Below are 72,089 nucleotides of genomic sequence, written 5' to 3' on the forward strand. Positions count from 1 at the left end.
AGAGCCATGTGGTAAATGTAATGGTCGCCATTTTGTTAATGGCCAATGTGTTAAATGTGATAGCAGCCAAAATGGTGGCTCAGAGCCATGTGGTAAATGTAATGGTCGCCATTTTGTTAATGGCCAATGTGTTAAATGTGATAGCAGCCAAAATGGTGGCTCAGAGCCATGTGGTAAATGTAATGGTCGCCATTTTGTTAATGGCCAATGTGTTAAATGTAATAGCAGCCAAAATGGTGGCTCAGAGCCATGTGGTAAATGTAATGGTCGCCATTTTGTTAATGGCCAATGTGTTAAATGTAATAGCAGCCAAAATGGTGGCCCAGAGCCAGGTGGTAAATGTAATTCTAATAGCGGCCATCTTGGAGGTGGTAAATGTAATTCTAATAGCGGCCATCTTGGAGGTGGTAAATATAATTCTAATGGCAGCCATCTTGGTGGTGGTAAATATAATTCTAACGGCAGCCATCTTGGTGGTGGTAAATATAATTCTAATGGCAGCCATCTTGGTGGTGGTAAATATAATTCTGACGGCAGCCATCCTGGTGGTGGTAAATATAATTCTAATGGCAGCCATCTTGGTGGTGGTAAATATAATTCTAATGGCAGCCATCTTGGTGGTGGTAAATATAATTCTAATAGCGGCCATCTTGGTGGTGGTAAATATAATTCTGACGGCAGCCATCTTGGTGGTGGTAAATATAATTCTGACGGCAGCCATGTTGTGGATGGCAAAGGTGTTAATTCTGAAGGCAGCCATGTTGTGGATGGCGAATGTGCTGCTCCTGGTGGTGAACATCTCAGATTAAGGCTACACGCCACATCACCAAATCCTTGTTACCCAGTAATGACCACTAACGGCCAATACTATATTCCTTCGGGAAGTGAACAGGCTTTACCCATGTTTCCTATCTCTGTTGTTTCCAATGGGGCACCAACCCTTTCCTCTATCACTCCTGTTGTGAATCCAGCAGTCCTCCCACCTGGATCGTCCCCAGCACCTACCCTTTCTACTGTCACTTCCACTGCCAATTTAGCCGCACACCCACATGAGATGCTCCAAGCAGCGGCCTCTCCTCCCAATGCTTCCACAACAGCACTCTCACGCAGCCTACATAACCCTATGCCCAGTACCTCACAGGCTGTCTCGCAGCCAAGCGCACACCTGTATGGGACGGTGGCGACTGTATCAAGGGGGGGGCTCAATGTGGGAGGGGGATACCAATAGCACAGGAAGCACAAAGGGGAGGGAATGTTGGCAACCTATTTTTGAAAAAGAACTTCCTGAGGGACCCTTGTTAGTGGTGGGAAAGGGTGACATAACAACAATGGAGACAGACGCTATTGTTAATGCTGCCAATTCTCGGTTAGAGCACAATGGAGGTGTAGCTAGAGCTATAGTGGAAGCAGGAGGGGCGACTATTCAAGCTGACAGTCAAATCATTGTTGAGTCACGTGGTCAGATAGCTGTTGGGGACATAGCGGTGACTAAAGCTGGCAATCTTCCATGTAGAATGATCATACACACTGTGACCCCTACTTATGACCCTATTCATCCAGACGTTAGTGCTCAACAACTTCGTGCAGCAATAACTCGCATTAATGAGGACAGGACTGTTAAAGCTTTTAAGACTGCCTGCGTCACCTGGAGCCCATACCATGATACTGGAGCTGCCCAAATAGAGCCCTTCATTCCAGGACTGTTACCTCCTCCGGCTCCTCATACACAAGGGACTACATCTCTACTCCCGCTTCAGGTGCCACCGCCAACAGTGCCAATGCTCATGTCTGAGGAGCCCACCATCTGTGTCAAGTTTACACCCCGGCACGCTGCTACTCTGTTGAACCAAGTTCTAGATCCAGAAAAACAGCCGATGCCTTTCTACAGGAGCATGACGAGACATGGGACTCTGGTGTTGAGTTCTGCCAAGAACCTAAGACAAGGGCCTCGGATGAGTTGGCTGACCTATCAATTATTATTGTTGCCAAAGGTTTCCAGATGCCTCAAAGCTGATGCAGCCATTGTACGATGACCTCAAGACGTCAGCGTTTCCACTATGTACCAAATCCGTGGAAGCTTTCTAAGCTCTTAAACAGGCCATACAGTCTGCACCAGCTCTTGGAATCCCAAATTATCAACTACCTTTTTACTTGTTTGTCAATGAAGTAGCAGGACATGCTTTCGGAGTCCTAGCACAAAAACATGGGGGAAGAACAAGACCAATCGGCTACTACTCTGCCCGCCTGGACTCTGTGTCTCAAGCTTCCCCGACTTGCCTCAGAGCTGTTCATGCTGCACATATGCTTCTGGACAAAACTTCTGATATCATCTGAGGACATCCAGTTCTCTTAATGGCTCCACACGACATAATTGCTTTGTTGGAACCTAAACATCTGTTGGTGCAGCATCATATGAGACTCCAATGTTCGCTCTTGGTTCCGGATAATGTCACTCTTGTCCGCTGCAGCATCTTCAAACTGTCCACGCTGCTTCCTCTTTCCAGGGGGGATGTGGATGATACTGATGCTCTCGGAGAAGATGCCTCTACACACTCAGAGGATCATGACTGTCTCGAACAAATGCATGAAGAAGTAGCCTCCCAGAAAAGCGTGTCTGAAGACCCACTCCCACATGCTGACCTGACGTTCTTCACTGATGGTTCCAGATTTGCAGATAAAACAGGAAGATTCCATACGGGGTATGCCGTGGTTACACATGACCAGGTCATCTCAGCTGGATCGCTACCACCGCACATGTCTGCACAAGAAGCGGAACTTAAAGCTTTGACGTTGGCTTGTCAGGAAGCGACGGAGAAGGTGGTCAACATCTACACGGATTCAAGATACGCTTTTGGAGTGGCTCATGACTTCGGCAGTATCTGGGCAGCCAGAGGATACCTAACGTCCAGTGGAACTCCTGTAAAACATGCTGCTATCATACAAGAACTTGTGGTCGCTCTGAATCTACCTTCAGAGGTTGCAGTGATCAAGATCAAAGCTCACGGGAGATTGGATTCTCCAGAAGCAAGGGGGAACTTCTTTGCTGACAAAACAGAAAAAACCTATGCTGTGGATCCATTTAGGAAAGAGAAAGCAGCGGTGTACGTGTCACAAGACACTGAAGAAGGGACTAAAGCCTCTCTTATGAGGATTATCCATCTACATCAAGACAAGACATCAGATGATGAAAAGAAGTCATGGCAAGAAGGAGGAACTAAAAAAAGATGAAGATGGAGTCTGGAGGGTGAACACAAAGGTCTACCCCGTAATCTGTACCCTTCAGTGACAGAATGGGCACACGGTATCACCCACAGAGGCAAGAATCGGATGAATGACCTGATTTGGAAGACCTACATGGCACCTGGGATCTCTACTGTCACCCAAAAATATTGCAAGTCCTGCCTTGTGTGTGCAACATGCAATCCAGCACCGCCTCAGAAACATTTGGCTAAACCACTATCCCTTTCAGAGAGTTCAGATCGATCGTATTCAAATGCCAAAAGTAGGGAAGTGCGAGTACGTACTGGTAGTGACTGACATGTTCTCAGGATGGCCCGAAGCCTATCCAGTAACCAACATGACTGCCAGAGTGACTGTTAAGAGACTGATGACTGAAGTAGTCTGCAGATATGGGGTCCCAGAGGTAATTGAGAGTGACCAAGTACCTGCGTTCATTGCAGCACTGTCTAAGGAACTATGAACATTAGTGGGAGCGGATTTGGGTTTACATACTCCATATCACCTACACAGCAGTGGGAAAGTAGAAACACTGAATGGCACCTTGAAAAATAAAATACTGAAAGCCAGTTAGGAGGTCAGACTTGGGACAGACATTTTGCACGTTGCCTTATACTCAGTCAGAAACACTACAAGGGGTCCCATTAAACTCACACCATACGAGATTCTTTTTGGGGGGCCTCCAAGATTGGGTCAATATTTTCCACAACAGCTAGCCTTGGGAAGTGATATTCTTGTAAATTATGTAATTGTTGTTACTAAAGAACTGTCAATAACACATGTACGAGTTTTATCATCCATTCCAGGTCCAGATTCCAGTGAAGGTACCCATGCTTTCCAACCTGGTGACTACGTGCTTGTAAAGAAGTTCATCAGAAAAGACATTCCTGGAGTCGAGATTTAAGGGTCCCTACCAAGTGCTCCTGACTACTCCTACTTCGGTCAGGATTGCTGAGCGCCTCCTGGATCCATCTCTCACATTATAAACTTGTTAGACAGTTAGGGACAGAGTAGGATCTGACCTGCTTGTCAAAGTCCAGCTACAAAGGGAGGTTTTCCACAAGGGAAAACTTGTCTCAAACTGGTGAAAACTCCAATTCCCCCTCCCGGGCAAGACGGTCAGATCTAGGATGTGTACAACAGGGTTAGTCGCACATGTGTATTTTACTCTAAGTAACCATGGAGATGGGAGATTGGAGAGTAATAGATCCAGCGGGTAGGGAAGTCCCGAGGACACTGGTAACACGCTCCGATATACCTCCGCAGTATACCCATAATTGGTCACACATTCTCTGGTGTCTATAGCATCGATATTATTATGACATCAGAGGCTTCATGACAACACTTAACATCGATGGGTTAGGGAACCACGGTGGGATCAAGATAAAAGAAAAGGTTAATAAAGTATTTAGGGGGGACTGTTGAGGAGAGCCATAAGATCAATTACTTAATTAACCTCAACACATAAGGTAATTGTGGGAAGCAACCTATAACATGTATTGTTTAACCTTACATAAGTTTTCCTCAGACAAAGTAAGACACTTAAGATGGCTGCCATCTCCTATACCAGAGCCATGCGGTCTGGTATCCAAGATGAACAATGAAGACACTGAAGATGGCCACCATTTCCTGTTTCAGCAGACCATGCGGTCTGGTATCCAAGATGACGCCCACTTTGATGACCTCATGGATCCACCCACAGCGACGCCCACTCTGATGACCTCACGGACCAACCCACCTAGATGACCTCATGGATCCGCCCATGGACTTGCTCATGCCCAACCCACTAACCAATGGAATACATCCGATCACTCCCATTTTAGAACTAACCGAGCCCCCTTACAGGAGATATATAACATTGTGTTTGACTAATAAACTTCCCTTCTTGGAGCTGAGCCACACTTTGATCAAGGAGAGTTACAGCTGACTGTGTCTGGTGTATTTCTTTAGTGCACATGATCAATATCCATTAGGCCAGGAGTAGGCAACTAGAGAATTGAACATTTATATTAATTGTTCAACCCTAATAATACCACCTTCTACTTTTAGCGAACCATCTTTTTACTGTTCATATTACTCAAGATGTTAGGGCTAGTTTAACTTTCTCCCTGTTTTGCTGCCTTCGCCTGATTTATTGCATACTCTTTTTCTATTTGTAATTTCACTTTTTCATTTTTTTTTCAATTTCATTTTAGTGCATCCATTTTGAGTACTGTATGCTTTCTTTTAGCTATTTATTTCTACCTCGTTACTTTTATTTATCCATATCGGTTTGTGTCCATTTTATTTTCTTGCATCTCTGGTAATAAAAAAAAATGCTTATATATATACATATATATATATATATATATATATATATATATATATATATATATATATATATATATACCGGTGTGTATATATATATATATATATATATATATATATATACCATTTTGCATGCTGTATTCTTATTTGTGAGGACTTTAACAATATCGGAAGAACAAATTTAGCTTCTCTGATGTTAAATGTTTTGTTGGTTCTCAATAAAACATTGTATTTAAAGACAAATACAAATATATATTATTATATGGTCACTAATATATAAATATGTATGTGGTCTTTTGTTCCAGTGGCAGTCTGATACAGCTCCTCTATGACAGTAGGAGGCATTCTATAGTCAAAGCTGCTGGTGTTTATTCTTCTGTCTCCTTGGAAATGTCATTGTTCTAAGGGAAGCAATTGTTGTCCGGACTCAATAGAAAGTCTGTTTACCTAAACATGCCAAGAATGTGGCCAGGACCACGGGGAGGACGAAACCTGACTCTCCTGTGTGCACAGCTACTGTATATACCTCCTATGGAGAGATCATGCTGGACCTACAGGAGCCTCTTCCTCACAAAGGTAATGAAGATATTTCTGGGAGATGTTATCGAATTGCATTTTAATTTATTTTAGACCACAATTCTAGAACTGTGTCTGGTATAAAACTTGGAAGGATAAAGTTTAGTTTATTGTTTTTTTTAACTCTAGTAAAATAGTGAGAATATGTGTTGTGGTAAAAATAAGAGTTTCTTCTGCCCTGCTGTCGAAGTTCCACTGAAAGAACCCTGGACACACAGGAAGAAAGAATTGCAGTTCAAAGCAATCAAGCTTCTTCCTCAGGATATAACATTACTGAGGAAGAAGTTCAAGAACTTTGAAATGTGTAGATATTAAAACCGCAATTCTTTAATCCTGTGTCCTTTCTGTGGAACTTCAGCAGCAGTGCAGAAAAACCACATATCATATTTTTGGGACTATAAGACGCACCAGACTATAAGACACAGCGCAAATTTTCAGAAGGATAATAGAGAAAAAAATTAATGCATCAAATGGGGATCCGTGTTACAGTCCAAATTCAGCTTACCGGGAGGGAGGATCGGCAGCGCTGGAGGAGCCGGGTCACAGGAGGTGTTCTGTGGTCCAGCGATGATCCGACTTCCATCCCAAGCTTGCCCGGTGGTGTGGGGGTTCTGACAACATTTTGTGAAAGCCCACAGTCTCCGCACATCCATTGCTGCAATGCGGTGGCCCACGGGAAAATGGCTGCCAGAGGCAGCGCATGCGCAGATTGAGATCTCAGCACCTCGTCTCCCAAGATCTTGGGACGAGATCTTGTTGCTGAGATTTCAATATGCACATGCACAGCATCCGGTGGCCATTTTCCTGGAGGCCTCCACATTGCAGCAATGGAAGTGCAGGAGCTCCAGGCTTTCATAGCATGTCAGGTGGAGCCCCCATCTGACTCCATCTGGTCTGTTTTTCGTGCATAAAACGCAGTCTGCCACAGTTTTGTGCACCTCTGAAAGGAAGGACACCACTGAACAGAGACCAGAGTCCAGAGTAACTCTGCTGCCTCATTACAGTGAATGGATCCCTTGGGGTTTCATTTGAATCATGCCACTTGGAGATGTAGGTGGAAACCCTGATGTAAGTGCTCAGGGTAGAGGGCTGGAAAAATATGATCCCAAATGTTATTAAAAATGTGTCCAATAAAAGTTTAAACTAAATCCACAAAAAAGCCCTCACTCAGGTCCATTATCTGTTCACAGAAATATAAGGGGCTTCCACATTACTGGTAGCACAAGGCTCTGGAAAAGCAAAAAGACCCTCGCCCCCAAAAGGAATTCAGCAAATTCTGTGCTCTCAAATCCAAATGCACCCTTCTCTTAGAAGAAGACGGACCCCCATCTTATAAAAAATCTTTATTTCTCCTATTTTCAGCCCAATTGGGGTGCGTCTTTTATGGTCCGGTGCATCTTATAGTCCGAAAAATACAGTATATAAACAATCTGACAATGCTTAAAGTGCAAAAAAGAGCCTAGTGCATTGTGCAAAATGTGAGCAGCATATGTAGGGAAAGTCAGCAGGAAGTGATGCAGTAATCTGCAGACACTAACATTAGTGGCTAGAGTAGACATTTTACATAGAGGGTGCATTTTTTCATTATTTTAGGGCATTTTGGACCTATTCGGTCAAATTGAAACATATCAATTATATACATGCATTTGCACTTTATGTAACTTCTGATAGTTTATTTGCATCATACCTTGGATATAATATTTCTTATTGGCACTGACCATGTGTGCCTTTGCCATTGTGTTCTTCTTTTGTGTGGTTCCAGCAGCTTGATTCTGCATTTATTTTATTTTTACTATTTAAAAAAAAAAAAAAAACATTCAATAAAACGTATCATGTTTTAATATACATTTGCATTCATCGTCTTCTTCCACTTTATTCTAGTGGGAGTGTGTAGTAAAGTAAATTCTTTCCTCACTGCCTAATGGTATAAATATCTGTGAGGCACACGTGGTGTTAATATGATCACTGCACCCCTAGATAGATTTACTGATATATGGTGGGTTTCTGCTATTTTAGCACCTCAAGGGCTCAGCCAATGTGACATGGCACCCTCAAACCATTCCAGCAAAATCTAAACTCCAATGTGAGCTTTGCATTGTGCTTCAAACATAGTTTTCCCCCACATATGGGGTATTGGCAAACTCAGGAGAAATTGCACAACAAATTTTGAGGTTCATTTTCTCCCGTTACCCTTCTGAAAATAAAAATTTGGGCCTAAAGTAAAATGTTTGTGAAAAAAAAAAAGTTAAATGTTCACTTTTTTCCTTCCACGTTGCATTAATTCCTATTAAGCACCTGAAGGGTTAATAAACTTCTTGAGTGTGGTTTTGAGGACTTTCACAGGTGCAGCTTTTAGAATGGAGTCACTTTTGGATATTTTCTGTAACAAGCCCCCCAAAGTCACTTTAAATGTGATGTGGTCCCTAAACAAGTTTTTTTTATAAATTTTGTTGGAAAAGTTAGAAATTGCTGATCAACTTTTAACCCATCTAACTTCCTAACAAAGATAATTGTTTCAAAAATTGTACAGATGTAAAGTAGACATGTGGGAAATATTATTTAATAACTATTTTGCTTGACATATTTCTCTAGTTTAAGGGCATAAGAATTACATTTTGAAAATTGCCAAATTTTCAACATTTTTGATGAACTTCTGATATTTTCATAAATAATTGCAAGACATTTTGAACAAATTGTACCACTATCATGAAGTACAGCTTGTTATGTGAAAATATTCTCAGAATCAGTGGGATCTGTTAAACCATTCCAGAGTTATTACCACATAAAGTGACACTGTTCAGATTTAAAAAATGAGGCCCGATCATTAACCTACAAAGTGGCTCGGTCCATTAGGGGTTAACACATTGTTCTGAAATATCTAAATAGATAGACAGATGATAATACTGTTTTTTGCTAATCTTCTATTGTAGACACCATTTTATCCAGCCGAAAAAAGTAATATAATTGTCACAATTTTGCAGTGACAGAGAGGAGCCAGAAGTCCACAGAATCTGAGTTCACGAACTCCTGCACTGAATAGAAGCACCTCTCCCTCATATTAAATGGTGCAGGTTTCTTTCAGCAGTGCAGAGGTTAAACTATTCAGCTTGGATGATCTCAGCTGTTCAGTATTGGCCACTCCCCTCTCCTATATATTCTCACCTCTGGCAATCTATATTGCCAGGGTTAAGTCTTGTACTGTCTGATGAGGAGTGGAGGATTCAGTGTTCAGTAGAGGTGTTTTGGAGAGTTGTTCTTTGACTGTTGCTTGGTGTTTTATCTGTGTGCATAGTCCCCTTCCTCTCCTATTTAGTTTACCTTCCTTATATCTTGTTTGTTCCCCTTTGTTGTCTGTGAGTGCATATTTTGTATGATTGGTATATTCATTTATTACTGTACGTCCTTCCCTGTGTGTCTAATTTGTATATTTACATACACTATTCCTTCCCACTTCCCTGGGGGGGAAGAGAGGACACATAAGGACTGATTCCGGAGAACAGCACATTATGTGGCCCCAGCATCTTCACCATCAGAAGTAACTTAGAGAACAGGAATAACTATGGCACCCCTAGTGTTAGGGATATAGTAGGAGCTCCTGGCCACGCATAATCAGACAACAGAATTGTGACAATAATATAGAGGGTCAAATCACAAGAAAGGAATGTAACTTCTCTCTAATAATAACTACAAGGTAGGTTCAATTCTTACAGTTGGTTATTTTTCATCTAATGATTCTGGTTTGCAGACACTTCCTTTTCAAAAATAATGAACTATGTGATTAATGAACTTTTCATACTTAAGAGGTCACTGGATCCACATGAAATACTTCTTCTAGTTTGGGTCCGACCATCATTTGGCTTTTTCTTAGCATAACTTGCCTTGCCTGACAGTATTTTTTGCAAATCTGCAATTTTGTAGGACTCTAAGTAGCTGACTTGGAAGACTATAATGTATGCAGACTTCAGCATCTTAAAGTTTACAAAGAATATGATCAGAGTGAAATTTAATAATAAAAAAAATTGGCTCTCCAAAATAAAGAACTTTTGCCTTTAGCATAATCATGTTAATATTTTCTATTTTTCTCCTGGCACCATGAGGCAATATACAATATGTACACAGTCCCTTCATATGACTTTTTCCATAATGACTAAAAATATCTATTTTTTTATCCCTGTTATGCCCTCCATAGTATGTGCTGCTGTGCTGTCCCTGCTGCACTAGCATGAATGGTAAACTATCCATGATCTATGTCATTAAACTATTTCGATTGCACATTATAAAGCCACAATCTAACACTCCTCCATCATTCTCCCAGAAATGAAATTCCAGGGTGCCACCAGATTTTCATGGCAGCTGAGGTCCCCCAGGTCTCTTATCATTGTGCTAGAAATGACTGAATCAATTTGATGTGAATCCAATCTGTGCCAAATTTTATGAAATTCGCAAGTCCTGGCGAATTTAAACAATTTTCTATTTCCCTTGATCAAATAGTAAAAAAAAATGCCCCCCACCATTTCATAAATTGTAGAAGACCACATAAGTCCTAGGATGCTCTCAGGCATAAACGTGCATGCTTCCCCAGAATGCCTTGCAGCTATTGCATCACATGATATGGTGCAACCAATCACAAGGTACTATCATAGCCTGTATAATAGCAGAATGCAGCAGCCATTTAAGGGTGGTTGTCACAATTCATTTTTGGATTCATCATGACAGCTCTAGTTCTGCTTTATTTAAATGTTTCTTTTTTCTTCTGGGCCAGGAAGGGTTAATGTCAGTTTTCCTGCTGGCAGCTGCTTTGTTGCTGGTCAGCTGATGTGGGTGGTGACCACTCCCACCATCCTTTAAACAGTCACATGATGCATCAGTTGACTGTTCGTAATAGAGTTTTTCTATGAAGACTAGCCCAGGAGTTTGGAGCTCTCTGGTGCCATCGGAGTGTCTGTTGCTTCTGTGGAGTTTGGGTTCCTGGTTCTGTATCCTCTGCTGTTTGAAGCTTGGCAGTGGAAGCAGTAGCTTAGTATCGTTTTCCCTTTCATTGTCTGTCTCGTGCTTGTTACTACCCCTGTGTTTATACCATCTGTAGTGGTGAGACTAGCGTCCATGCTGGCGCATGATGGTGGAGGGGGAAGGACCCCCATAGGGTGTTAGTGGAGCTTAGGGATAGGCACAGGTTGTGGCTAGAAGGCGCCTCATCTCTCGCTCCCTACTGTTAGGGCCTTCTTCTACGTTTTCCCATCCCATTGCTTTAGCTGTGCAGTCTGCCGGACTTACTTATCCTGAGCGTGAAAGTGATTCAAGATAGTGAGAGGACATCAGAGCTCACAACTAAGCAATATAGACAGGAAGAGAACATTGGAAAAATACTTCACACATTGTTTTGTACCAACGTAGCAGATAGAACAAATCGCTGATAGATACAAATATTCAATTGAAGGGATGGAGAGAGATTGGAGAGGTGCCAGACTGAGTGACAGCAGTGACAGACTGAGTGTGATTGAACGGGTGAAATGGTGTAGATGAAATCTAACCTCCTGTATTTAACTTCCAGTAACATTTTTTTTATCCGTTCTTAACGCACCAAAAAGTAGCAGCAAGGCAGTACAATATTTTTTACAGAAAGAAATCTGAAAAAAAATATGAAATCCATGCCAGTCAGACAGTGTGCTTGTTTGTCACAAGTGACTGAATTATGTTTTTAATTTCTTGTGCAATATCTTTTGTTAAGGGGGAATATCAGTGGTTAACACTATTGCTTTGCCGCGCTGGGGTCTTGGGAGCAAATCCCACAAGGGACATCATCTGTTTGTGAGTTTCCTCCGGATACTTCAGTTTAATTTTTGAATAGTTTTTATATTTAATAAAATAAGAAAAGTACGTCACTATGTTAACAAATAAGCTGTTGGTTACTACTGTTTTGCCATCTGTTTCTATGGTGATGTCACTTTGACAGTATTAAGGCTGTGTTAGTTTTAAAGGGGTTGGAAACAGTCCTAAAACACATCATAGTGTTGCACACACCTTCCTGTCACATCGATTAGCCGTGAATCAAATATTTGGGGACAATTTATCGAACTTGGTGAATTCATATTTTAAAATATTTCATCATCTCTATTTCACATTTCTTTTACACTAAAATACAGCAGTGTATTATTGCAGCAATTAGGTGACTCCATGGTCAACAGTACGTAAGGATACCCCTTTATAACAGCAGTAAACACAGCAAATACATATGTGTAAAAATATTTTTTTTAAAAATCCTCCCTTATTCTCCCCATTTCCTTTGTTTCTATTTTGTTTGATATTTTAGTTAAAGTTGGGAAATGGAAAAAGGAATCTTTTCTGTGCGTCTTAGAGGCTCAGTCATGTCCTCCATGATGCACACCGCTGTTCTGTACCTGACTCTGGTGATTAACCCCTGTGTTGTCTGCAAGATTGACAATTTCCGTATTATGCTGTAGAATTACAGATCATGATTACCATTTCTTGTTTGCTTTAATTGTATATTTCTAGCATAAAAAAAAAAAAATTCTGTGCATAAATGGGTTGCCCTCAACTAGGACAACCCCATTAGGGTATGTGCACATGTTGCAGATTTGACTGTGGATGCGCAGCGGATTTGGCCCTGCGGATCCGCAGTAGTTTTCCATGCGTTGTACAGTACCATGTAAACTTATGGAAAACAAAATCTGCAGTGCACATGCTGTGGAAAATTCCACGCAGAAACGCTGCAGATTATTTTCTGCAGCATGTCAGTTCTTTGTGCGGATTCCGCAGCGCTTTACACCTAATCCATTATTCTGCAGGTGTGAAAACGCGTTGTCAGCACTCACTTTCCAAGGGCTCACGTGAGGTTGTTATGACACGTGAGTCCTGCACCCACTCAGCTACGGCTTCACTATCCATCATCAAGAGGAAGTCAGGGCTGCGACTGCTCTCTGATTTCCTCTTGATGTTCGATTTGTCTGGAGGCGGGGACAGTGTCGCCAGCACTGATTGGGCGCACGGCTCATGTGACATAACCTCACGGGAATACCAACACCGCTGGAATGGAGCCAGTAGCGGAGGTGAGTATAGGTGTTTTTATTTTAACGGGACATCAGCAATGAGAAGGGGTTGTCCAAGTAGTGGACAACCCCTTTAGGTCAAACCTTTAGCCTCTCTGCATTCCAACAGCACTGTGCATGCGAATTCTCTGAGCAATGGCTAAGGCTACTTTCACACTTGTGTCGTTTGGCCTCTGTCGCAATGCGTCATTTTGGGAAAAAAACGCATCCTGCAAATATGCCCGCAGGATGCGTTTTTTTCCCATAGACTTGTATTGCCGACGGATCGCAACATATGGCCATACGTCGCGTCTGTCGTGCACTGGATGCGTCATGTTTTGGCGGACCGTTGTCATGAAAAAACGTTCAAGGGAACGTTTTTTCGTACGTCGAGTCCTGCATTTCCTACCGCGCATGCGCTGCCGGAGCTCCGCCCCCTCCTCCCCGTGACTTTAGAATGGGCAGCAGATGCGTTGAAAAACTGCATCCGCTGCCCACGTTGTGCCGAATTTTCACAACGTCCGTCGGTACGTTGTGCCGACGCTTAGCGATGGCCCCGTACCAATGGAAGTGTGAAAGAGGCCTTAGAAGGCTCTCCAGTTTACTAATATAGACTGGTAGTCACCACCAACCATATTATGCCTGGGTCATCTCTAGTAGAGAATTAAAGGGGTTGTCTAGTTAAAACTTATTGATTGTTAAGGGTCAGATTACTGGGACCACACCAATTGGCAGAATGGCTGGTACTATAATTATTACTACTATTGTTGCTTCTACTGTTGCTAATGCAACCACTATAACTATACTGAGTGGCAGCAACTACCTCTACCACAACTAGTACTACTATAACAATTACTGCTTTTATTTCTACTGCTGCTGCTACTACCATTAGCACTTTTACTATCACTACTAATGTACGGTAACTACTGTTATAGCTACCACTACCACTACCACTGCCAGTACCTCTACTACCTCTAGTATGACTAAAAGCTCTATTACTGCTACGAACACTGCGACTGCCATTACTACTACCTCTACTAATACTATCACCACCACTACTAGCACTTTTACTAAGACCACTCCACTATTATTACCTCCACTATTGCAAATATACCTTTACCTACCTACCACCACTATGATCACTATCACTAAATTCTTATGTTTGCAGATGTTGTAGAAAACTGTAACAATTTACTGCATCATGGCTGCTGGAACAGTCGCTATGAATGTCCTTTCAATCCGGAAGTACAAGAAAAAACAAGTTTTCTTCCAAATATTCCCTACAAATTACCCACCTATCCAAAGTAAGTGTTGATTTTGTAAAACTTCTTTTTTTTGAAAATTTTTTTAAACTTTTTGAATGGTGAAAAATTGTCAGTACTTTCAATCATTTCACTTTTTGCCTTGAATTGGACCATATCAATTCCCCCAACATATTTTTCGTAGGTTATCAGGACGTTGGGGTCTGATGGAAGTGATCATGATTGTAGAATCAAACTATACAATGCGTGACATATAATTTCCCTTTAATACTAAAAACACCAAACACTAGATGTTTAATATAATAGTCCTGTATATGAAGACTATAGAGAATATGACATATCGTATTTTCCTATCGTCCTACACAGCTGTGATCTAGATTGGAAACCTTGTATAAGATGGCTGCCTTCACCTCGATATTCGGAAGCTCCACTGCCTCATATAAAGGATGCAAAATTCCCAGAGAGCATAAGGCTTCAGAGATCATACCCAAGTGAGCACAACATGTTGGATCAGGGATCTTCTTCATTTCTCAAGTCCTCTGTAACTAACCACTGCGCGTGACAGTGAAAAGATCTACTGCTTTATTGAGTATGCAAGGTTGGGTAATATGGGAAAAGTAATTAGAAAGGTATTCCTGCTTTAGATTTATGATTTGAGTGTAATTTTCAAGAATTCTGCTTGTGTTTAGGCCAAGAAATGGTATCCTCTTCTATAGCCAGCACAGGAGCCGGCAGCTGACTTTAGGTTCCCCGTACTGGCACATGATGTCACTGCCATGCACCACCCATGATGGGTATGCCAATGTTGGCTGACTTCTTCCGTTTGGCTGGCACCTTGCATTTCAGTGCAGAAAGCTGGCGAACCTCTGCACCACAATACACCTCGGCTGAATGTGCGTCTTTGGATGTTGGATGGTCCCTGCTCCCACACGGGACCGGTCGCGATCGATCTCACCCTATGCAACCGCTATCATTTTTTCAAAATCTGCTGTCATATGTGTGTACATGAGAACTAACATTATTTCTTCCTGTTATATGACTTGTGTCTGGCATTTTCACCAGTTTTCCCCTGTGCATGCTTGATTTCTAATTTTCAGTTCTCTTTGAGCTCGTGGGCAGAGACTCGCTGTTATGCTGTCTCCCATACACGGCACACACAGGCATGAGGGATCCCTTTTTCCTTTCTCTTTTTAGCATATGCCCGAAAGCAGCAGCAGTATGGATGAAATTTTACCACAGTACTGAGCTGAGTGGCTGTGAATTCAGTTCGTAATAACCTAAATCATAAACTAACTTCATCATGATCAGCCTGTTTTGTCTGCCTCTGCTTGTTTTCTCACTCTGCTCCTCTCTTCTCCTTCCTCGCTCATCTCTATAGAGTATAAAAGGCTGAGGAACCTGGAATCTCAGTGTGCTGGAAGTCAGCCTTTCTTTGTTTATGATGGATTTGAACAGGTTTTTTCCAGAGTGGACGAAGTGGCTCATAAGTGGAGAAGGAAGCAGATTAGATATATTACAAAGTTTATAATATTTGCTTTTACTATTGATTTGTGCTAGGTTTGTTGAAACAATGACTATTTAAGCCCAGAACAAAAACAAAATACAATTTATGAAATGTCATTGACATTTGTTTCAGGAAGCAGCCTGGAAGCTGGAAGTGAATGGAGTTTTTATCCTAACTTTGGATGTCCCACTACTTACCATGTTGGAAAGAGATGCATCATAGGTGGTGTTCACAAGAGCAGCCAGGTGGGCTCCCATGACCACACGCTACCAATGAGCAACGGAAGAAGGAAGAAAGGTTAGTTTATTTATGTAAATAGTGAAACATAAGGAACTTTTAAGAGGGCTGAATAATGAGACAACCCCCCACGGAGATTATTATGATCATTTTATTATAAAATCTATCTATCTATCTATCTATCTATCTATCTATCTATCTATCTATCATCTATCTATCATCTTTCTATCCTACGCTATCTATCTATCTATCTATCTATCTATCTATCTATCTATCTATCTATCTATCATCTATCTATCTATCTATCATTCTCCAATTGCCTTTTTTTAATGTAATTTCCAAGAACCACATTTACTGAGGGTGTCATTTTATGTATTAAAATCTTATTCCTGAGACGTAGTTCCAGTAATCATCCTAAAGAGGGAGCCTGTGCCTAAGAGTTTGTGAATTATGGCCATACTCTTAAAAGGCTAGCTCACAGAAAAAAAAACATCAGATAACCTTTCTTCAAGCCTCCTTGCGCTTTTCATCCAGTAATGAATATTTCAGGCTTCTTTTCATAACTGAAAAATTGAATGAGCCAGCAAAAAAAAAAGAAAGAGAAAAAACGGCAACAGACAAAACATTTCCCTTGTAGATTGTGAGCCTTCGCGGGCAGGGTCCTCACTCCTCCTGTACCAGTTATGACTTGTATTGTTTAAGATTATTGTACTTGTTTTTATTATGTATACCCCTCCTCACATGTAAAGCGCCATGGAATAAATGGCGCTATAACAATAAATAATAATAATAATAATAATTTCCAACATCAAAATATTGCAAAGAATACTATTGCTCTATGGGGAAGACGTGAACAAGTCAGCGAATTCAGTGATACATTATATGATGAAATTATCTTAGACTGACCTTGTAGCTTCTGGGCCTAAATACAAAATGGGGTCCCCTCCTGTCAGGTACCATTTATATCACTGGGGCCTTATATTCCACAGCAGGTCCTATCTTCTCCCCATATGATTGGACCTTGAGCCTCGCGTAATACTAATAAAGAGGGGCATAACATAATGAGAGGAGGCCAACATGTGGCTGAATGACTACAAATGGGATTTTGCATGTCAGAGTGAGATCCCTTACTGACTATGAGCCAGAACGTGTGCTCTACCACCACTTTCATCATTGTCTATGGGCTGATCAGACAGCGCAGCGCTGGACTTTACTATCGTCTTGATTTCCATAGACCATGAATAGAGAGGAGGAGCACATGTGTGACAATAGATAAGTTAGCATTAAAACTCTAGGGCCTGGTTTGGGATCAATCTGGTTTTAAAATAGAGATTTTGTGGATAGTTACTAAGCTTTTATGATAGGCTTGTTATTTTAATTGTCGGCATGGGAAGCCTACTTCTTGGCCAGGTGCAAATGATCACCTAATCGAATAATAATAAAAGGCTATGGCCCTGTTAAATCCAGACTGACATGTTCACCACCAGTATTGCTGAACAGTATGCTGGAGCAAGATGCGCCACATTCATTCCCACAAGTGCATTATTTTTTACAAAGGATAGTAAATAGTGTTGAGCGATACCGTCCGATACTTGAAAGTATCGGTATCGGAAAGTATCGGCCGATACCGGCAAAGTATCGGATCTAATCCGATACCGATACCCGATACCAATACAAGTCAATGGGACTCAAGTATCGGACGGTATCCCTGATGGTTCCCAGGGTCTGAAGGAGAGGAAACTCTCCTTCAGGCCCTGGGAACCATATTAATGTGTAAAATAAAGAATTAAAATAAAAAATATTGCTATACTCACCTCTCCGAGGGAACCGGCAGCGTTGTTTGCTTAAAATGCGCGCTTTTCCTTCCTTCCGTGACGTCACGGCTTCTGATTGGTCGCGTGCCGCCCATGTGGCCGCGACGCGACCAATCACAGCAAGCCGTGACGTAATTTTCAGGTCCTTCTAGAAGTCTGCCTAGTCGGCCGATACCCGATACTTTTGGTCGGCCGATACCCGATACTTGCGGTATCGGAATGCTCAACACTAATAGTAAATAAAAAGGTATTTTTACTATGCAGACTAAGCCCAATATAAAGTTCCTTTGTTGTACTTTAGTAACTTTTTCATCTCTTTCTGCCCCTCTGTGCATGCAGCTTCACAGAGCTGAATGCATGGTCCTATTCTTATCTGCTAAAACTACATTTACTATTAACACCCTACTTCTGCTCAGTGGTGCACACTCTTTTCCCTTCCCTCTTCTGTGTGCTCCTAACAACGTATCTCTAACACTGTGAGTTATCAAGCTAACATAAAAATAGAATTCTGCTTCTGTGCTCCTTATACTCCTGTAGAGAACCCTGTCTCCACAATGGTATATCTGTGTCACCCCAGGAGTCCAGTTGCCACAGTGGCATTGCCTTCCTCACAGGGGGTGATGTCATGCCTGGAAGCAAGGAGGGATCCTCTTTCCAGGCACTTCAGCATACAACACCTTTCCAGACACCCAACCAGAAGGGGAGCTCTAACACCTGTTTTAGGGGAGCTTTCCTATAAATTCTGGCATGGAGGCTGGGTTAGGCAGTCAGACCCAGTGTAAGTCTGGGGAGCAAACAGTGAAGGATGAAGAGGCAAGTGAGGAGAGCCTGGGGGATTGGAGCTGCGACTGAGCTCACCCCAGGACTGAGCGCCAAAGACCGGACACCATGGTTGTGTGGGAACTGCAGGCCCAGAAACTAAATCCAGCGGGCTGGAGATTGCAAGTCTCCTGGCCCCAGCTGACACCCTGAGACACAGCAGCATATGAGAGCCCGGAGTCATCTCGAGGGAGTGACACCTAAAACAGGCTTGAGCTGCCTGCCATGCGGGGAAATGTTCCATTTCATGGACAGATTGTAACAGGAACTTGTGGGGAGTTAAGGGACCAAGGACCTAGGGAGGAGTGCAGAGGGAAGGCCTCTAAATCCATGTGGCTAGGTGGATCCTGAATTGCTTTCAGGCTGCCTGGATCTCCTTTACCACCTGTTACCTGTGCTCTGGACTGCACCTTCAACCAGGAATTAAAGGTAAAGGAATCTGCAGCCCTTGGGTCCTCTAGTCATTGCCTGTTACCACAGTCCTGCTCCCAACGTCCACAATCCCCTTACAAAACTGTTCCGGTAGCCCTGGAGCCCCGTTCCACCTGTGGGGAGCAGAACCATCCCAGCTGCATCACCATCGGCTCCAGCAGTCTCCTTAAGCAGCGTCGGCCATCTATAGCCGAATACCACGGGTAGCATCACGAACAATACCCTTTCCTATATAAACTTTATTCCCAAACATCAGTGCATTACTTTTATTGCGTGCCCAGGGCCACGGACTGGGTCACTGCTGCCGTGACCACCCCTTTAAGAACTGTCCGACATGATTCTGAGTACTCCATGGCCCTAGCGGGTGTCGCATATCTACCTGTGTGGTTTTACAATATTGTTAGCTGGTTTATTGTATAGCTCAATTCTCCTGTCCTCCTCCTCCACAACGGAGCTCGTAATATCTAGGCTGGGCTGACCCGAGCTGTTGCTGTAATGTAGGGTGTGGGAAAAGGAGGGTCAATTTCCATTGTTTGCTTTTTACAAGCCTGGGCATTACATTGCAGTGAGAGATGCGTTGGGGCTTGGAAGGGATACTTTCCTCCATTTCCAACCTCCTAATTGACCACTGCCAGGTACAAACGGGACACATTTGATATACATGGCGGAAAACTGGAAATTGTAAAGGACTATCTATGAGCAAATCAGCAATGAAGTCACTGGACAAGATCTTCAAATCAAGGAATATTTCAAGGGCAAAGAACACATGGCTTGTACATACAGTAGTTTGATTTTTCTGTAGTAATATACTGTATGGATGTGAAACCTGGACAATAAAGAAACAAGACAGAAGAAGAATCGACTCTTTTGAAATGTGGTGCTGGAGAAGGATGCTATCAATACCATGGATGGCAAGAAGAACAAATCAAGCCAGACAAATCAAGTCACTCACGGCAAGGATCGCCAAGCTATGACTTGCCTACTTTGGACACACCATACGTAGAGAGCAATCGCTAGAGAAGAAAATCATTGTTGAAAGAAGGAGAAGAAAACCAGGAAACTGATGGCTTGATACTGTCAAGATAACGGTGGAGAAGACCCTGGTGGACATATCTAGATTTGCACAGGATCGATCTTTCTGCAGATTGTTCATCCATCAAGTCGCCATGGCACGAGATTGAGCCAAAGGCCATTAAAAGAAGATGCTGTGGTCACAATTGGAAAAAGCATAGAAAGGATTCATGAGCTGGTGCCAGCGTGGTTTGGAATGAGCCTCGACACTTGGGGGAGTGGAGTGGGCATGGCAGGTTTACTAAGTAGACAAACCATATACCACCAACATATATTCTGTCATGAGGACTAATCCCATTTTAATGACTTCCTTTTGTCAAAATCTCTCTTACTTGGCCCTCGATCCATTTAATGTGATTTTCTCTGATTGCTCCACTCCAGAAATGACCAACCCTACCCTGGGTTTAGCAACAACTCCCTTGCCTGTCTTTCTTCCATCTCACTTTTCACATTGAGACTTTTGCGCAGAATGAGAAAAACATGGCTTCTTTCTTACAGTTACATGGGTCAACTGTGTGGTACTATAACTCTATCAAGATGAAGAGATAACCTGCAATAACACATACAATCCATTGACAGGTATAGTGGTGTTTTACGACAAGTAGCCATGATTTTCTAATGCCACACAACCCCTTTAACCATTGTCTGGCTTGCTCCTGCCATATCCTTTCCTTCTTAGACAAGGTTTGCTGTTTTATTCAGTGATGTGTCAGTGACCACTCTACCATTATGCAGCTACTATAGACATATTTTCTCTTCAAGACACTGGTAAAGTTTTCGAACAACTCTTCCAATTTCTATAAATCAAAATGGGGAAGATTCATCAAAAGTCTCAAAAAAGAAGTCTATTTTTGTTCCCCCTAGCAACCAATCACAGCACAGCTTTCATTTTATCAGAGTTGTTTACAAAATAATAGTTGAGTTCTGATTGGTTGCTATGGGCAAAAGATGCAGTTTTTTCTCTTAGACCGCTTTGATAAAAATAAGAAAAATCTGATTAGTAGAAAAACTGACAACAGCGACTTATCAGAGCCCCCCTTCTATTGGTTGAGATGGGAAAAAAGATCTGTTTTTCACATAATTTTAAGAATACTGTATATATTTCAAAAGTTTTTTTCTTTATCACTTTCTAGTTTTCGATCCTCGAAATGGAATCCCTGAGGCTCATCCTGGAGATAAACCTTTCCGCACAGTAGAATACAGTCCCGGTTTTCACAAATTTGGTTCTACGATGCCGGTGGTAATTTTTAGGTGTGTGCTTTTACACAACGCAGGCAGAATGTTATTTTATTTTTGTTAAAATTATATTATCATGTACCTTTCATATGATTTTTGGGCATCTGCAATTTAGGGTCCCAGGAGCCATAACCCGATGATTGAATCCATTCTCCAAGGTCTGATATTATTTCCACTCAGTAGAACAGTGGGTTCAAGTATTGCACCCTAAAATGCATCCATATTGCAATACACTTGCAAATTCCAAAGTCCAACAGGCCCCCATAATAGTACTAGTTACTATACTCTACTTTAGATTTAGATGTAATGGACTCATTATTACTAAAGAACAGGAAAAACATCCACAGGACTCTGGTCCAGCGGCCATGTCAGTAGTCTGTGGTCGTTGGACCAGAGTCCTACAAACCTTCTCCTACCTGCTGGTATCCCTTGTGCCTAGTCTGATTCATTGACTCGGTGTGGCGTCATGCCTATGTAACGCTGCAATGAAGACGTATCTCCGGGTTCTCTACGAATGGGGGATGCTGGCATGTAAGAAGAGGTTCATAGGGCTCTGGTCTGATGACCTTGGACTACCGATGTGACCCCTAGACCAGGGTCCTGCATATTGTTTTGCTAATCTATAATTAATACTAGTGGATAAAACCAGTTAGGGGTTTTTAAAGAAAGCAATTATAGGGTTGTCCAGGATATATTTAATCATGACCTATGCTATATCTGAAAATGGCCACTTCACAGTGTATAGAGCTGCACTGTTCCAAGCTGCAGCAGCCGGTTGGTGGGGTGTCTTGTGTTGGAGCCCCAACGTTCTGATTTTGAAGACTTAAAGATGAGTGAATCGATTTGTAAAAACAAATTTATTACAAATTTCCCTCAAAACTCATATTCTCTAAAATATAAATTTTTCTATGACTTGATCTGCGCAAATTTCTGGAAATTGGCAGCTGTCTGACTGACATTTTATTGGATTCTTAAGACTGGGAATGGGCTTTAAAGAAAACTTATACACCTCTCCTTGGCCCTCAATATACTACATCCACTACTGGATCAGCTTTTCTGTCTTCTTTTATCTTCTATCTTCTACCTGCCATTCTGCACTAGTCCCCATGCCACCATGTAGGGTGGGATGCTTGTCATTGATGTTAATCTGTGTGCTGTGTCCCACGTGATGACATAGGAAGTGACAGACATCATTAACGACAATGATATCTGTTGCACCCCACGTGACGGAAAGGCATCTTGTGCAAAACAGTAGCACCAGGTCCTAGAAATAAGATGATATAAGAGAAAAAAACAGAAGAGCTGATCTACAGACTCAAGATAGAGGTGGAAAAGGGAGGGCTGAGGAGAGGTGAGTGGTTGCTATTTTTTAGATTCGACTTTCATAAAATGTATTAAATGTAGATTGAATTTCCCAGATTTGCTCTTCTCTCTTAATTACATATCCTAATGATAAGAGAGTCTCAAAGAAAAGTATGGCCCACCCATAGGATAAAATAGAAAATCCTTTCAATTCCAATTCAAAAGTTCATGAAAACAAGTCCATGGTAAGTCCATAAAAAAGAAAGTCCTTTGCTCAAACGTCCTTTAAGGCTAGGTTCACATTGCGATGTGCCGTTCTTTTGTGACGGACCTTGGTGAGAGTATGTAAAACTGACATGTTTCTGGCGCATCACACGCAATTAATCATAGTTATACATAGTTATACCAATAACTGCCGTTCGTCTTTCCTAGTCAACGATGACCATGACTTCCGGGTTTTGGCTGAGCATTAGTAAATGTGGGTCCGAAGGTGACTGATGAGACCAATCCAAGCCCTTTATGCTTGCTCACGTATGTGAGCTTTATTCTTTGGGTAAGATTGATATTTATGTTTTAGAGCTTTTACACAATAACTATTTTATAGAAAAAACAATTATTTTTGCATCGCTTTATACTGAGAGTTATAACTTTTTTTTCCGCTGACTGAGCTGTACGGCGACTTGCTTTTTGCGGGACAAGATGACGTTCAGAGATAGCATTTTTTTAGATTGGTCTTTTTGATCGCATTTTATTCCACTTTCTGTTTGGCAGTATGATGATGAAGCATAGTTTATTGCCTCATTTTTTTATTTTTTTTTAACTGTGTTCACTAAATTGGTTAACTAATGTGTCCCATAGTTATAGGTCGGGTTGTTCCGGATGTAACGAATGCGATACCAAATATGTGTACTTTTTTTTTTTTTTTCATAAATTGGATTAATGTTTTATCTTTTTTTTTGTTCTTTGTTTTGTGATTTTTTTATTTAGATTTTTATATATTAAAATTTTTACAATGGGGCATCAAGTTCAAACTGACAGATCACTGATCTAATGCTCTGCGATGTTTCTGCAGCATCTGACATGCAATGAGGAGGCTTTTCAGCTCGTGCACTGAGCATGACCTGACAGGCCACTATCCCTGGGTGACCCCGCTGCCATCTTTGGGCCTGGGGTCACCATGTAGACCATCGGCATAACGCCATTGCTTCATGTTGTGCTGATGGGAGCAGAGATGGAGCGCCCTCCACGATGCCCTGCCATGTCGCTGTCACTATTGACAGCAGCATCACAGAGGTTAAATGCCCGCAATCAGTGCCAGCACCAATCGTGGGCGTTACTTCAGAGTGTCACGTCTCACATAGAGCCGACACCCGCATTTGATCGTGGCAGCGCTAAGTGTGAGGCCACTCGATCATGGTGCCTTATATATGCAGTTTACGGGAACACAGCTATATATTCTGTGCATGTCAGGAAGGGGTTAAACCTTTTTGTACTGAACTAGAACTTGATCAGGTGATAGGCATGTTTCTTCACAAAAGTTTTTCTTGCATTAAGCAGCCATGGGCATTTCTCCATTATATTTAATAATTTCTTGCACTTCACGCTCTTGCATCTCATGAGTAATGACAATCCAGTACATTTTTATGGGAGACTTTGTCTTCCCCAGAGAGGGTCGTACGGGTCAAGGTGTAACACTACAGCTGCTCCCAGCTACTCTGTTACTTACTGACAAATGAGGACCCCACTGTTTGAGGTGCATCGGTACAACTTTTCAATACCACCTTAACCGTCCGCTGTTCACTGTATGTGAGTTTAAGTCCCAATACGGTGACATTGTTTCTTTTCAATACACCCAACCAAGTTCCCTTTCACAGTAGACAACTGTTCACTAAAGTCCTGCTGATACAATGCCTTCTCGTTCAATCCCCTTTAAGTGGGCCATCTACTTCCCCTGGATTAAGTTCCATACTGTCACGATTCTGCCACTCGCTGTGTTCAAGGGACGCTGTGAGTGACAGTTCAGCCTCCCTATGTATAGCGGGGTGTGTCGGACTGTCAGTGTAGTGTTCTGGTTTCCACCAGATGTTTTTCTTTCCGAATAATTGCCAGGCTATTTAACTGGCTGATATGTTAGGTCATTGCCAATTGTAGCTTTGCTCAAGAGGTGTGTGTGTGTTTTCTCTGTGCTCCTAGTCTGGTATTCTGATCTTTGCTGATCGACTTTGGATTTGTCTTGACCACTGTTTGACTAGTCCTTTTGTTGTGATCCTCTACTTTCTTAGAATTTTGACCTCTGTTTCCTGACTATGCTTTTGTCTCTCTCCAATGTCTATGATGTACTCTCTTGGCTCTTGACCTTAAACCTCTTGATTACCAAGCCTCATTGCTTGTCCATGAGCATCAAATGTACCGTTTAGGTGGTATCTCTGGCCTGGGTTCCATTCTGTCAAATATCTCCGTCCAGTTCTGTCCATCAGATATCTCTTCATTAGTGTTGAGCATTCCGATGCTGCAAGTATCGGGTATCGGCCGATACTTGCTGTATCGGAATTCCGATACCGGGATTCCGATACTCTTGTGGTATCGGGTATCGGGTATCGCAACAACATTAATGTTAAAATGTGTAAAAGAGAGAATTAAAATAAAAAATATCGCTATACTCACCTGTCCGACGCAGCCGGGACTTCAGCGAGGGAACCGGCAGCGTTGTTTGTTTAAAATTCGCGCTATTACTTGGTTACGTGAATTCCCGGCTTGTGATTGGTCAGGTCGGCCATGTTGCCGGGACGCGGACCAATCACAGCAAGCCGTGACGAAATTACGTCACGGCTTGCTGTGATTGGTCCGCGTCCCGGCAATATGGCCGCCCTGACCAATCACAAGCCGTGACGTCACGGGAGGCTGGACACGCGCCCATTTTAAAATGAGCGCGTCCAGCCTCCCAGCTTGTGATTGGTTGACCGCGGCGCAACCAATCACAAGCCGTGACGTCACGGGAGGCTGGACACGCGCCCATTTTAAAATGAGCGCGTCCAGCCTCCCGTGACGTCACGGCTTGTGATTGGTCAGGGCGCCCATATTGCCGGGACGCGGACCAATCACAGCAAGCCGTGACGTAATTTCGTCACGGCTTGCTGTGATTGGTCCGCGTCCCGGCAACATGGCCGACCTGACCAATCACAAGCCGGGAATTCACGTAACCAAGTAATAGCGCGAATTTTAAACAAACAACGCTGCCGGTTCCCTCGCTGAAGTCCCGGCTGCGTCGGACAGGTGAGTATAGCGATATTTTTTATTTTAATTCTTTCTTTTACACATTTATATGGTTCCCAGGGCCTGAAGGAGAGTTTCCTCTCCTTCAGACCCTGGGAACCATCAGGAATACCGTCCGATACATGAGTCCCATTGACTTGTATTGGTATCGGGTATCGGTATCGGATTGGATCCGATATTTTGCCGGTATCGGCCGATACTTTCCGATACCGATACTTTCAAGTATCGGACGGTATCGCTCAACACTACTCTTCATGTTTCCGTTATTCCTTAGGATGTATTATCTGATGTCCTGTGGTATTTCCTCTTTACACAGAACACACTATAACATGTCAGTCTGAAAACTGTCAGACGTTAGGTCTGTCTCTAATGAACACTGAGTTCTAACTCTCCCACTATCAGGAAGCCATCTTCTTTCTTCCCATATAGCCATTCCCATTCTGGGCTAGTCCCAACTCTGTGTATCCAACTAAGTGCATGTAATTGACTAAACAGACAAAATTACATTTAAGCAGTGCAATGCATTATATCACAACACTTTATTTCAAAGGAGAGTGTGGGCAGCCCCTCCACTTCCGTACAAATCTGCAAAAATTCAAATGTGGCCAGGAAATTTGTTTTGCCTCAAATAAATTCAATGCAAATTAAATTGGTGTAAAAAAATAAAGTCATAAATGCACATTCCATTGACCAACCCCATACACCGCCACCACTCTCGGTGCTCCCAATTGGCTGATCTACCTTTCCTCTGCTGTCTTCTGTCTTATTCTGTTTTCGGACTTAAGGTTTTACTAGGCTCCACACCATCTCGTGGGGAGTGACGTACTAACATTATTGTGTGTCATGGTCCAGTGACCACATGGTGCATTCCCAAGAATGGCAGCGTCAGCAGCCCAAAGTTAAAAGCCAGAGCAGCCAATTGAAGGACCAACTGTTGGACAAGACGTATGGTGAGAGCCACGGAGTGGCGAGTATCAGATATTTTTAACCCCTTTCTGCCCTCAAAATCTAGAAAAATAACCAATTTGATTTTTTTGAGAAATTCGTAATTTTTTAATGAATTGATTTGCTCATCTGTAATCATGTTGCCCAGATGAAAATCTTCTTTATTCGTAGAGCTGCTGTTTCACACTTTACGCCACGCGCAGCTGCTCCTTACATTACATAGTGTAAATAGGAGAAAATTTACCTGGATCAGCAGTAAATTTGTGTCGCCAGGAGCATTTCGGATCACTACACTTTCCAGGAGAGAGCATTGTTATTAGGGAAGTGCTAACAGTGCAGAAGTTTTATGAACTCGAACATTTGGGCAAGAACCCAAATAAACAGGTATTTGTATACAAGCTTCTGCCGTATTATGTCACAAGGAGTAATTGCTGGCATTTAGATTTAAAAATAATTTTATTAGGTTAGTATTATTTGTAACATTAGTCGTAGTATTGAAAGTAATATTATCAGTATTAAAAGTATTAGGAAATACATGAAACTGTCACGCTTGGGTCAGGAGCGCCGCCAGCCAGTCTTGGCACTGCGTTGATCTCTCGGTCCACTTTATACCACCTGACTGCATCCGAAGTATAATAATTTTGCTTCAACTAATAATGATCAAAAAGCAGTTATAGTAGTGATACGAGCAGCAGAAAATGATTATTCCATTTATTATTTTTTATTTTAGTTAGTTAATTAATATCTGTAGTGGTAAAATAATAACCGTGATGATGATGATGATAATAATAATATAAAATAATATATTACTGCTATTTATAGTTAAGTACCTCCTCGTACCTGCCAGTATCCCAGCACACCTTCTGATTAGAAGACCCACGCCAATGACTTTTAACTGAACCCACTAATCATAAGAGGCGCTGAGGATTTCGGAAGGTAGGAGGCAGCTTGCAGGGCTCAGGTCTGGTGGCCACTGACTACTGAAGTTCCTGCTTGGGCAGGGCATTATGAATATTTATGCTCAATTCATCTGATATTGATGATAACAATAATTATAATTCTCCTATAAAGTATAGTGATAATAATGTATATAAAGTAGTAGTAGCAGCAGTATCAGTAGTAGTAGCAGTAGCAGCAGTAGGAGCAGCAGTAGGAGCAGTAGCAGCAGCAGTAGTATCAGTAGTAGAAGTAGTAGCAGCAGCAGTAGTATCAGTAGTATCAGCAGTAGCAGCAGTAGTATTATCAATAGTAGAAGTAGTAGCAGCAGTAGTAGAAGTAGCAGAAGTAGTATCAGTAGTAGCAGTAGGAGCAGTAATAGCAGCAGTAGGAGCAGTAGTATCAGTAGCAGCAGTAGTATCAGTAGTAGAAGTAGTAGCAGCAGTAGTAGCAGTAGCAGAAGCAGTAGGAGCAGTAATAGCAGTGCAGCGCCCCAGAATCCTGGTCGTTGCAGTACTGTTGCTCCGCCACTAAGGGGAGCTATGGTACGTCTGATGGCACTGAAGGAGTTCATCTGACCAGGTATCACATACACCAATACATTTCACAGTCTGGCCTCCAGGGGGAGCTAAGGGTACTATACATTAGGCCACTCCTCACAGTCTGGTAAAACTAGGGGTTAGATAGGAAGTTAGGACAGAAAGCTGACTGGGTTGGAACCAGGCAACACCTTGTGGCAGAGGGTGTTGTGGGGGAAGATTCAGAAGGGTCCCTGTCAGGGGTGGGATCCTGACAGAGGCCTAGCAAACAGAGAGAACGTTACGGGACCGCGCCTGCACGATATAGCGGCGGTACCCCAAGAAAGGACAAGAAGCGAGGTTTATTGTGCTTAGTGAGAAACAAGATCAACGCAACAAGGAGAAATACCAGTAGGAGTCGTGCTGTAAGACCGAGGCAACATCCTATTGAGGCGCAAATAACCGGTGGCCGGAACGCCGAGGAAGTATAGAGCTCTAGGCATTACTTCAAACCTACGGCAGGGCAGTGAGTTATAGGCTGGCTGTCTCACCCAAATCACCTACGAAGACATAGGGGGCAACATTTGGAGAGGGGCGACTCTAAGGTCCCGGAAGAGCTCCGAGCCTACCCGTCATACGGGTGCATCCTAACCATACCATCTGGGGGACGAGGAAGAAGAAGAACATCAGAATCGAGTTGTGAGGGAACACGAGAAACAGACACAACAGTTGTGGGGCCTATCCCGTAAGCGCAGCAGGGGAGGACCACAACACACAGCGCTAGAAGGTAGGCACAGATTTCCACCTGCAAAGGGAACTCTGGAGGTGCCATCGGACCGGCCGGACTTGCGCAGCCCGATTAACCGTATTCCGGACTGAGGATCCAGAAGCCTTCAGTAAAGAGGTAAAGAGACTGCAACCTGGTGTCCTTGTTATTTACTTCGACCGGCACGTCACCGCACCATAACATCGTCATCATACCTCCACCTTTATTGTACGCCCCTCAGCAGGGTCACGGACCGGGTCTAGCCACCGTGACAATCCCAGAGCAGAGACTCAGAGGCCCGGTACCGGGTACCCCTCGGCCCTGCGGCAGTGGGGCGCTACAGCAGCAGTAGGAGCAGTAGTAGCAGCAGTAGGAGCAGTAGTAGCAGCCATGGGAGCAGTAGTAGTATCAGTAGTAGTAGTAGTAGTAGTAGCAGTAGTATCAGTAGTAGTAGTAGTAGCAGTAGTAGAAGTAGTAGCAGTAGCAGAAGTAGTGGAAGTAGTATCAGTAGTAAGAGCAGTAGTAGTAGTAGTAGTAGTAGTAGTAGTAGTAGGAGCAGTAGTATCAGCAGTAAGAGCAGTAGTATCAGTAGTAGTAGTAGCAGTAGTAGCACTAAAAAATACTCGGAGGACCAACGAGCATGCTCAGGAAATCTTGAGTAACGAGTATATTCGCTCATCACTAATAGCGTCCTATTATGTGGAGCGCCGTCCATTATTACCCAGTATCATCTACAGCACCGTCCCTTACATTGAGTATTCTCATTATTTTTGTTATTCACAGCGTCTTCTCTTTATTGCATGGTGTCTAGTGTTGAGCATATCGGGTATCGGCCGATACTTGCAGGTATCGGAATTCCGATACCGAGATCCGATACTTTTGTGATATCGGGAATCGGTATCGGGATTAATATCAATGTGTAAAAGAAAGAATTAAAATAAAAAATAGGGATATACTCACCTCTCCGACGCAGCCTGGACTTTACCGCCGTAACCGGGAGCCGTTGTACTTAAGAATGCGCGCTTGAAGGGCCTTAGATGAGGTCACTGCGCTCTGATTGGTCCGTAGCAGTCACGCGACCAATCACAAAGCCGTGACGTCACCTAAGGTCTTTCAAGCGCTTGAAATACCTTAGGTGACGTCACGGCTTTGTGATTGGTCGCGTAGCGGTCACGCGATCGCTACGGACCAATCAGAGCACAGTGACCTCATCTAAGGCCCTTCAAGCGCGCATTCTTAGGTACAACGGCTCCTGGTTGCAGCGGTAAAGTCCAGGCCGCGTCGGAGAGGTGAGTATATCCCTATTTTTTATTTTAATTCTTTCTTTTACACATATGGATATGGATCCCAGGGCCTGAAGGAGTTTCCTCTCCTTCAGACCCTGGGAATCATACAGGATACCGTCCGATACTTGGTGTCCCATTGACTTGTATTGGTATCGGGTATCGGCATCGGATTAGATCCGATACTTTGCCGGTATCGGCCGATACTTTCCGATACCGATAATTTCAAGTATCGGACGGTATCGCTCAACACTAATGGTGTCCTCTCCTGTAAAATGACTGCTGAGGAGCAGCATCTGACCAGAAGACCAGTTCATCAGCTGCATCCATCACAAAAGAAGCTTTCCCATGCTCCATCAGCCATCATTTCAGTTTATATCTAACAAGAGTGGATGATATGTAATAAAGAACAGGGAGGTATAAATAACAAAAATAATGAGAATATGATATGTAAGGGTCGGTGCTGTACATAACAAGAGGGAACTATATGTTAAGGGATGGTGCTATACATAAAGAGAGAGCACTGTGTAATAAGGAGCGGCAATATACACTCACTGGCCACTTTATTAGGTACACCTGTCCAACTTCTTGTTAACACTTAATTTCTAATCAGCCAATCACATGGCGGCAACTCAGTGCATTTAGGCATGTAGACATGGTCAAGACAATCTCCTGCAGTTCAAACCGAGCATCAGTATGGGGAAGAAAGGTGATTTGAGTGCCTTTGAATGTGGCATGGTTGTTGGTGCCAGAAGGGCTGGTCTGAGTATTTCAGAAACTGCTGATCTACTGGGATTTTCACGCACAACCATCTCTAGGGTTTACAGAGAATGGTCCGAAAAAGAAAAAAAATCCAGTGAGCGGCAGTTCTGTGGGCGGAAATGCCTTGTTGATGCCAGAGGTCAGAGGAGAATGGGCAGACTGGTTCGAGCTGATAGAAAGGCAACAGTGACTCAAATCGCCACCCGTTACAACCAAGGTAGGCCTAAGAGCATCTCTGAACGCACAGTGCGTCGAACTTTGAGGCAGATGGGCTACAGCAGCAGAAGACCACACCGGGTACCACTCCTTTCAGCTAAGAACAGGAAACTGAGGCTACAATTTGTACAAGCTCATCGAAATTGGAGAGTAGAAGATTGGAAAAACGTTGCTTGGTCTGATGAGTCTCGATTTCTGCTGCGACATTCGGATGGTAGGGTCAGAATTTGGCGTAAACAACATGAAAGCATGGATCCATCCTGCCTTGTATGGAGCATCTTTGGGATGTGCAGCCGACAAATCTGCGGCAACTGTGTGATGCCATCATGTCAATATGGACCAAAATCTCTGAGGAATGCTTCCAGCACCTTGTTGAATCTATGCCATAAAGAATTGAGGCAGTTCTGAAGGCAAAAGGGGGTCCAACCCGTTACTAGCATGGTGTACCTAATAAAGTGGCCGGTGAGTGTATATGAGAGGAGACTCTAAAAAAAATATGTATATCTGTAGCTTGGTCGCGATGAAAGGAGGGGGGGGGCAAAGATACATTTCTTGCACAGGGGCCCTAAGCTGTCTGTGTCCGCCCCTGCATGTACCCATAAATTAGGCGGGCTCTTATCTCTACAGAAATGCCAAATATGTGTACGCTAAATGTGGTTTAGAAGACAACAGAAAAAGACAGTAATAAAGTCCAATTACAAAACTTTATTCATAATTAAATCAGGGGCAAGGCAAACGGGAGTAAAAATGCAGAGACAAAATCAGCATCCAAAAAGAGGCCAGTGTGACCATGCTAGAAAGTATACATATATTTTACTCTAATTCAAATTAAACATCGCACAGTATATATGCCGATGTTGCATGAAGCAAATCCCGCGGTACAAGAATGTGCACATAACTAGGTTAACATAAAACCATACCAATGAGACATGGAGGTATGTACAAAGTACCTTGCAAAATTGCAGAAACGGGAGCTCACAAGGTCACGCCGGGTCACGCCGGGTCACCCCGACGCGCATTTCAGAGGACTCTCCTTCCTCAGGGGGCGGGAATTTGCTTCATGCAATATGGGCATATATACTGTGTGATGTTTAAATTGAATTAGAGTAAAATATATGTATACTTTCTAGCATGGTCACACCGGCCTCTTTTTGGTTGCTGATTTTGTCTCTGCATTTTTACTCCCCTGTTTGCCTTGTCCCTGATTTAATTATGAATAAAGTTTTGTAATTTTCTATATGAGTTGGACTTTATGACTGTCTTTTTCCGTTGTCTTTTGAATAGTTTGTTGTAGTTGGTCCTGATTAGGTCCTAGTTTATACCATGGTGGGCAGTGTATGATACAATATTTATTTTCTATATTTGACTTTTTCCTGCCTATAGGTGTATTATGCTTGCTACAATTTGCTTAAATGTGGTTTAGGCCCATTGTGGGGCTCAGAAGGGAGAGGGGCATTTGGATTTGGGACCACAGAATTCCCTGTATTTCTTTTGGGGGTCGAGGAGCCATTTTGCTCTTCCAGAGCCTTTGTACTACCAGTAATGTGGAAGTCCCCTATATTTCCATTGACACATGACGGATCTGAGGCTTTGAAGAAGCTTACGAATCTGAGGTCCAATCAAGACTCCTTCCTTTAACTTTGTTTCACTAAACCTTGTAAATTTATCTTGAATGCTTTTGCATTTTTTATCCATTGCCTTTACACAGTTCTTAATTGGGCCCAAATTGATATGCAATCGTGGTAACAAAATCTTAGGGGGGTCACCAAGTGCTGGATGAAGGACAGTTTTACTCCCTGGCTGAAGTGAATGTCAGAGAACCTAGTCTTTTATTGTGGTGATATTCTCTTGCACGACTATCCCACTCACATAGAAAGCAGCAGTACTTTGTGTATCCACCATGAAGATCAAGTAAGGCGACAACCACCTTTACGTCACCACAGCGGGGCCATTTATATTGGTCTTCATTCAGGTACCTCAAAAGCTGCTTCATGTTGTCATGGGTTTCTTTCATGTGGACTGCATAACCAACTGAAATTGAAGATGGCTGCCATTATGCAGCACAATGGCTTTTAGGCTTGTTTTGGATGAATCTGTATTATGACTTATGTTCAGAACTTCGGTGTTGTTGCATACCACGAGATTGCCCTGCATGATTAAGTATTGGACAAGATCTTTATCATGGTTGCGGAACAAAGAAATCAGAACATCACCTGCTAGGTTCCAGACTATAGCAGTGGATCTCCTAAAAGCTCAGCCTTACTCTTGGGCAGATCCAAATCTCTATAACACAAAGTGAACTGAATGATCTTGTTGAAGTATGGTTCAGTCGAGGTCTTTCTGGGTCATGAGAGGAAGATATTTCATGACACCAAATGCCCGCTTCTTCCTCACTTGACTCAAATGAAAATGTTTCTGATGCTTTTGGAACCAGCAGTTCTTCCATATGTGACACTGGGCATATTACAGATGGAATGTTAGGATACTGTTAAGTCCACTTTTTCTTCCTTGAAACTCCTTATTTTATGGGAGACACTATGCAGAAGTAACAATTGGTAGCGTGATCAGTTAGCTCTCTCCAGATCATTGGGACTGCGAAAGGCATAGATTGCCTCTTCCATGCAACCACTGAGTAAAATGTGATGCACATCTATTGTAGCACATGTGTGTAGCCAAACTCTTGTCCTGATCTCCTCCTATTCTGCAGCCAAAATACAGGTTGTAGGCTTTCCTTATCATGGTAGTCAAGTTTTGATGCTGTGATTGTGATGCAAAAGTGATTTTTCCGCCTATGCAACAAAAACTATCTGCTTTGTGAATGCAAGAACGAGGCATATCTGAAAAACATATAGAAACATGTCAATATGCTAAGAAACTAAGCTAAGAAATCCTACAATGTATACCTTACAAAGAGAGCATTTATAAAAGTAGATGGTAGTAGTAGCGGCAGTAGCAGTAGTAGTACTACTGCAACCAGCGAACATTTTTTACTAGAAGCAAAATTAGATTTAGCATTACCGTATTTTTCGCTTTATAAGACTCTCTGGATTATAAGACACACCCCAAATTTTGAGGAGAAAAACAGGAAATTTTTTTAAATAAAATGGTGGTGCTTCTTATAATCCATGCATCTTATTGCTTACTGGGGGTGATGGCTGCGGTGAAGCGGGGACCCAGGGTTGCTGCTGGAGCAGGCAGGAGTGGGGTGATGCTGCAGGCCGCAGGCTGGGATGAAGGGGTGTCTAGAAGTGCTGCTGATGTCTGGCCCTGCTGCCCGGTGCTGTCCGGGTGTGTCTGATGCTGCGAGTGCCCGGATGGTGCTGCCTGGTGCTGCTGCAGGGGTCTCTGGTGCCGCCGGAGCTATGCCAACATTTGGTGAAACGCCAGAGCCCCGGAAGTCCCATGATTTCCTGTGCGGTGGACTCCAGCAAAATGGCTACTGGGGGAGTTGCGCATGGGCAGATGGAAATCTCAGCACCGAGATCTCGGGAGATGAGATTTCAGCTCTGAAATTTCATCTACCGAGATCTCGGTGCCGAGATCTCCATCTGCGCATGCGCCGCTTTCCTGGCAGTCATTTTGCCAGAATCCACCGCACAGGAAATCATGGGACTGCCGGGGTGGGCCTCTGCAGTACCGGAGACCGCCGCAGAAGCATCGGGCAGCGTCGGCCACCCACCCACAGCACCAGAGACACCAGCAGAGTACTGGGCAGCAGCACCGGATGCCCACAGTAGCACCGCCGGATACACCTGCAGTGCCGCCGGGCACCAGAGACACCGGCAGAGCACTGGGTAACAGCGCCGGACACCCGCAGCACCGCCAGACACACCTTCATCCCAGCCTGCGGCCTGTAGCAATGGTACCGGTAAGGTAAATTCACATTATAAGATGCACCTTCATTTTACCCAAAAATTTTGGGGAAAAAAGTACGTCTTACAATCTGAAAAATACTGTATATTTGTTATATATTTAGCTTGTGCAGTTGCATATTTGCTGTACCAGGATGATTTTGTTCCTCGTGATGCTGTTTAGGATCAATCCAGCTGAAATATCATTGCTTCTTGCAGACAGTCTTGCATGTAACCACTGATGTGTTAAAAAAGCCTGAAGACAAAAAAGCAAAACAAGTGGAAAAAATGCACACTAAAAGAAAAAAACAACAACAATAAATAATGACAATAATAACAGTTCTGTAATAATACAGGTGCATGTTCTGTGTTTTACATATTAGAAATTCCAGCTTTTTTATATAGTATTTTGTTGCAGGGAATCTTACAAGGTTAAATCTGATACTTTCATTCCGCTTCAAACATTGCCCAAGAAACCAAGGTAAGTACAAAATCACCTTACCATAAGCTAATATTTGTCCCTAAATACTCCATAAAGTCAACCCTTATAATAGATAGATAGATAGATAGATAGATAGATAGATAGATAGATAGATAGATAGATAGATAGACATGAAATATACAGTGGAAACCAGAAGTTTACTTAAACTATATAAAAAGACACAATTGCATGATTTTCTCAATATCTGGCATGAAATCAGAATGAACCTTTCCTGTTTTGGGTCAATTAGGATTACCATAATTGTTAATATTTGCCAAATGCCAGAATAATGAGAGAGAGAATATTTTGAGGCATTTTTATCACTTACTGCAAAGTCAAAAGTTTACATACACTAAGATTACTATGCCTTTAAACAATCCTGGACTGCCCATATGATGTCATGTGTTTGGAAGCTTCTGGTACATCCACCTGTGGATGTATTTTAATGCACACCTGAAACATACTGCTTCCATGTGTAGCATTATGGGAAAGTATCATTAAATCAACTAAGACCTGTGGTCTGATGAAACTAAAATTTAATTTTTTGGGCATATTGACCATCGTTATATTTGGAGGAAAAAGATAGAAGCTTGGAAGCCTAAGAATATCATCCCAACTCTGAGACACATGGGTGGCAGCATCATGTTGTGGGGTTGTTTTGATGCAAGGGGGATTGGGGCACTTCACAAAATAGATGGCATCATGGGAAAAGAAGATTATTTGGCAATACTGAATGAACATCTCAAGACTAGGGTTGAGCGACTTTTATTTTTATAGGATCGGGTCGGGTTTCACGAAACCCGACTTTCTCAAAAGTCGGGTCGAGTGAAATCGGCCGATCCTATAAAAAAGTCGGGGTCGGGGTCGGCCGAAACGCGAAACCCAATGCAGTGCAATGGGATACTATGGTTCCCAGGGTCTGAAGGAGAGGAAACTCTCCTTCAGGCCCTGGGATCCATATTTAAGTGTAAAATAAAGAATCAAAATAAAAAATATTGATATACTCACCCTCGGACGAGCCCTGGTACTAAGCGGAGCCTTCCTTCCTAAGAATGAACGCGTGAAGGACCTGAAAATTATGTCACGGCTTGTGATTGGTCGCGTGGCGGTCACATGAGCGGCCACGACCAATCACAAGCCGTGACGTAATTCTCAGGTCCTTCACGCGCTCATTCTTAGGAAGGAAGGCTGCCGGAAAGAAGCCGAGGGTGAGTATATTCCTATTAGGTATATACTCACCCTCGGACGCACCCTGCTGCTTTCCGGCAGCCTTCCTTCTTAAGAATGAGCGCGTGAAGGACCTGAGAATTACGTCACGGCTTGTAATTGGTCGCGTGAGTGGTCACATGGGCGGCCGCGACCAATCACAAGCCGTGACGTCATGGAAGGCCGTTTACGCGCTCATTTTAAGCAAAGAAGGCTGCCGGTTACCAGTGGCGATGTCCAGGGGCCTCTGGAGAGGTGAGTAAATCAATATTTTTTATTTTAATTCTTTATTTTACACTTAAATGTGGATTCCGATACCGAGTTCCGATATTGCAAACATATCGGAACTCGGTATCGGAATTCCGATACCAGATTCAGAAGATCGCCGACCTCATGGCCGACCCCACACAGGGGTCGGGTCGGGTTTCATGAAAGTCGGCGACTTCTGAAAATGGCCGACCCGTTTCGCTCAACCCTACTCAAGACATCAGACAGGAAGTTAAAGCTTGGGCGGAAATTAGTCTTCCAAATAGACAATGACCCGAAGCATACTGCCAAAATGGTGACAAAGTGGCTTAAAGATAACAAAGTCAATGTTTTGGAGTGGCAATAACAAAGCCCTAATCTTAATTCTAGTGACATTTTTGGGGCAAAGCTGAAAAGACCGGTGTGAGCAAGGTGACCTACCAACCGGGATGAGTTACACCAGTTTTATCAGGATGAATGGGCTCAAATTCCGACCAACTATTGTGAGAAGCTTGTGGAAGGAGATCCCAAACGTCTGACCCAAGTCATTCAGTTTTAGGGCAGTGGTACCAAATACCAATGAAGTGTATGCAAACTACAAATGCCTTAAAACATTCTCTCTTTCTCTCTCTCTCATTATTCTTTCTTTAGGCAAATATTAATAATTATGGTAATCCTAATTGACCTAAAACGGGAAAAGTTTATTCTACTTTCATGTTAGATATTGTAAAAAACATGCAATTGTGTTTTTTTTTATAGTTTATGTAAATTTCTGGTTTCTATTGTATATGACATATATAAATAGATACAACTGGCAAAAGATTGCATTAATTAGATATGGATCAAATGAGCACCGGCACAACTAGTTGGTCTTCATAATGTTTTATAGTTATCACATCACATGTTATAGCTCAGCCTATCAGGAGACACTATCCTAGTCTGTATAAAAGAAAAAGCAGGGAATGCAGCAGCGGTTTTGTAGGGAATTTGAATAGTGAAGGAACGTCAGAGATCATAGTTTAGCTATAGGTATAGAGAAAGAGAGGCATTCAGGTAAATCCACATATGGGTTTGCATGGATCCAGCAAAATGGTGGTATGTGGTTAAAAACCAATAAACTCTTATACTCTTCAGTCCTTGCCATACCTAGTCCCTCTCTACTGTGCATTACCATGTCTGCTTATTGCTTACATCTTCTGTTTCCATTCATTTTGGCAGCCCACACCACTTTTGATAATATCCCACATGACAAAGTGGGTAGCAGGAGACGGGTACGAGGAAGGTTCAGTATGACAGTTTATTGCTTTTTTTAATATTTCCTGATCGAAATTGATCTGCAACGCAAACAAATTAAAAGGTGGATCGATAAATAATGGGATTCTGAATTCCTATACATGCTGACAGTCCATTGACCTGATTTACCATGGAGTCACATAGGTCTTCATAGGAGCGGTGTATTCAACACAGTAGGAGATTTTTTACGAAAGACTATTTGCAAAGTTCCTTTTTTTTATTCCAGCGTATTGTAGGTTAGACAGCCACTATGTCGTATTAAAGTGAAACAGACTTTTGATGGGGTACATACTCTTCTGCCTGTTGTCCACAGTGTTCCGTTCAAAGTCAAGGTCAATATACAAAGCCTGGAAGAAGAAAAGAGAGACGTCGAAGATCTCAATAGATGGAAACCAGCCCAGCGCTCCTTTCTCTTTGAATTACCTGGAAATGGACAAAAATAAAAATTGAAGCAAAGAAAATGGGAACAATTTGCAGGAACGTACAGCGCCTTCTTCTTACAGTCTATTCGCCCATTACATCTACTTCCCTGCCTGTAAATAGCAGTGATTTGTAAATTGTAGAAGGGAAATGTATAAATCTTCGATAAGTCGCAGGATGGGTTTCTAATTTAGAGGAACTTTAGTTGTTACAGATGAAGCCAAGTCACATAGAAAGGTGATATGCCTCATGAAAAATAAAATGCTTTACAGGGAAGGGAATGTTCTAAAATACTTTTTAAGAAAATACACTAACCTTCCTCGCTGCACCACAGCCCTTGTTGGGGAAGGACATTGTATGAAGAACATCCAATGATGTCTAGGTACAGTCATTTCACCAATGAAATTGATCACAAGCCTCCGTGATTAAAACCCATTATCTACCAATGTCCTTTTTTTGGGACGCCTAATCTTTAACTTCTAGCAACTAAGATTTTATAATTTTAATAATTAGGTCCAATTTTTTGTGTTGTGTTTGTAAAATGAATGTTTTCAAAATAAGAAATCATGTCATTGTCATTTTTAATTAAATATTGGGACGCCCTTTTCTGAAAAATCTGCATTTGTAAAAATTTTAATTGGGCAAGTAATGGGTTAAGTGACTGAAGTATCAGACTTCATCACCTGTGCTGGAGAGCCAAAAGTTAGAGGCAGAGAGTATATATATTTTAAAATATTTTTTTGACAACTTTCACATGAAAAAATTGATTCTTATATGCCGTATGTTATTGGTTACCTTTAGTTAAGGAGGTTGCAATTTGAAATCCATCATTTACTTCCAGACGCCCTGATATGCAGCTTGCAACCTGATCCAAGTTCAGATTTTTCACTTGTGGGAATGTCTCTCTCTGTAATATAGGCTGGATGTGAAGTCTGTTTATCTCTCCTAGAAATTTATCCTGATTATGAGTTCTGTGTTTATCTCCTTTGTTAAAGAAATGGTTAATCTTCATCCTTTTAAAATATCAGAAAAATGACAGAAAAACAAGTATTGTGCAAGATGTTATCATCTGAGTCTCCTTGTGGACGATGTCCAGGACATTCCACATAGCAGTGGTCAATAATTCCCAGAAATTGCCAAGGACATCTTGTTGCTTTTGTCTAGATTCTGTTTCTGTCCAAATCCACCCAAAAATCTTGAATGTTCAGCCAGAAACTCATAAAACCGCAGACATGTGCAAAGCCTCCCCGCATTCCTTCACCTAATCTATCTTGTATCCCAGGATGTACATGACAACCCATTGTATAATCCATATATACGTGCCAATTTATTATGTAACTCTACATTTCCTTTTGATCTTGGGGCTTTAAAACCCCAGCCCTGAAAATAAAGAGCATGAGACTACGTGGACAGACAATGAGCATGTGTCTCTGATTATTGCGTCATTGCTTAGGTACCTAAAAGACAGAAGGCCTGAGTAGGTTGGAAATCCCTTCTCTAACACCTTGTTATGTAGTCTGAATGTAATGTCTGTGTGTCTATTTTTCTGTAATACAGGCTAAATGTGAGCTTAGTTTGCTTCTCCCAGTAATATAGGCTGGATGTGGGCTGTGTGTGTGAGACTCTCCCAGTAATATAGGCTGGATGTGAGCTCTGTGTTTGACTTTCCCAGTAATACAGTCTGGATGTGAGCTTTGTTTCTTGCAGTAATATAGGCTGGGTGTGAACTTTGTGTGACTCTACACGTAATACAGATTGGATTTGCACTCTACATAATAAAAGTATGTGTGTGTCCAGGGTTCGCCTGTCTTCACTAGCTTTCATGTATGAGAACAGGTCCAGCATTGCACATATTTTCTTTCAATGTGCTTTATTCACTGTCTGTAACCTATTTTCTCTACTCTCCATAAAACTTGAAATACTTTCTCTTCTTTCCATTTCATAACTGTGTATAACTCTCTGCACCTACCCCTGCTATCTCTAACACAGAGAAGGGATTGAGACCAGAGAGCAATCAAGATCTGGAGCTCTGAAGGATTTATCTCTTCTGCATATCACTTAGGCTAGTTTCACATTTGCCGTTAAGTCTGCAGCGTATCGTCCGCAACCGCAAACGCATGCAAAAGTGCATGCAAACGTCTGATAACGCAGCGTTTTTTTTATCCCCATCAGCTTACACATGATGGTAAAAAAATGCAGCGTTTGCATGCGTTTTTACATGTGTTTGCGCTTTTTATGCGCATGCGTTTGATATTTCCAGGATGGTGTGTCTTTAATGGGCATGTCTTAATCAGTTCCTCGACATGCGCAGTCCAAAGTACGCAAGCACATCAAACGCATGCGTACGCAAAGACATGTGTACACATGCATTCACATAGACCGTAATGTGTTTTTTTTTTGCCACATTCCTTCCGCTAACAACCGCATAGGTTTCTAGGCGGCAAATTGATGCCTCTAAAATTACTACATGTTGCGTTTACTGCGCCAAACCGCAGACGACGAAACGACACATGCGTCCTCAAACGCGGCAAAATGCAACCGATCGCAGACACATGCATCCCTAATGTTAAATATAGGAATACACAATGCATGCGGATAATTGCGGAAGAAACGCTGCGGATACAACTGCAAATGTGAAACCGGCCTTAGCTAGATACAGACACTCTGCAGCACTAAAATAGTAGAAATTTTAGAACGTTTTAGCTTTGCATTTAGGAAGTAAATAAATGATTAACAAAAAGCAAGGAAGACAATCCTTTTAAAGTGTTTCAGAAGAATATTCATTTTGCTGTTCTGGGAGATTGATCATGTCTCCAAAGACCTAGCAATGGAGAATTTAGATAATGAACCTTACTGGAGATAATGAGTAATGACGATGGTTGTAAAGAGCTGTGGAATATGTTGGTGATATATGAGCATGAGAAAATTAATAAATAAGAAATATAATATACTTGTGTCGCTAGTCATTACTCAGGACAGACCGTGGGGCAGAGAAGTCAGACGTTTCAGGGTCAGTGCCAAGAGAGCATGTAAAAAAAGGAGAAACAAAGGTGTAAGTCAGGTCACAATCCAGGGTCAAAATACCAGAAGATAGCAGATCAAAGCAAAAAGACACGATGAAGTGATAGTCATAACACGGCCCAAAGGGTCAGGCAGATGAAAATCAGAACTCAGCACAACAGAATCAGGCAAACACTCTCCAGGAAGCACAAACTATGTCTGGCAGGGATCACAGGCCGATTGCTCAGATAAGCAACTGGGTAATCTCCATAACAGAGAACACGTGGAGAAAGCCCAGCACCTACCTGTCACATATTGGATGGCCGAGCTGTGAATCAAGGTACTGATGGCCCAGCACGCTCATCACAAGACTGGATGGCCAAGCTGTCAATCTAATCACTGACAACTCAGCATGACCCAGATTCTATAGGACAGTAAAACAGTCACTCACTGAACAGAGGAATCGTCACAATACTCTTTCTGTCTTGCTAAACACCTTAGACACATTTTTCTTCTTCAAATGGAATCTGTCAGCAGGTTTTTGCTATGTAATCTGAGGAAATCATGAGGTTGGGGGCTAAAGCACAGAATTAAACAATGTGTCACATGTCAGAATGTGTGCTGTCGTATACTTACAGTGAAGGTTTTATCACTAGGCCATTATTATTGCTGTGCCTAGCTGGCACTAGGACACTTGACTCCGGCACCTGCTGTGAGATGCATTTCACTGTCTCTAGACATTGTATATACAGAGCCTGGTGTGGGTGGGGTTAGCTTTCTCAGCTCTGCTACATTGCTAAATCTAAAAACTCTGGTTGTGTTAGAACTGCTGCTCTCAGTAAACTAAGTGATATATTGCTGGGATCAGGGACTCTTTCCTACATTATGCTGTTCTCAGATGAGGTAGAAAAAATCTGCTGACTGATTCCCTTTAAGGCCAATATCTGCTACCGAAACTCTTGTGGAATTTTGCTCAATTTTGGAGCAATTTTTGTGATATTCTGGCACATTTTTGCTGTACTTGTTGCACACGTTTCTCCTCTTAAGCTGACCATATTCATAAGCTGGCTATTTATAACAATGAAGCATGTGCCTGTTTTATGCTGCCTGTGCATCTGCTGTCCGTGGTTGCAAAGCTAGAAGATGTCCATGTCTGATATTGTATTTTTTTTCTGATTCTGGACAACTCCATGAAGTCTTGAAAAATACTTCGTAAGGAGCTAAAGGAAAGAAACATTATGAAGGATCAGCAATAATCTCTAAATTGAGCTCTTTCCCAGCACTTCGGGCACTGTTTTTATAACCTTCTCCTACTAGAACTGACTTCTCCTTTATCAGTCCAAGCAATGGAACTGCCGGAGGTTTTATAAAGTTTTCATCAAAGCAATAATTACTCAAGAAATAAATCTATTGAAAATTGATTCTCTTTCCAAGCTAAAATAACACATAAAAATCCCCAGGTCTTATATGGTGCCATCAGAGTTAAAAGAATCGGATGAAGATTGCAAGGAACATTTATCTACGGTGAATGCGATATTGCTGCCTTGGGGGGAAAACACCGTCCTCTCACCAGTACTAGCTAACGTAAATTCAATATTTGTCTGGTTTATGGTTTTATTAAAGGTGAAACTGAATATCTGCAAGATAGCAAATACCCAAATTTTAGGACAAGCATCAACTCTGCTTACGGCAGATTTACAGCAAAGTGGATTGCTTTTTTATTTGTTTAAATTAATATGAGTAATGCAAAAGATATATAATTAACATACACTCTTTATATGGTGTGGATAATTTGAAGTTCATGGAAAGGGTTACATACCGTGTGGTTGCACCATTAAGATAACGGTGTGTAGAGTCCATGCTGCTAATGAAGATGTCCTGCTTACAAGTTGAGGCAGGTAGATGTGGAGCGTGGTTGATAGAGCATTGAATCTGTCCATGAAACGGGAACTGCACCTGTAGAGCCAGAAGCTCTCTGGCCGCTACTGTCCTTGGATACCCGGCAGGAAAAATGGCCGACAATATTGGAGTTGAAGCGTTACGTCACAGGAGTGCAGAGGCTCAGATAGGCCAAAAAGCTAACCAACACGTTTCGGGGAATGTACGGCTCCCTTAATGACTTTCCCTTAATCCACTAATCCAATTGCCAAATGCTTGGAGAGAGGGGTGGAGCAGAAGCCTATAAAGCACTGTCCTGTACTATTGCATACTGACACGCTGAAGAAAGTGAGCCGTGGGGAGCTGGTAAGATTGTGTCAATATCCACAGTGAAACGAGTACTGTATCAACATAGGCTGAAAGGCCACTCTGCCAGGAAGAAGCCATTACTCCAAAAGAAACATAACAAAGCCAGATTAATGTTTGCAAATTCACACAGGAACAAAGGCCTTCATTTTTAGAGACATGTCCTGTGGTCTGATGAAACTAAAATTGAACTTTTTGGGCATAATGACCATTGCTACATTTGGTGGAAAATAGAAGAAGCTTGGAAGCCTAAGAACACCATCCCAACTGTGAAACACGAGGGGTGGCAGCGTCATGTTGTGGGGTTGTTTTGCTGCTGGTAGAGCTGGGGCACTTCACAAAAAAGATGGCATCATGAGAAAAGAAGATTACGTGGCAATACTGAAGCAACATCTCAAGGCATCGGCCAGGAAGCTAAAGCTTGGGTGGAAATGAGTCTTCCAATTGGACAAGGACATGAAGCATACTGCCATTTAAGGATAGCAAACTCAATGTTTTGGAGTGGCCATCACAAAGCCCTGATCTGAATCCTATTGAAAATTTATGGGCAAAGCTGAAAAGGCCGGTGCGAGCAAGGCAACCTACAAACCTGGATCAATTACACCAGTTTTGTCAGGAGTAATGGGCCCAATTTCCAACCAACTATTGTGAGAGGTTTGTGGAAGGAGATCCAAAACGTCTGACTCAAGTCATTCAGTTTAAGGGCAATGGTACCAAATACTAATGAACTGTATGTAAACTTTTGAATTTGCAGTAAGTAATAAAAATTGCCTTAAAACATTCTCTCTCTCTCATTATTCTTTCATTAGGCAAATATTAATAATTATGGTAATCCTAATTGACCTAAAACGGGAAACGTTTATTCAGATTTCATGTCAGACATTGCGAAAAACATGCAGATGTCTTTTATAGTTTATGTAAACTTCTGGTTTTAACTTCAAGTGTACATATATTTATATACACACAGGTGCTTCTCACTAAATTAGAATATAATCAAAAAGTTAATTTATTTCAGTTCTTCAATACAAAAAGTGAGTCTCATATATTGTATAGAGTCATTAAAAACAGAGTGATCTATTTCAAGTGTTTATTTCTGCTAATGTTGATGACTATGGCTTACAGCCAATGAAAACCTAAAAGTCATAGTCATAGAATGTTAGAGTTGGAAGGGACCTCCAGGGTCATCATGTCTAATCACCTGCTGAATGCAGGATTCACTAAACCATCTCAGACAAATATCTGTCCAGCCTCTGTTTGAAGACTTCCATTGAAGGAAAATTCACTACACCTCTTGTGGCAGCTTGTTCCACTCACTGAAAACACACTGTCAAAAGTGTGCAAATTAGGATGATCCCTATGCACTGTGACATCCCTTCAGATATTTATAAACCACTATTAAGTCTCCTCTTAGCCTTCTTTTTAACAAGCAAACTTTCCCAGACCCTTTAACTGTTCTTCGTAGAACATACTTTGCAGTCCACTTGCCATCCTGGTAGCTCTTCTTTGAACTTGCTCAGTTTTTCAATGTCTTTTTTAAAATGTGGTGCCCAGAACTGGGCACAGTATTCGAGATCAGGCCTGACCAAGGTGGAGCAGATGGGGATAATTACTGCACCTGGTGTAGACTCTATGCTTCTCTTCATACCTGCTGGAACTATGTTTACCTTTTTCCTGCTGCATCACACTGTTGACTCATGTGCAGTCTGTGATCTATTAGTATACCCCAGTCCTTTTCACATGTGCTGTTGCTTAGTTCTATTCCTTCCATTCTATAGATGTAATTTTTGCTTTTCGTGCCCAGGTGTAGAATCTTGGATTTCTCCTGGTTTTCATTAGTCGCTGACCCTTGTTTAAGTTTATCTAGATCCTTCCAAACCATTTCTCTTTTTTTAGTATTAGCTATCACTCCTAGCTTTGCATCGTCTACAAATTTGATTAGTTTGCCTTCAGTTTTGTTATCTATATCATTTAGAAAAATATTGAACAATACTGGGGCCAGGACAGAGCCTTGTGGTACCCCACATGAAACACTCTTACAATTGAATATGCAGACATTTATCACCATTCTTTGAGTACGATCACTGAGCCAGTTAAGAATCCACCTAATCATAGCCTTTTCAATCCCAATTTTGGTCATTTTTTCAAAAAGGATAGTATGAGATACTTTATCAAAAGCTTTGCTGAAGTCAAGATACACTATATCTACCGCATTTCCCTGATCCACCCAGTCAGTGATTTCATCATAAAAGGAAATTACATTAGTCTGGCATGACTTGTTTGCTGCAAACCCATGCTGGCTTTGGTTAGTTACAGTATTCTTATCTAAGTACTTACATAAATGCTGTTTAATAGTTTGTTCAAAGATTTTTCCTGGTATAGAAGTAAGGCTCACTGGCCTGTAATTTCCTGGATCCATCTTCTTTGTTTTTTTTTTAAAAAAAGAGAGTCAACATTTGCCCTTCTCCAATCTTTTGGGACTTCTCCTGTTCTCCAGGAATTTTCAAATGTTCTGGCTACTGGTTTTGCAATTTCCTCTGCTAACTCTTTCTTTACCCTAGAATGTAATTCATCTGGACCAGGAGATTTAAATTAATTTAAATTACCTGTGTTCCCTCACCATCTCTCTGTGTATAGTGCCCATATCATATCGGAACAAGCAATCAATTGTTGGGTTATATATACAAAGTTATATAAGCATGTATCATCAGTGCACAACTGTACTCTTCTGAATATCATGCAGTGCCACTATGCATTTCCCTTCCATCATTTCGTTCATCAGGAGGCTTCTAGGCAGTTTGGCATCAATTCATGATGTCCTCAGTACAGATAGTGGGTTCTTTGTGGTTGGCTGTTTGATTTCCCTCTACATCTCTCTCACTGCACTGTATAAATGGTGGATCCTCCCCCATTATGTCACATGTCTGGTTTAACTTGGGAACAAATCCTGGCCAGGAGATATGTCCTCTATTCCTACTGCGCATGTCTCCTATCCCTATTGCGCATGTCCCCTGTCACCAAATGCTCCCTCAATGTGCATTCTTTGGCTGTGTCACCACTGCTCACGTCATGTTAATCACGCCATGCTGGAGTAGGCATGGTCTGTGTCTCAGATGCCGGCCACAACTACACGCGCACGTCATCCTCTTATTTGCTCTCACTTCATTGCAGTCTCATTCCTGTCACATGTGTTAGTGACACCACTGCTGCCTGTTGTATCACTTAAACAGTTTCAGAAAAGGGTACCACTCCATCCCTGAAAAGTGCAGGTAAAGAAAAAAAATAGTTATTTAGTTACAAAATGCTTTAATTTAAAAGTAAAAAAAATCCCGGATATTTCCTATGTTAATAACGGCAATGAATCCTTTAAAATTGCATTCTTTGTGCATGATTCCATGTCGGATCTATTTTTTTTTTTTTTGCACACCGGAAGACTATGGGCCGTAGCAATTATCTTCCAAGATGCAGCAAAGAAAAGGTCACGCTGTCCGATTTTTACATGCTGTCCGTGTTATACACGCGGAGCCTCATTCAGGCGTCGGTGTTACACGTATGCGCTGTATCAGGTTTTTGCATGAATACAACACACACTCAGAATAATCTATGGTGCTATTCCTCTGTCTAGGTTTTTTCAGTGATCGTGTGTCCATGCAAAACTCAGAGACCGGTCTGCTGTTTATCTGTTTTACAGAAGAAAAGTATCAACACAAGTCTATGGGTTGGTGAAAAACATGGCCAGCAGGAGGAAGGCATCAGTGTGGCATCAGTGTGCTGTCCATAGTTAATATTCCAAAGAATCGGAGAAGCTCTGTCCTTTATCCATTCGTGAAAAACACTGATGACACACTGATGGTAACAGCGGACACACTAATGACACACTGATGGTAAAAGGGGAAACACTGATGGTAAAAACTGACACAAGCATGACACACTGATGGTAAAAACGTACACATGGATGACACACTGATGACACACTGATGGTAAAAATGGAAATACTGATGGTAAAAACTGCTTTGACAGAACGCTAGCAGCAGGGAAGGCCAGGACCTCCAAGGCATAGAGAGCCAGTTCATGCCATGTGTCCAGCATGGATACCCAATAATTAAAAGGCACAGAGGAATCTGGGAGGACGTTTGTACAATCTGCAAGGTACTCCCTCAGCATCTTCCCAAATATTGCACTTCTTGTGACAGCACCCCTTGCCTCTGTGCCAGCACAATGGGAGGGTCTAAGAAAACTGTCCCAGAACTTTGCCATTGTTCCCCTGCCTGAGCTGAATTGCACTTCTATCTCTCTCGCTTGGACTTCTTGGTTGTACAACAAACTCTGATGTCTGCTGCCAGCATTCCCACATGGGAATTTTCTAAGTAATTCCGCTACAAGGCCCCTCTGGTACTGCAACATTTTATACACCTCTCTGCCTCTGGTAGAAGAGATTGAAAGTTCTCCTTGTGGCGTGGGTCTAGAAGTGTCACCAATCAGTAATGAGTGTCACCCAAAATTTTTATAATGCGAGGGTCACGTGAAACACAGCGCAACATAAAGTCAGCCATGCGTGCCAGACTGCTAACAGGCAAGACTTCTGCGTCCTCACTAGTGTTGAGCATTCCGATACCGCAAGTATCGGGTATCGGCCGATATTTGCTGTATCGGAATTCCGATACCGAGATCCGATACTTTTGTGGTATCGGGTATCGGTATCGAAACAACATTAATGTGTAAAATAAAGAATTAAAATAAAAAATATTGCTATACTCACCTCTCCGACGCAGCCTGGACCTCACCGAGGGAACCGGCAGCGTTGTTTGCTTAAAATGCGCGCTTTTCCTTCCTTCCGTGACGTCACGGCTTCTGATTGGTCGCATGCCGCCCATGTGGCCGCGACGCGACCAATCACAGCAAGCCGTGACGTAATTTCAGGTCCTTCTAGGCATTCAGTATTTTAAAATTACGTTCCGGCTTTGTGATTGGTCGCGTCGCGGTCACATGGGCGACGCGACCAATCACAAGCTGTGACGTCACGGGAGGCAGGAGACGCGCGCATTTTAAAATGCGCGCGTGTCCAGCCTCCCGTGACGTCACGGCTTGTAATTGGTCGCGTCGCCATGTTGGCCACGACGCAACCAATCACAAAGCCGGAACGTAATTTTAAAATACTGAAGGACCTGAAATTACGTCACGGCTTTCTGTGATTGGTTGCGTCGCGGCCAACATGGCGACGCGACCAATCACAAGCCGTGACGTCACGGGAGGCAGGAGATGCGCGCATTTTAAAATGCGCGCGTCTCCTGCCTCCCGTGACGTCACGGCTTGTGATTGGTCGCATCGCCCATGTGACCGCGACGCGACCAATCACAAAGCCGGAACGTAATTTTAAAATACTGAATGCCTAGAAGGACCTGAAATTACGTCACGGCTTGCTGTGATTGGTCGCGTCGCGGCCACATGGGCGGCATGCGACCAATCAGAAGCCGTGACGTCACGGAAGGAAGGAAAAGCGCGCATTTTAAGCAAACAACGCTGCCGGTTCCCTCGGAGAGGTGAGTATAGCAATATTTTTTATTTTAATTCTTTATTTTACACATTAATATGGTTCCCAGGGCCTGAAGGAGAGTTTCCTCTCCTTCAGACCCTGGGAACCATCAGGGATACCGTCCGATACTTGAGTCCCATTGACTTGTATTGGTATCGGGTATCGGTATCGGATTGGATCCGATACTTTGCCGGTATCGGCCGATACTTTCCGATACCGATACTTTCAAATATCGGACGGTATCGCTCAACACTAGTCCTCACCAAAAGGATGACTGACCATGCTGTCCTTCTCCTCATCCTCATCCTCATCCTCCTCCTCCCTGTCCTCAGGCCATCCCTGCTGAACAGACTGTATGACAGCTGTGTTTGTAGTGCCGTCTATAGAGCATGAAAGTAGCTCCTGTTCTTCCTTCTCCTCCTTATTGACTACCAAGACATGATAAGAAGACATGAGGCTGGGCTGAATGTAATACCCCTGTATGGTTCCTTGCTCCATGTCCTCATGCTCTCCCTGCAATGCATGCTCTTTAATTGTGAGCAGAAAGGTTTTCAGAATGCTGAAAAGTGGGATGATGATGCTAATTATGGAGTCATCGCCGCTCACCATCTTAGTGCAGTTTTGAAGGATGGTACATATGTCGGAAATCCATGTCCACTCCTGAGGTCTTATGGGTGGAGTCTGAACTGAATATCGACCGCTTTGTTGATGTTGGTAGTCAACAGCTGCCCTCTTCTGCTCATAAAGCCTTTCCAACATAAGCAGCGTAGAGTTCCAGTGCGTGGGGACATCACAGACCAGCCGATGAGCTGGAAGCTGCAAACGCTGCTGAAGCATGGCAAGGGCGACCGAAGCTGTAACTGACTTTCTAAAATGGGCAGACAGACGGCGCACTTTCACTAGCAGATCCAGCAGCTACGGGTAGCTTTTCAGACACGTTGAACCACGAGGTTAAGCACATGGGCCAAGCAAGGTATGTGTGTGAGCTCACCTTCCCTCAGAGCCGCCACCAGGTTTTGGCCATTGTCACACATGACCATGCCTGGCTGTAAGTTCAGCGGTGTCATCCAAACATCTGACTGCTCTTTTAGCGCTGTCCACAACTCTTCTGCATTGTGCGGTTTGTCACCTATGCAGATTAGCTTCAGCACAGCCTGTTGCCGCTTGATTTCAGAGATGGAGGATGAAGAGGAGGAGGAGGAGGTGCAGATGCTGTAGACTGTGGGGGCAACCCTGATTGACATATGGCCAGCAATCCTCGACGTGGGGAGGAAGTGTTCCATCCCAAGGTCTGACTGGGTCCCGGCTTCCACTATGTTAAACCAGTGTGCCGTCAGTGAGATGTACCATCCCTGCCCACAAGCACTTGTCCATATGTCCGTGGTTAGGAGGACTTTCCCGGGACAGCATTGTTGGGGGCATGGGTAATGTTGTGGGACACATGCTGGTGTAATGCTAGTATGGCACACCAGGAGAAATAGTGGCGACTGGGGATCGAGTACCTTGAGATGGCCGCCGCCATCAGGTTGCAGAAAGTTTCCGTCTCAATGAGCCTAAAAGGCAGCATTTATAGCGCAAGCAGAAGAGAAATATTAGAATTGAGGACAGTGGCCTGTGAGGCGTTGGCTGGGTATTTCCGCTTGCATTCCAAAGACTGGGTTATAGACAACTGAAGGCTATGCTGGGACAAAGATGTGGACGGGCTTGATGATGGAGCTGCTTGATTGTGGTCCACAACAGGTGCAGGGCTAGAGGAATCTTCACATGCACGGTGTACTGGGGATTGGCTTCTATGCAAAACAGTGGAAGAAGCAGTGGTGTGACCAGCAGGCAGTGGTCCTGGAGCCTGGGGTTCAGCCCACAAAGTCGGGTGCTTTGCTGCCATGTGCCTGATCATGCAGGTGGTGGCCAGGCTGGTTGTTTTGCTACCCCTGCTGATGCGGGCATGGCAGGTGCTGCAAATAGCCTGTTTGGGGTTATCGGCAGAGTCTTTAAAAAATAACCAGACTCGGGAAGATGTATCAGTTGGAATGGCTTCTTCCCTCATGTTGGTGTTACAGGGAACGGATGCACGCCTTCTGTCTGTGGCCACCAGACTGCTTCTTCCTGCCTGTTGGGGTGGTATGCTTCCTTCCTCATGTGTGCTCCTGCCCTCACTCTGCATGTCTCCTGCCAGGTTGGGTCAGTCACATACTCATCCACCAACTCGTCTTCCACATCCGCACCCTGCTCCTCCTCCTGACTTTCTGGTAATTGTGTCTCATCATTGTCCACCTCTTCTGACCCTTTCCTACCATCGCCTTCGTGTGACTGGGGCTGGTCAAAGCTTTGGGCATCTCTACATGCAATCTCAGCTGTCACCACTTCAAGTTGACCGGCCGAGAGTTCAGAATCTTGAAATGGAAAACTGAACAGCTCTTCAGAGTGTCAAAGTGTGGGATCAGTTGTCTCAGGGCCCTCGGCATGGTGGGAGGAAGGAGGATCAGGGTGAGGAATATCCGGGCCACACTCACGGCTACTCAGACTTGACCGTGTGGAAGACATGGTGGTAGTGGTGGTGGCAAAGTGACTGGAAGCATTATCCGCTATCCAACCAACAACCGATTCACATTGCTCTGGCTTCAATAGTGGTGTGCTGAGGTCCCCTAGAAACTGGGACAGGGAGGTTAAACGATAAGATGTGGGTCTTTGTTGTGACCCACTCTCACCTTGGCCACGGCCTCGTCCTCTGCATGCACCATCATCATCACGTCCACTTCCCATCCCTTGCCCCTTGCCTTGCCCATTTTAAATGAATTACAGCACTATTTCAAATGCTCAACACAAATATATTTACTAGTAGCGAAATAATATCTGATCAGTATGCCTGCAAATCTATGATTTTTCAAACCCAAACACCAGGCAGGCCTCAGCCTGACATAACAGACTGTATTCAATTGTATTTATGCAAAATAGTGCTGTATATAAGTAGAGCAACAGACCGCAAAAAAAGGGGCACACCGGCCTACAATGACCAAACTTGGAGCACACAGATATATGAGGGCTGTCATGGAAATACCACACTGGCAAATATGTGCCCTTTTCAAATTTGTTTTATGCTAAATAGTGCTGTATATAATTTCAGTAACAGACAGCAAAAAAAAGTGGTCCTCTGACCTACAGTGACCAAATTTGAAGGATGCAGATATCTGAGGGCTGTCACAGAAATACCACACTGGCAAATATGTGCCCTTTTTATATTTTTTATGCTAAATAGTGCTGTATATAATTTCAGTAACAGACAACAAAAAAAGGGGTCCTCCGGCCTACAATGACCAAACTTGGAGCACGCAGATATATGAGGGCTGTCATGGCAATACCACACTAGCAAATATGTGGCCTTTTTATACTTTTTATGCTAAATAGTGCTGTATATAATTTCAGTAACAGCAAAAAAAGTGGTCCTCCGGCCTACAATGACTAAACGTGGAGCACCAGATATATGAGGGCTGTAACGGAAATACCACACTGGCAAATATGTGGCCTTTTTGTAATTTTGGAAGCTAAATAGTGCTGTATAGAATTAGAGTCTCAGACAGCAAAAGAAGGGGTCCACCGGCCTACAGTGCCCAAAGTTGAAGCACGCACATATAGGAAGCCTTTTTCAGTGAATTTAAAACACAAAAAAAAAGTGGCACAAGGCTAGCACACACAACTATGCTACATATGCCTGAAAAACTATAATTTTTCAACAGGCCTCAGTCTCGGCACCAGCTCTCCCTACTCTCGCTGAATCCAGAGCAGAATGCGACGAGTAGGGTGGCGCCAGGTCTCTTATACTCATGATGATGCTGTGCGGCCAAGCCAATCACTGCACGACCAAAACAAAGATGGCTACGGCATTTCATGGCCTGGCAGACAATCTCTGCACCGTGATTGGGTCTCTAAAGTCCGCCAAAAACGCTGGGTGGAGACACCAGTTACCGCCGAATAATCCCGGAAATGCTCGCTGAGTACACCGAGCATAGCGATACTTGGGCGAGTAACGAGTAGTGGCGAGCACGTTCGCTCATCACTAGTTACCATCCATTATATTATCTTATTGTTTAACAGTTAAGAAAATCCGAATCACTAATTGGCCGATGCTCCAGAAATTTGCGGTGTGTCAAATTTTTGCTTTAAATTTTATCACAGATTTTATTTTCTTTCAGTTGTAAGGATGGCAAATATGCAGCATTTTCGCAATGAAATCTGCAGATTTTGCCGTTTTTCGCTGCAGATTTTGATCAGTGAGAAAACATGTGTGTTTCGATTTACAACAATCTGAAAGTTTTTCATAAATTCTAACACTGACAAAAATTGACAAACCATTGCAAAATCATAAAATTTGAGCCAAAAAAAACTCCATTAAAAAACAGTTAGGGACTGGCATAATTTATTAGAGATTACGCTAATTGCAGAATTTAGGCAGACATCAGCACAGGCATCAGATCTATTTATTTGTGTCTCCGCCATCTGCTGTGCGTGAATCATTGTCTGTGGAACATGCTGGGAAGCAAAGACTGTGATATAATACATGGGGCTCAGCTAATGAAAGTTTATAGCTGACAACCATAGGAAATGATACTAGGAGCCCTCAGAAATATGGAGACTTTAGAGAACAGCCAAAGACACAGCGAGGAAGAAAAGGAGGACACAGAAAATCAGAGAAAATCAAAGACAAATTAAAGGGTTTACTTCAATGCAGAAGTGAAACTTTTCATATTGCTATAGATAGGGAAGTTAATTTTACTGTAAATTTGGAAATGTGTATATATATATATATATATATATATATATATATATATATATATATATATATATAATTAAATTAATTTTGCTTTTAATAAAAAAAAAAAACACTTCCGTTTTTATAAAATTTTGTAAGTAATTAATTATGCCTAGAGGTTTCGCTGGATGATTGCATGATCATATTGTTTTTGTCAATGTAGATCAATGGTTATGCTTTTGGATTATTAAGCTCGCCACGCACATGAGACAGTTGTTTACCAAGCATTCGTTCTGCAGGCAGCTCTCTCTCAACTTCTCCTTACCTATAAGCTCTTAGATTGCCGGAATGTTCTTGTGCTTTCAATGGAAAGAGTGAAGAAATCCGCTGCCAGACATCAGTGGTAGCAGCTTAATGAGAATCTGTCAGCAGGATTTCACACCCAAAAATAGGAAAGATTAATATCTGATCGGTTGGGGACCTACACCCAGGAACCCCCACCGAAAATGCTCAATTGTGGCCGAAACTGGCCAAAAATGCTCAATTGTGGATGTGAAGACCTGAGGTTGTGGGTTGTAATAATCACCTAGGCAGGTTAGCAAATAGTTTTATTTTCTACGACCAGCAACTCCAGGTAGATGGACACAATGAGATGCTCCCAGTCTACAAGATCCTAACCCAGAACTGATAGTTGCACTACCCTCTTACCAGGAGATACCCACTTTCTCACAACTTTTGTTTGGCCTACAGCTTTTGTATCTTCTGAAGATATAGTCTGCAGTCACAGCCTATGTCCCTCCATATGATGGATACCACAACCGTAGCACGTGTATCCAGCTCCAGCCAGCAACAACCTCCCCATTCCCTCGTTAGTGTCCTAACTACTACCCCAAGCCTCCACCCCTTTCCCCAGGAATTGAGCCCTCTAAAACTAACTGTTAATTGGTGGAGGAATTTTCCTGATGCCGAATCCATCACCTGGGACTGCATGTGAGATCCCCTGAGCTGACAGCTCCACTAGGTCTAATATTCCCATTCAGATAATGGGTCTAATGGCTGGGAGATCACTGACTTCAGGGCCCTGAGACTCTAACGACAGTAATGGAATGATTGCTTTACATGATTACCAATCTTGTGTCTGGCCTTAGGTACGCAAAAGATCCAGCCTGCACGTCTTTCTCTGCTTACTGTCACTGAATGGAAACATTGATTCCTGAGGCTGGACACTTTGCAGCACAGATTTGAGCCCTTAAACTGATGAGCAAGCAAATCTCTACTAAAACACAAGATCAACTTAACCAGTGCTCCGTGCTAGAAAAAGTCAGCATCCCTTAGGACCGTGGATTCGGCTCTACATGCATTCATCCAATAGTCTTTAGCCCAAGGCCAGCGCCTCACACTTCTCCCCAACTTTTTCAGCATGGTCACACTGGGCTCCAGTTCATGGGATTGACTATCCACCTTCTTCTGGTTGCAATTCCCGGGGTTAGAGGATTCCTCAGTTTGTCTCAGTAGGTCATCAGCGTTGCTGTGGTCTTTCCCTTTTTTGTGAGAAATGGTAAAGTTAAACGATTGCAGTGCCAGGCTCCACTGCAACAATCGCCCATTCTCCCCCGGCACCCGATGTAGTCATGCCACTGCATTGTAGTCTGTTGCTATGGTGAATTCCCTCCCATACACATAGGGTAATAGTTTTTTCAGTGCCCAGACAATGGCTTTCTTTTTCTATGGTTAATACAATGAAAAGGTTTTCTATGGTTAATACTATGAAAAGGATTTGTAGATAAAAAAATAAACTATCATGTGGGGATAACCGTTATAAAAATCAAGTTCAGACCAATACCGCCGTTTTAAATGTATCAAATGCAAGTTGAAATAATTTCATGATTAAACATAAATAATCTTTATTATAAAAATCACACAGTGAGAAAAAGACAGCACAAACAAGCCCCTAAAAACCCTTAAAAACAGTTAGGGCAGCGTGGTTCAGACATAATATAACTGGTGTGTACAAGCATGTTATAAATTATTACCGTACATTCAATATATTTCCAGTGGGTATATATAGGAAAATTGCCTCAGTACCCCCTGACGAATCTAAACGCGAAACGCGCGTTGGGGTGCTGGGCACTGTGGTTACGCTTACTACAATGGCACATGGTCTGTATATTTGTGCTATATCTGGTTAACATACTTCTGCTACTACTTTACAGGGGTTCTTGGTAACTGCCCAGTGCAGATTACTAACAGCAGCATAACTTTCTTGCTCTTTATACTCACTCCATTCCCTCGTAGTTATCTTTATATGGTTATGTACTTGTCTTAGGTATATTGGATGTATAATTTATAACATACTTGTACATGCCAGTTGTATTATGTCTGAACCACGCTGCCCTAAATGTTTTAAAGGTTTTTTTTAGAGGTTTGTTTGTTCTGTCTTTTTGTCATGACGTGATTTTTGTAATAGAGATTAATTTTGTTTAATCTTGAAATTATTTTAATTTGTATTTGATACAAATATCAAATACTTATTCACAGCCGTAAATACGGCCCTCAAGGCCATATGGCGAACGGTGCTCTGATGAATTTTTTGCGGCCCCATAGAAATGTATTACCAAAACATGGCAAGTATGAAAGAAGCCTAAGGTACAGAAGCCCCCATCATTTTGCAGAACATCACGTTACACATGATAATGCTACTAATACGCAAGGATGGAAATTGACTTTAATTTGCACAGAATGCTTGGTGGCACCTTATTGTAATTGTTACATGTTGAAATGAATGTCTCATGCATGCTCAGAACACATCACAATTAATGAAAAGATTGCAGGAACCACATTTCCGCTTTTTACCTAAGCAGAAATGCCACCAGTAATGAGCATAATGGATTACTATATCCAATCAGCCAAATGAAGATCTGAGCAGTGCCAATTAAGTAAACAGTACTTACTTATGGAACAATGAAATAATGAATTTTTAATCTGGCGACTCTGAAATAAAGTCATCCATTCTTCCTGTCAATGTGAGTTAATATTGAATTTAGCATCTGAATACATACAAGACTTAATAGATGGGTGTAAAGAAAAGAGAGCAAATGCCAGCACACCAACAGCCACCACTGGTGCACGGAACACTGCCTTGATGAGACGTACTAGATACATGAAAAAAAGGGATGTAGCTCCAGCTCCTTAAAATTTTCAATCTTTATTGATCCAATTTATAATCGCAATGTTGGTGGGTGCTCCTCATGGCAGTGAAAGCGGATAGAAGGGATGCGTTTCGACCTTGATGGCAACCTTTGTCAAAAGCTGAGGTGGGTGCTGGAGGTTTACCTGCAAGAAACGTTAATACTACTGTTATTGGTGTTTCTACCATTTCAGGTTATGTACAGATGGCATTTTTTAAGGAAGCCAATGAGTATTTCAGGTGGAAACCACTTCAGAAGCATACCTTCTTTGGGTATGTGAATGTAAGGATAGAAATATGCTGTTAACATTTCCCTGTTGAAGAAACAAATTTATTTTTATAAAATGTTATGCAATGCGAATTGTGATGTGTAGTGTGATTTTTGATGTGAATTAAAGGTATTGGTGATATTGATAATGTGTGTATTTTGACCGTAGGGACATTTGTAGTTAATGTTTGGGATTAGTCTAGAGTGGGAGGAGCTGAGTTGCAGTAGAGTAGAGTGTGAGTAGACTAAAAGGTCCAAGGGGAGCAGTGACGCATTCTGGGGTGACCTCAAGTGAGAGGAGACCAAGGAAAAAGGATAGCTAGATCCGGAGAATAAATGACAGAGAAACAGTGACATTCTGGAAACAGGTCCTCGGACAGGATGCCTAGCCATGAGACTCCAAGCTTATAATGCTGGAAGGTGACGGGCTTAAAACAGGACTGAGTATGTGGGATGAGCAAAGCTCTCTAGGTAAGAGTTCTAGAGTAAAAGCATTACCAGAAATAATGGCAGGGAAGGAGGATGCGGAACTACAGAAGAAATAGATAGCACTTGTTTATCAATACTATAGTGCTAAAGCTGGGTTAAGGTGAAGTAATGGGAAACAGTGGCCATGGAGGACACTATAAACTATGACAGAAGGAAACTGCATAGAAAATGCTTCGAGTTGTAAAGGAAGCATTCATAATTAGAGATGAGCGAACTGCTTCAGAAAACGTTCGCTAATCTCAAATTCGGCTCGAATGTAGCACATTCGGATTCATGTTCGGTTTCCCAAACCTTTTTACTCAAAGTCGGCAAAATTCGGTCACAGTTTTGGTTAATCTCATTTTCCACTAATGCTTTTGCTATGACTTTGGGTAGGATAGTGGTGCTGTATGATGAAATGATAAGCAGGTGGGACGGGAGACGTATTTGATGAGGGGAGGGTGGGTATCTAGGTCAGAGGAGCTGCGGAGTGTAATTTTTTTTTTCATTAATAATTTTATGTGTGTACATTCTGGCAGCCAATCAGGGCACAGAAACCATCCACAATCTCATGACACAAGGTCTTCTGTGATTGGCTGCCCATGTCCCTATCCATATAAATAGCAGACATTTTGTTTTGCTGGCGTTGTTTTCTTAGTGTCACAGTGCAGAGAAGGCGCTCCTGCTAGTGCTGCTGCTGAAAGTGAGCTTGTCAGTTACCTAGATAGGATCCTGTCCTGTGTGAAATTGATCTTCCAGCATCTAACTAAGTGCTAAAACTGTGTTGCAGTCTCAGGAGACCCTATTTGCCAATCAAAATTGTTTCAGCAAAAATTGTGTTGCTGTGAGGAATCAGAAAGCCAGACTTCCTCTTAAAAATTATTAGGCCTAATATAGGGGTTCAGCAAGGAGGCCCCATTTGCTAAAACAAATCGTTTGGGATAAAACTGTGTTGCAGTGAGAAATCAGAAGGCCACATTTCCACTTAAAAATCATTAGGTCTCATATAAGGGTTCAGTCAGGAGGCCGTATTTGCTAATCCAAATCATTTGTGATAAAACTGTGTTGCAGTGAGAAATCAGAAGGCCAGATTTCCTCTTAAAAATCATTAGGTATAACAGTGTTGTTTTGTCACACTATATAAGAAAATAAATAGTGACTGATTATTTAGTGACAGGTGACTGACAGCTGTGGGCCTAAGGTTGTGAAGCAGAAGGTTACAAGAGAGGAAGGGTACATACAACATGAGTGGGAAAAAGCGAGGTCATGGTGGAAGGGGGAATAGGCTTTGTGTTTGACATGTGGGTTAGGTGTTAATGTGAATGAAATCTCAACTGAACAAAAACTGTATCATCCTACATTTGTTACTGGATTAGCTATTTCACTCCCTTTTTTTGGCAGCCGCACTGCGGTTCACCTTGTAGATGAGGGCCAGGAAAAAGCATGCATTCCAGTGGGTGGCAAGCATCAAGTGGCCTCTTATTCTCTTATCATAACACACAGTACAATCCTCAGAGGTGGCATCCCAATCACCCTTGTTTCCCCCTGTGTCACAAATTTCCAAATGCCCAACTGATTGTGGGGAAACACAGATGAACCATTCTGCAGAGCCCATTCACATATTCTATTCCATGGGCATCAGAGGTCAGCTCCAAAGATTCACAGAATCTAGAGGAGGAAAGCATCTGCACCAATGCCCCAAATCTTTTCATGTTGGATCTGGGGCCAGACCAAGTAGGGTTTGAGCAGAATCCAGACCCTCGTCACCAGAAGTTAACCACGGGGGGGAGGTTCCTGATGAGACTCAGATACCAGAAGAGCATGTGGACTGTACTGTGGTGTCAGGGAAGGAAAAGGACGAGGATGACTCTGAGGGTGAGGAGTGTAAGAACAGAGAAGATGACGATGAGGTTGTAGATCTCAATTGGTGTGAATCCAGAGTTACACAGCTGAGAAGGTCTGCAGAGGAAGTAATGCAACCAGGACAAGCACTGCATCCTCAGCCACAACTCTTGGTTGTAGGTAGCATCGGTCATGAGTGTGCAGCTCACAGTTGCAGTAAAGGTTGCCTAGCCTGTGCCTTTTTTTAAACCACAAAAGATGACCCAACTCATTTTATCTGCCAAATTTGGAAAAAAAACTCAGTAGAGGCAAAAATTGCAATAATTTGACAAAAACATGCATGAACCGCCACATGCGCAATCAACTTGCTTTAGTCTGGGAATCTCACTGTGCTAAAATATTGACTAGCAGGCCTTGCCAACCACTGGCCATCTAATATACCACATCTGCTGCTTCTTCCTGCTCCATCACAGTGCCAAGTGTTCTTACACAGGTCTCCAGCCACAGAAAATCCCCCTTGTTTATCCCCTACAGTCATGGTGAGTGACAGCCCATCAGCTGTTATGGTAGTGGACATGCCTGCTGTTTTTATGTCACTTAGCATAACACATCTATTTCAATCTACCATAATATCTCAGCAGCCAGCCCTCAGTCCCGCAGTTGTGGTCACATACAATATTGTTTCCTTCTACACATGCCAAAGCTGAGAGCTTGAACTCCATCATCTCCAATCTGTTGGCCAATCTGTTGCTGCCTTTCTGCCTGGTGGATACAGACAGTTTCAGAAATTTGATGGCCTTTGCAGTCTCCCAGTACCAGTTGCCCAGTTGCCATTTTTTTGTCTAGGAAAGCTGTGCCTGCGCTACACCAGCATGTCCCAGGCAACATCACCCGTTCCCTGAAAAAATTGATGTCTGCCAGGGAGCATTTCACCACGGACACCTGGACAAGCAAACATGGGCAGGGGCATTATATCTCGCTGACTGGGCACTGAGTTACTCTGGTGGCTGTGGGGGTAAGCGGTCAAGGGGATGTTCCACAAGACTTTGAATACCCAAGGCCTGCAGGACAAACCTCTGTGTCTAACACTTCCTCCACTGCTTCCGGCTCCTCAACCTCCTCTTGGGCTTCCACCTGTGGCCTCAACCTCTCCCTCAATAAGACACATGTTCTAACAGTGCAGATAGAATCCCCCCACCTCTGTCCTGCACAGCCATGGCCCACCACAATCAGGCAGTGTTCAAATGAATATGCCTTGGCAATTGCAGTCAATCTTCAACATGATGGCCATATTCTTAGTGTTAGAAACAGTGCTGACTACTGGGTTGCCTTGCCACTTTGTTAGATCCACGGTACAAGAGTAAATTTAGTCTGGTGCCTCCCACCCAGGAAAGGGACACGCTCATGCTGGAGTACCAAAACATGCTTGTAGACAATCGTGGTTTTCCCCATGACAGCAGTGAAGCACACAGTGTGCATCACAGTTCTAGACGTTTAACCCCAGGAAGGTCAAGGAGTCATCGCAAAAACATTAGCAGCAGCAGTGTAAATGGCATAATAAATTTCTGTGAATCATTTCACACATTTTCTAGACCAGCCCCTGCACCAGCAGAACAGAGTACAAGTCTGACACATTGTGAACGACTGGAGAGGATGGTGCAGGAGTTCAATATCAATGCCATCAGGGGTGGTTTGGACCCTTTTGCATTTTGGTCTTTAAAAATGGAAGAGTGGCATGAGCTCGCCTGTCATGCCTTGGAGATTTTGTCATGATCAGCAACCATCGTTCTCTCCGAATGTGTCTTTAGTGGTGCTGGTGGTGTCCTGAAGGATAAGCGCATCCAGCTGTCTCCTGAAAATGTAGATCGGCCAGCTGTCATCAAAATTAACAAGTCATGGATCTTCATGACTTTTGCACCCCAGTCGTAGACTGGGCAGGCTAGGTGATGGTGTAGTTTTTAGCATCATGCATTGATCTCACATTATTGCAGTCAGTGATACCTTTGTCATGGCTTCTGTGCTGGTGTTGCTACTACTGCTGATGTTACAAACAATTTTTTTTAAATGTGGAGACTCAAAGTTAGGTCTCCATCTGATGTATTGCCTGAAGTACAAGTTGTGTCAGAGACCTATGGTACTAGTTCTACTCTGTGGAAATTTATTCCACTTTTGTGGGGTGTGACAATAATTTTTTGAAATGTGGAGAATTCAAGTTGGGTCTCCTTAATGTGTGTTGCCTGTAGAATTAGTGCTCCTAGACAGGCAGGCCTGCACTTACTTTCACTCAACTACCTGTTTTACTTCCCTTACATTTTTCTACCAATAGTACTGTATGAAGCTGATGGTTTATCCCATCTGAGTATGGTTGGAAAAAAAAATTGGAGGTGTTGCATGAGATATCTGGGCTCCCAACAAAAAAGGCTTACACCGCTCCCTTAACAACCAGGTCCTCATTAAAACTTCAATTCAAAGCTGTAAATGCTGGGCTAGACCCTGATACCTCATGCATGGCCCATGGTTGACTGCTGCTGTGCCATTTTCAAATTTCTACTGTGGGTCATTTAATGCCAAGTTTCATGATGTCTGCCCCTAATTTTATCTTTTGGGGAAGCTTTTTGTCTCCCCTTAAGGTGTTGTGTATACGTTTGGTTTGGCCTCCAATTGAATTTAATGGGATTCGGGTAAGTTTTTCTAACTGAACATGTTTAGCGAATGTCTAAACGTTCGGCGAATCGAACCAAACCAAACCTTTAAAGTTTTGCTCATCTCTATTCATAAGACTGTGTACTCACTTATTCCTCGTATAAGCCTTCTCAAACTACCATTAAGATAGTGTTTATTTTGGAATGGTGGACTCCTTTATTGAACTGTGAAACATCTCATCCTGGCAAACCTGCAACATCGGTTACATGCGGACTGCACAGGCGTAATGCCCTCACATCACAAGTCCACATACCCAGCCATGACCGATCTGTTTTTAAACAGGTGGCAATTTGAACATTTCTGTTTTTTATTAACTTTTCACATTTTTGGGGCCCCGTACAGTGACTTTAACCTTTGATTGTTTCAGTACTTGTTCTATATACTGCAATAGAACAGTATTTCAGTATATAATGAAAATAATGATAGGCTTCACAGTAATAACAAGATGGTAGCAATGAGGGTCTTAAGCAGGCTCTTAGTGCCATAGCAAGCTGCCTGCATTTCTCAATTCCTTTGCCTACTCTAATCATGTATGGCGAATGCCAGGAAGGGTTTAAAGAGGCTTATTTCATGACAAACATTGATGATCTATTCACAGAATACATGAAAATAGCCTTTTCAGAGAGAAAAAGAACTGGAGATCTAGTTTGGATTGGTTTCTTACTCTAAATCATGTGGCAAGGTTAGCTAAAAGGTTGATCTTGACTTTCAGGATTGCTACATCTAACAGGAGACACTAGAGTCCCTGTCCTCTTAGTCTCTGAAGAGGCTGTTTGCATATTTAAATTCCCAGAGGATCACAACTTGGCCTATAAGTCTCTATACACTGACTTGGCACTCTCCACAAGGAGAAACTTCAGCCCTTAGCTGCAGGGTATTATATGAGACTTTCACCAAAATCCAGAACAAGGGTCCCCAAGTTCTCCTTTCTGAATGCGCAAATGCAAAAAAGGCCGCTGTATGTAGCTGCCTATTGGTTATACTGTAGATTGCATCTGAAGGACTAAGATAATGAATTGTATTGCATCCTTGTTAGAGAGACAAAAGGGGGAGCCCTCTGCCATCGATCCTACTCCAGCACTCATGTCTTGTATATCCATATCAATTAAGCATAGTAAAACCCGAAAACATGAGCCAGCACACTTGCTGGTTTAAGAGCAATGTGTAGGTGCACATTCACAAAGGGGCCATTAGCAAACAAAACCGAGATAAAAAAAAAACAATGAGCAAATACCCTGCAGTAAGTAAAAAATTAGTAATAGTAAATGTAAATAATAGTGCATTTAGTGGATGCTCTTTTGATCAAAGGAACGTAAAAGCCTTCCCAACGCAACAAGGTGTACCCAACCAGAATGGACCCTAACTGTATTATCTCGCCTCACTATACGTATGTAGTGTTCCTGCCCTTTTTTTCAGATTTGCTTTAGTTCCTCGTACTTTGTACATATGGGGCATCACTCCTCCTTTTTGGGCTGTGCATCTTGTTTATATAGCTTTCCATGAGCGGGTGTTAAAACATATACAGAGGTGAGATACTAGAGTTAGGGACCATCCTGATTGGGTACACCTTGTCATGGTGGGATGGCTTTTACACTGTTTTGAATATAATGGTGTCAACTAAGTAAACTATTTTATTTATATGGACAACTACTACTACTTTATTCTAAGCTTTGTCAATTACCCATAGTAAGCAGATTATTAAACTCAGACTGATCACACAATTGGCAATTCCGGCTAATGCTGTCTGAACAGGCCATTTATTTTTCAAATTTCTTGATGGCTCTAAATAGTTTGACTAATAAAAGGCATCTTGCTTGCAACCTAAGAGCTGATTTCCACTGTAGTCCGGCATTGACTGACCGCCGCATTAATGCACTCAACCAGTAAATCAATATTCTCAACAAAACCGCTTCCAGATTATAATCTTTCCTGTTAAATTTAATAAATGTCTTCCGCAATGCTTTGCCAGTCTTATCTTTAGTCTAATACATTTTTTCTGTTATTCCAAGTCCATTCTTACACCAGAGGAATTGCCATAATTGCGTTCTGTATTCTCCAAGTTCATGTAACGTAGGTAACAAAAACTATGGATGTCATGCTGCTGCAATGCAGGTAGGTGCGGGCTTCACCAGATGGCAATAGAGAGGAAGCAGGTCTGCACCTAAACAGAGCTAACCTGCAGTGCAACAGTGAGACTACCAAAGGTGGCAGCAGAATAGTCAAAACAAGCAGGGTCAAATCCTAGACTGTAGCGCAGTACAAAAGGAATAAGCAAACTCGTGGTCAGAGACAAGCCAGGGGGTCAGTGACAGTCAGGAGCGGATAAGCCAAAAGACAAATGACAGAAACATGTCAGGATACACGCCAAGTCAAAACCAGGGAGTCTGCTCACTAAAGGGAAACACTGAGTTAAGACGGTAACAGGGGAAAACAGAGACACGGGTTCAGACAGCAAACGTGGCAGGACAAATTGGAGCAATCAGAGTCAGCTTACAGCAGCACTAGGAAGAAACTATAACTGACATGATCTGCAGGACACAGCTAGGCTAAATAGCAAACCTGAGGCCAGACTGAGGCTGAGAAAAGTTAACCCCTGACATGACCAGACTGGTAAAAGGGAAGACAGGACTCAAAATCCGGTCTTGATCATGACAATGGAGTGATGGATTGATAGATATATAATAGATAGAGATATAGATAATATAGATGCACGAATAACTTTGAGACAAGCTGAATTTACTTCAAATTTTACACAATTCTTAAATTTTCCTGAATCTGATTTTTTTTAAAATCACTTTTTGCTGAATTGTAGAGGGCTATGAAAAAAAATGATACTCACCTCAGATCTTACTTTTCCTGCCCCTTGTCCACTCTTTTGTGAAGCTCCAGCTGGCATCTTTCTTCCTTTGGCATACAACGTCATCACATTTTCACTCTGCGCTGTGTCTTCAGGTGCTGAGAAGGCCAATGACCTCACAATGTGTGTCACCAAGTACATGGATCATCAAGGAGTTTTCGAGGTCTACTTGGTGCTTAAAAAGCTTACTCGTAACAGAGTGAAGATGTTGAAAAAGGACATCACACAATGGGAAGAAGACCCTCTATGAAAATTAGCAAATCGGTGGGGGACTGCAGTCATGGCAAGACAAGTAAACTCTGAAAGTATTCTTTTTTAACAGCGATACAAATTGAATTTCTTCACCAAACTTGATATATCAAACTTTCATGACCAGGCCAAATTTTACAATTCTGACCAACTGTCATTTTATGAAGTAATAACTATGGAACGCTTAAACGGATACCATTGAATGTGAGAATGTTTTCTTACGACATATGGTATTTTATGAAAGTAGTAAAATTTTTTCGATATTACTTGAATTTATTTGTGAAAAAAAACAGAAATTTGGTGAAAATTTAACAATTTTCAAAGTTTTCATTTTTATGCTTTTAATTCAGAGCATTATATCACACAAAATAGTTAATAAATAATATTTCCCACATGTCAACTTAACATCAGCACAACTTTTGAAACATTTTTTTTTTTGTCAGAAAGTTACAAGGGTTAAAAGTTGACCAGCGATTTCTCATTTTTCCAACAAAATTTACAAAACCATTTTTTAGGGACCACATCACATTTAAGTGACTTTAAGAGGCCTATATTAAAGAAAATAACCCAAAATGACACCATTATAAAAACTGCACCCAAGGTGCTTAAAACTACTTTCAAGAAGTTTATTAATCAATGAAATGCTTCACGGGAATTTTTGGAATGTGGAAGGAAAAAATGAACATTTAACTTTTTCTCAAAAGGTATATATTAGACCCAAACTATTTTTAATTTCACAAAGGTAACAGGAAAAAAGACCCCCAAAATTTGTTGTGCAATTTCTGTAGAGCATGCTGATACCCCATATGAGGGGGAAAACCATTGTTTAGGCACATGGCAGGGCTCAGAAGGGAAGAAGCGTCATTCGACTTTTTGAATTTGATGGAATAATTAGCTGACGCCAGGTTGCATTTGGAGAGCCCCTGATGTGCCTAAACAGTGGAACCCCCAACAAGTGACACCATTTTGGAAACTAGACCCCTCAGGGATCTTATATAGATGTGTGGTGAGCACCATACACCCCCCAGGTGCTTCACAGAAGTTTGTAACATTGACCCATGAAAATAAATCATATTTTCCCTACAAAAAAGTTTTAGCCCCAAATTTTGCATTTTCACAAGTGTAACAGGAGAAATTGCAACATTCGATTTGCTGTGCAATTTCTCCTGAGAACGATGATACCCCATATATGGGAAAAACTACTGTTTGAGCTCACGGGAGGGCTTGGAAGGGAAGGAGCACTATTTGGTTATTTAAATGTAGAATTTGCTGTAATAATTAGTAATTGCCATGTTGTGTTTAGAGAGCCCCTGGTGTGCCTAAACAGTGGAAACCCCCCACAAATAACACCATTTTGGAAACTAGACCCCTCAAGGAACTTATCTAGATGTGTGATGAGCACCTTGATCCCCCAGGTGCTTTACAGAAAGCTTTGAGTTGTGAAAATAAAAATATCAAATTTTTACCTCAAAAATATAATTTAACCCCATTTTTTTTATTTTCACAAGGATATCAGGAGAAAATAGACTCCAAAATATGCTGTGCAATTTTGCCTGAGTACGCTAATTCTCCATATGCGGTTGAAAACTACTTTTTAGGCACACTGCAAAGCTCAGAAAGGAAGAAGCTCCATATTGGAGATTACTTTTGCTGGACTGGTTTGAGGGTGCCATGTCAACTTGACAGAGCCCCTGAGGTTTCAGAACAGCAGAACCCCCATAAGAGACCACATTTTACACATTTTACAAACTACACCTCTCAATGAATTAATCTAGGGGTGAAGTGATCATATTGACACCACAAGTGGGTCATATAATTTTATACCATTGGGCAGTGAGAACAAAATAATAAAATTTTTACCACCAAAATTTTGTTTTAGCCCCAGATTTTACATTTTCACATTGGGAAATGGTTAAAAATAGCACCAAAATTTGTTCCACGATTTTTCTTGAATGTAGAAATATCCCATATGTGGCTGTACAGTACTGCATAGCCATACGGCAAGACTCAGGAGGGACGGAGCGCTATTGGCGTATGGCTATGCAGTACTGTTATAAAGGAGGGATCCTGGAGCGCAGAATTTCTATAATAGTTTCCATATACATAGCCCCTAAGTGCTAGAAGAGCAGAATCCACCCTCAAGGGACCCATTTTGGAAATTATAGCCCTTTGGCAATTTTCACTCCATGGGTGTTTTCCAGAAACAAGCAGCAGTGGATGTTGCCGAGAGAAAATTGCAAACTGCCTTTGTAGTGACCAGTACATTGTGCCCAGCTCAAGTACTTGTAAATTAGCCGGGATGTCATCGCTGCTGAAATGCCAAACATGTGGACACTCTCTGTGATTCAGGCTCACTGGGGTATAAAACGGAGAGGAGCATTTGGATTTTGGAGCACATACTTTGCTGAATTTCTTTGGGGGGTGAGGAGCCATTTCATTTTTCCAGAGCCTTTGTGCTAGCAGTAACGTGGAAGCCCCTATATTTCCCATAACAGATCATGAACCTGAGTGGGGACTTGCTTTTTTTGTGGATTGAGTTGAACCTTTTCTTGGGAACATTTAACATAACATTTTGGATCACATTTATCCTGCGCTATACGCTGATCACTTACATTGGGGTTTCCCTTTAAATATCCAAGTGACATAATTCAGATGAAACCCCCGTAGTAGGCACAAATTATAATGAAGAAGCAGTTACACTGGACTCTGTCTGGCCTCTGTTCAGCGGTGTCCCTTTTTTCAGAAGTCCACAATGCACTCCTAATAAACAGACATACTCCGCCGGACCATAGACGACCAGATGGCATCCACGGTGCCTTTATCTGCCTCATTATAGGGAATCTTCTGCCAGTGTTCAGTCTGTATCACACATTTCAGAGATTTACATGGAAACCCCGGTGTAAGTGCTCAGCATAGAGTGCAAGATAAATGTGAGACGAGTCTTATTGCAATCTTTGAGTTGCAGAATGAAAAAATCAACAGCAGATGAAGAATTGGTTTTATTTATTTTTTACACAGTTCCTCGCATGGTATAAGTGATTAGATGACTTTATTCTTCGGGTTGGTGCAATTACAGATTTATATCGAATTTTTATGTTTGGCTGCTTTTACACACTAAAAGACGCTTTTTTTTTCCAAAAACTATTCTTTGCATTACCATATTTTGAGAGCTATAATTTTTCATATTTCTGTTGCAAAAGTCGTGGGACGAGTTGATGTTTTTATTGGTCGACATTTTGCTGAATTTCTTTTGGGAAGGCATTAAAGTAGTAATAAAAGATTAACTCACCTGACCGCTGCTCAAATTGGATCAATCATCTTTTCGGTCTTCATCTTTTGGTGCTGAGCCGACCTGGTCATATCGAATGCAAAGGTCTTTATTGATGAGGTGTGTTGTACCACATATTACCATGTGAGGCCTAGTCCGCTCCAGAAGATCTAGGCCAAAGACTAAAGGGAAGAAGACTGAAGAAAAGACCAACCCTAAGACAAATTTGAAGTGAGAATTGGACCAGGTGAGGAACAATACAGGACAGGTGACGGGTGGACCTAGACAGATGGGTTTTAATCTTTTGGATTTTTTTAACCCCTTCCCAAGACTCTATTTACTATGCTATGGAGATGGCAGAACATAATAAACATCTTTTCGAAGGAATATTTAATTCTAACCAAATTTTTTTTATTATTATTTATAATTAAAGTGCCATTTATTCCATGGTGCTTACATGTGAGGAGGGGTATACATAATAAAAAACAAGTACAATAATCTTAATCAATACAAGTCACGACTGGTACAGGAGGAGAGAGGACCCTGACCGCGAGGGCTCACAGTCTACAAGGGATGGGTGAGAATACAGTAGGTGAGGGTAGAGCTGGTTGTGCAGCGGTTTGGTCGATCGGTGGTTACTGTAGGTTGTAGGCTTGTCGGAAGAGGTGGGTCTTAAGGTTCTTTTTGGACGTTTCCACGGTAGGCGAGAGTCTGATGTGTTGGGGTAGAGAGTTCCAGAGTAGGGGGGATGTGCGGGAGAAATCTTGTATGCGATTGTGGGAAGAAGAGATAAGAGGAGAGTAGAGAAGGAGATCTTGTGAGGATCGGAGGTTGCGTGCAGGTATTTCACCCAAATCAAATCTTCCTGACTATTTGAGTGAAGTTGCAGGAAAGCAAATTCAGGAAATTGACTTCTACTCTAGATGTATTTTTAGAGGATTTAGGGACTTAAAATACAGTAAGAGAGCAATAGGCCATGATAGTGGAACTAGTGGAGCTAAGAAAATATTATAACAATAGGCCTTAAACAATTAGGTTATGGAACAGAAATTATCCTCAAAATGGTGATGCATTGCCTCCTCGTTTCAGTGCAAAGCATATGAACAGTTCCACTCTTCCAGTATCATTTATGTGCAAGCCTTTCTCTCCTTTATTAATTCATAGACATAAGAAATATAATTACTCCAGGTATAAATAGATTTATCTGTGTAAAATGTCATTACCTGACATCGGTTGGTAAAGGTGCGGCACCTGGCTGTCACTGCCATTTTCTTGTTTCGCAGTTGCATTCTATTTCTATATCAGCTGTTACAGGGGGACAATAACATTTATATTCATAGCAAGAAGCTTCGAGGTTGTACGGGAAGGTCTTTCATTTGCTGACTGCAGAAGCAGTTTTATTCTCTTCCAGAAAACAGAAACGCAAAGTATTTCCTATTAACCTTGCAGGGCAGCCAATTCTATTTTCACAAGCAAGTTATGTGCCTGCCCCAAAGGAGGTAAAAAATGTACCTCATTTTCTGGAAAAAGTCTATCACTAAAAACACAGAGTGATAAAAGATGATGAGGATGTGGAATACGCTGAATTTGTTTTGTATTTTGACAGTCTTATATACTTAGAGGAGGGCTGGATAGCCAGACTACTAAAGCATTTTCCGGTAGTAGACCGCTCCTGGCCAGAGGAAGACCACTTGCGTAGGTATACAGTATATCATATAAGTGTTGCTTCGATTTAATCAAACATGATTTAATCAAACATCAGACCAATTGCATATATGCACATAATAAATATGTTATTGAAATACACAATTACACAATCAAAACAGAATTTAAAAGCTAATAGTAAAAACAAGGAACAATGAAAGCAAGGGGAGTCCGATGAGAAACAAAAAATAATGAGCATACAAATACAATACCATGGATGGCCGCTAGATTGCAAAACCAATGAGTTATGATTAAAGTTTTGTAGAGGTACATATGTACGGTATATCCACAAACTTGATTACAATTCTGAAAGTTAGATATATAGAGATTTGGTGCCTTGTAATGCACAAAAAATAAATTTAATAATGAAAAAATTAAGATACATTATATAAAGACATGGACTATGTCACCACACTGGCCTCCACCTCAGATCCCAATGGCAAATGTTGCAACCTGTTCATCCCCCCCACACTTGCATAAGCATGCACACTGCTTTACTAGTTATGCATATTTACCTTTAACTGGGGCAAGCCGGCAATTTCTTATTTTACTCACTGGGGTGAAATACTATTTTTTTATAGCATTTATGCTACAAATTAGAGATGAGCAAAACCGATTGTTGGAAAATTGAATTTTTTTAATAAAAACCGGATTGGCTAAAATTGGAATGTTTTAGGTTTCGCCTCAGGCAATTCTAGCCAAATGTTGGTCAGCAGAGCAAGAAAGGAAGGGGTTAAAAAAAATCTTATATTCACCTCTCCTCAGCCCTTCCAAAACCTGTTCTGCCACCATTCGCTAGTCCTCTAACTGGCTCTATTTTACTCTCTGTCTTCTAGCTTCTGTTTTCTATCTTCTATCATCGCTCCAGCCGGGGCTCTGATTTACTTAGTCCTAGGCCGTCATATAAGGTAGGACACAAGTCAGTGAGGTGCATCGCATTCCATGTGACTGCATTTGTGGCGGTGCGCCACGTAACGACATGG

The 72,089-nt window shown here is 42.3% G+C and overlaps 1 protein-coding gene across 2 annotated transcripts; it reads left to right on the forward strand.

Moving 5' to 3' along the window:
* Window positions 1-6,007: 6,007 nt before the first annotated feature.
* SPATS1 (spermatogenesis associated serine rich 1) lies at window positions 6,008-40,478 on the forward strand. Of its 2 annotated transcripts, XM_077293072.1 has the most exons (7): window positions 6,008-6,120; window positions 14,335-14,470; window positions 14,795-14,919; window positions 16,065-16,229; window positions 21,439-21,556; window positions 35,812-35,874; window positions 38,933-40,473. In XM_077293072.1, exons 1-7 carry the CDS (start codon window positions 6,087-6,089, stop codon window positions 39,060-39,062), a joined length of 771 nt encoding a protein of 256 aa, XP_077149187.1. In that variant the 5' UTR covers window positions 6,008-6,086; the 3' UTR covers window positions 39,063-40,473. The 2 variants fall into 2 exon arrangements, with proteins under 2 accessions (XP_077149187.1, XP_077149188.1); XM_077293073.1 differs by lacking the exon at window positions 21,439-21,556 and having other exon boundaries at window positions 38,933-40,478.
* Window positions 40,479-72,089: the final 31,611 nt, after the last annotated feature.

Source organism: Ranitomeya variabilis, chromosome 2 (assembly GCF_051348905.1).
Source record: "Ranitomeya variabilis isolate aRanVar5 chromosome 2, aRanVar5.hap1, whole genome shotgun sequence".
Classification (NCBI taxonomy): domain Eukaryota; kingdom Metazoa; phylum Chordata; class Amphibia; order Anura; family Dendrobatidae; genus Ranitomeya; species Ranitomeya variabilis.

Excerpts from the sequence above, each read along its gene's own strand:
- SPATS1 (XM_077293072.1), top strand. The coding sequence starts at position 6,087 with ATGCTGGACCTACAGGAGCCTCTTCCTCACAAAG. Across the intron at positions 6,121-14,334 it reads GGAGCCTCTTCCTCACAAAG|ATGTTGTAGAAAACTGTAAC; the intron begins GTAATGAAGATA and ends TTATGTTTGCAG. Across the intron at positions 14,920-16,064 it reads GCTTCAGAGATCATACCCAA|GAAGCAGCCTGGAAGCTGGA; the intron begins GTGAGCACAACA and ends CATTTGTTTCAG.